We start from the raw sequence: 68,126 nt of genomic DNA, 5'->3' as shown, positions 1-68,126 counted from the left end.
ACAATAAAAAATCAATCACGTTCTTAAAAGAAGAATTTTAATTAAAGAAAAGATAAAAGAATCACCTCTGTAAAATCAGGATGGTAAATATCTTACAGGGTAATCAGATTCAAAACATAGAGAATCCCTCTAGGCAAAACCTTAAGTTACAAAAAGACACAAAAACAGGAATACACATTCCATCCAGCACAGCTATTTTACCAGCCATTAAACAAAAGAAAATCTAATGCATTTTCTAGCTAGATTACTTACTAACTTAACGGGAGTTGGAAGACTTACATTTCGGATTTGTTCCCGGCAAAAGCATCACACAGACAGACAGAACCCTTTGTTCCCCCACCCCTCCAGATTTGAAAGTATCTTGTCCCCTCGTTGGTCATTTTGGGTCAGGTGCCAGTGGGGTTACCTTAGCTTCTTAACCCTTTACAGGTGAAAGGGTTTTGCCTCTGGCCAGGAGGGATTTTATAGCACTGTATACAGAAAGGTGGTGACCCTTCCCTTTATATCTAGGACAGATGCACTAGCTAGGTACACAGGAAAAGCCCCGGGAACTTTTGAATTTCATTTCCTGTTTGGTCAGCGTGGGAACTTAGCAGCACTCAGCAGCACAGGTGACCATGCAGTCCCCCCAGAATCATAGAGCATAGAATGTTTGTACACTCCCCCATCATCTCCGTCCCTGAGGTTATCACAGATTAGAAGGCAAAAAAACCCTCACTCACGATGGCATGTTTTCCGAGCTCATGCAGTCCTCCCGCACTGATAGGGCACAGCTTCATGCCTGGAGGCATTCAGTGGCAGAGGCCAGGAAAGAATTAAGTGAGCGCAAAGAGAGGAGGTAGGACGCGATGCTGAGGCTAATGGGGGAGCAAACGGACATGATGAAGCATCTGTTGGAGCTACAGGAAAGCCATGAAGAGCATAGACTCCAGCTGCATCCACTGTATAACCGCCTACGCTCCCCCCCATGTTCCATAGCCTCCTCACCCAGATGCCCAAGAACGCGGGGGGAGGCTCCGGGCACCCAGCCACTCCACTCCAGAGGATGGCCCAAGCAACAGAAGGCTGTCATTCAGACAGTTTGATTTTTAGTGTGGCTACAATAAGCAATGTGGCCTTGTCCTTCCCTGCTCCCCCACTCCACTCAGGCTACCTTGTCCATTATCTCATTTTAAAAAAAAAATTAATAAAGAAAGAATGCATGGTTTCAAAACAATAGTTACTTTATTTCGAAGCAGGGAAGGTGGCTGGCTTACAGGGAATTAAAATCAACAAAGGGGGCAGGTTTGCATCAAGGAGAAACACACACAACTGTCACACCAAAGCCTGGCCAGTCATGAAACTGGTTTTCAAAGCCTCTCTGATGCGCAGCGTGCCTTGCTGTGCTTTTCTAATCGCCCTGGTGTCTGGCTGCTCAAAATCAGACACCAGGCAATTTGCCACAACCTCCCACCCCACATTAAACGTCTCCCCTTACTCTCACGGGTATTATGGAGCACACAGCAAGCAGCAATAACAGTGGGAATGTTGGTTGCACTGAGGTCTGACCAACAGCGCCAGCGAGCTTTTAAACATCCAAAGGCTCATTCTACCACCATTCTGCACTTGCTAAACTTATAGTTGAACTGCTCCTTAGTACTGTCCAGGCTTCATGAGCCGTGGGAGCAAGGGGTAGGCTGGGGTAGGTGCGACCGTGCGGTGCTGCTGGCTGGGAGAGCAGCCTGAGGCAGGAGCCTCCAGCTTGCAGGAGAGCAGAATTGCAGCAGAAGCAGTGGAGCCATACACCATGCCCTGGAGGTTGCTAGGAACCGGGCAGGGAAGACGTTCCCAGAACCCCCGGCCAAGCTACATGTCCGACGAGGACGGCTACCAGTCCTACTGCACCATCTGCTGCAGAGTTGTAGGAGAGCAAGAGAGCAGGAGAGCAGAGTTGCAGCGGAAATGGTGGAGCCGTACAACATGGACAAGGATGGCTAGCAGTCCTACTGCACCGTCTCCTGCGAAGGCACCAGGAGCAGCTGCTGTGTAGCAATGCCAGCTGCTGCAGATGCTTCTGTGTCGAACGCTTGGAGGTCCTGGTAGGGCAAGGTACCTCGGCCAAGGCAAAAGAGCAGAGCCCTGGAGCTGTTACATGTGTCAACCACAGAAGTGCTATGGGGTGTTACAGCGCCGATCGGACTGGAATGTATGGCTGCAAGACTTCTTCACCAGCGACAAAGCACAGGAATATGATGCACCTAAAATCTAAAAAGGCCCGCACATTTCCCAGAGTCACTACCCTTGATAACGAAACATCAGTGATTGCATTGGCTACTTGGATCACAGCAGCCCTCACAATAGACTTGCCCACAACAGCAGCGGTGATGGTGAGCTGAGCGGGCTCCATGCTTGCCGTGGTATGGCGTCTGCACGGGTAACCCAGGAAAAAAGGCACGAAACGATTGTCTGCCGTGGCTTCCATGGAGAGAGGGGCGACTGACGACATGTACCCAAAAGCACCCGCGACAATGTTTTTGCCCCATCAGGCATTGGGAGCTTAACCCAGAGATCCAATGGGCGGCGGAGACAGCGGGAACTGTGGGATAGCTACCCACAATGCACCGCTCTGTAAATCAATGATAGCCACGGGAGTGAGGACGCACTCCGCCGACATAATGCGCTTAGTGTGGACATACGCAATCGACTGTATAAAATTGAATTCTAAAAATCGACCTAATTTCGTAGTGTAGACATACGGATACCTAATACATACTTATCGCTTCCAACGACTGATCAGTCTGATACTTCTGTATGTAAGAGCAGCCACACTGGGTCAGACCAAAGGTCCATCTAGCCATAGGCACCGACTCTGTGGGCTGGAGCATCCACAGAGAAAAATTAGTGGGTGCTCTGCACCCACCGGCAGCCAAGCTCCCCCCGCCCCCACCCCATCCTCCTCCTCCTCCCCTGAGTGCGCCGCGCTCCCACTCTTCCACCCGCCTCCCAGTGCTTCCCACCCAGCTGCCGTCAAACAGCTGTTTGGCAGCATTAGCACGCTCTAGGAAGGAGGGAGAGGAGCAGGAACGTGGGGCGCTCAGGGGAAGAGGTGGAGCCGCGGCGGGGATTTGGGGAAGGAGTTGGAATATTGGCAGGGAGAGGGCAGAGTAGGGGTGGGGACTTTGGGGTGGGAAGAAGCAGGGGTGGAGCCTCATGGAAGGGGTAGAGGGAGGGCTGGGCCGGGGACAGAAGGGGGTCGAGCACCCATGGGAAAGCGGGGAAGTCGGCGCCTATGCCTCTAGCCCAGTATCCTGTCTTCTGACAGCGGTCAATGCCAGGTGCCCCAGATGGAATGAACAGAACAGGGAATCATCCAGTGATCCATCCCCTGTCGCCCATTTCCAGCTTCTGGCAAACAGAGGCTAGGGACACCATCCCTGCCCATCCTGGCTAATAGCCATTGATGGACCTCTTCTCCATGAACTTACCTAGTTCTTTTTTGAACCCTGTTATAATCTTGGCATTCACAACATCTTCTGGCAAGGAGTTCCACAGGTTGACTGTGCGCTGTATGAAAAAATACTTCCTTTGTTTGTTTTAAACCTGCTGCCTATTAATTTCATTGAGTGGCCCCTAGTTCTTGTGTTATGAGAAAGAGTAAATAACACTTCCTTATTTACTTTCTCCACACCAGTCATGATTTTATAGATCTCCATCGTATCCCCCTTTAGTTGCCTCTTTTCCAAGCTGAAAAGTCCCAGTCTTATTAATCTCTCCTCATACGGCAGCTGTTCCAGACTCCTCGTCATTTTTGTTGCCCTTTTCTGAACCTTTTCCAATTCCAATATATCTTTTTTGAGATGAGGCGACCACATCTGCACGCAGTATTCAAGGTGTGGGCGTGCCATGGATTTATATAGAGGCAATATGATATTTTCTGTCTTATCTCTCCCTGTCCTAATGATTCCCAGCATTCTGTTCGCTTTTTTGACTCCCGCTGCACATTGAGTGGATGTTTTCAGAGAACTGTCCACAACGACTCCAAGATCTCTTTCTTGAGTGGTAACAGCTAATTTAGACCCCATCATTTTATACGTATAGCTGGGATTATGTTTTCCAATGTGCATTACTTTGCATTTATCAACATTGAATTTCATCTGCCATTTTTGTTGCCCAGTCACCCAGTTTTGTGAGATCCTTTTGTAGCTCTTTGCAGTCTGCCTGGGACTTAACTATCTTGAGTAGTTTTGTATCATCTGCAAATTTTGCCACCTCACTGTTTACCCCTTTTCCCAGATCATTTATGAGTATGTTGAATAGGACTGGGCCCAGTACAGACCCCTGGGGACACCACTATTTACCTCTCTCCTACAACTGAACTCTATTTAGCATACAATGATTCTACATGACATGTTAATTAACCAGAACAGCACACAATAAATGAATGATAACCCTGTAGCCAATGATTTTAGTTTAAGGTGTGTGCGTTTGGCTTGCCAGCTGGGTCTCCTGCTGCGTTCTTAGGGGGGAGAGCATCTCTGATCCCTGAGTGCGCCAGGCTAGGGTGTGGGTCTGTTCTAGGGCAGGGATGGGCCCGGGGTCTCTGGGATTTGGATTAGCAGGGGGCTCGTGTAGGGTGACCAGGTGTCCGGAACAAAAGGGACCCTGGCGGCTCTGGTCAGCACCACCGACTGGGCGGTTAAAAGTCTGGTTGGCGGCGCTGCGGCAGGCTAGTCTCTACCTGTCCTGGCACCGCGCTGTGCCCCAGAAGTGGCCAGCAGGTCCATCTCCTAGGCGGCAGCTGCCCGAGGTAAACCCAGTCCCCAACCCTCTGCCCCAGCCCTGAGCCCCCCCAAACCCAGACTACCCTCCTGCACCCCAAACCTCGCACCCCCAGAGCCTGCATCCCCAGCCCAGAGCCCTCACCCCCCTGCAGCCTGCACCCCAACCTCTGCCCCAGCCCAGAGCCCCCTCCCACACCCTGAACCCCTTATCCCTGGCCCCAGCCCAGAGCCTTCACCCCCTCCCACACTCCAAATCCCTCGGCCCCACCCCCTAGCCTGGAGCCACGGGGAAGGGGCGGGGCTAGGCTGTCCGGGTTTCTGGAACTAGAAAACTGGCAACCCTAGGCTGGGGGGGCGGGATCTGTGGAGCTGCTGCTTTCCCTGGGCCGCAGGCTTCATTACTCTGATTTCTCTATTCCCCTGGCGCCAGGAGCCCAGGCACGGGCCGGCCCCGCTGCGCCCGGCGCTGCACACACACACACCACGGAGACGGTCCCTTTCCCGGGGGCTCCCGGACACGAGACTCCAGCTGGAGCCGGGCTGCGGGGGGAGCGGTCGGGGCGCTGGCCGGGGTCTCCCCTGCGCACTGGGGGATGCTGGGAGATGTAGTTCTGCTCTTCCCACCGAGCAGGAACAAAGCCCCAGCAGCGAGCCGAGCTACAGCTCCCGGCTGCGGGCTCCAGAGCGCCCCGGGGCCGGTTCCTCTGCGCGCTGGCTCCCGGGGCCCAGCCCGTCTGCCGGGCCCACCGCTTCCCGCCCCGGCCCGCTGCCCGGCGCGGGGACCGACCGACCCCCGCCCCGCCGGGCAGCCGCCTCCCCCGGCCCGGCCCGGCCCGGCCCCTGCGCCCTCCCGTGCGCCCAGGGCGCGCCGCGCTGGTCCTGCGCCGCCATTCGGGGCGCGTCGCGGCTGGGAGCGGAGCCGGCCGAAGGCAGCGGGCGGGCCATGCCGGCGCAGGTGGGGCTGGGGCTGGGGCTGGGGCTGGGGCGGGGCCGGGGGCGGCGGCTGGGCTCGCCCCGCGCCAGGGGACGTGGGGCTGGAGGGAGCCGAGCCCGGGATGCGGGGAGCGGGTGAGCCCGGCGCCCTGTGCGCGCTCGGCCCCCAGCCCGGCCCGTGGATGGTCCCTGGCGTGGCCGGCGGCCCCGGCACCTCTCGCCCTGCCTCGATTGGTCGGTCCCCAGCCCCGGGCGGTCACGCCGCGGCCGGCCGAGAATCAGGCCCTGGGCCTGACCTGGCTGCTTTGCTTGTCCCTGCCCGGGAGCAGCTGGCAGGCTTGTTATCGTCGGGTAGCGTGGAAGCGCTGGGGCTGTGGGAGCCGCGGCAGGTGTGAATATCGGGCCCCACCCTTGTCTTTAGGGGGAGGGTCCCCCTCTGCCTGCAGGGCTAGCCCAGCCTGGCGGGGTCTCCCTGGGAGTGGAGCGAGGAGCCGCCTGAGAAAGTCTCACCTCCAGGGGCCTTCTGGCAACCACAAGGCAAAATACAAAGGGCAGACGCTGGTGCCAGGGGTCGGATCCCATGGCACAACTCAGGGCAGCCCCAGAGCTGCTCCTCTGGGATCCTGCCTGGCCAGACACAGAGGGAGGGAGCCAGACCCGCTAACAGATGAGCAGGCTCTCCGGGGAGACACCCCCCTGCAGAGGCACCTGCCCCTCCTCAGGGGTGGGTCTGCAGCAGCAGGAAGAGGTGTTTGGTCTGGAGGTGCTCCTCGTGCATCAGTGTAAATTCAGGGGACCCACAGTCCTATCCCCCTTCCCCGCTCCGGGTTGGTCCCAGTCCTTGGGAATTCCATGCATTGGGGCATGGTGCCAGGACTAGGGGCTTGTTAGCCTGACTAGCCTGTGTGAAAGAGGCTAATATAAAATGAAGCAGAAGCCTGCACTTAGGTCAAAATGCCCCCCACAGCCCTGCCGTCCCTGGGAGCTTGGCCGGACCCAGGCGCCAAGCTGGGATCATCGTTATTCTAACATACGCTGTAAGTCGTGAGAGGTTAGATACGCGCCTGGGGTAGCCTGCGCGTGTCTAACCCCTGCTTCTGCCTGGCTGGACTGGAGCCCACGGTGCTGAGTGGGGCACGGTTGCATTGCAGGTGCCGGTGACGTTCGAGGACGTGGCGGTCTATTTCTCCCCGGAGGAGTGGGCGGCGTTAGCAGAATGGCAGAGGGAGCTGTACCGGGACGTGATGATGGAGAATTACGAGCTGGTGGCATCTTTGGGTGAGGATCCCTTTATTAGCAGGAGCAGCAGCATCTTGGGCACCCCAAGATCTCACGTTCCCTGGGGACCCTGGCCCTGATGTACGTGGGGAATGCCTGGCGTGTGGCTGAACATCGGAGACTTCCCCCCGACGAGGGGCTGCAGGGCCGTGCTCCGTGGCCTGGGTCCAGGGCGCTGTGTGTCTGGCAGTAGATCCATCGCTTTCAGCCCCCGTTTGTTGGTGCCATCCCAGCAGAGGTATGCTGATGGCCGGGGCTGCCTCCTAATGGAGGACACGTCCCCCCACCCTCCGGCATTAGGGTGCATAGCCTCCCTGTCGGTGCTTAACGGGTCACGAAAGACACGTTGGCGCTGAGCCCCAGCACTAATGAAGCACTGGCTGGGCGGCCGGAGGGTGGCTGCTGGCCCGACGCCCAGCTCGGAAGGTGGCATGGGGTGCGATATCGCCACCCTGACTTCTGCGCGGCCACTGGCAGCGGCGCTGCCTTCAGGGCTGGGCGGCTGCAGAGAGGCAGCTGCTGCCTGGGAGCCAAAGGTGCCAGGGCGATGAACTGCCAAGCCTGGAGGTGCTGGGGCCCGGCTTGCTGTCCCATTGGACCCAGCTCCTGGAGTCTCAGGATCAGCTACTCAGAACTGTTCACAGTGATCCAGGTCCCTGTGACCTCGCGGCTGGGTTACTGCCAAGCTGCCTCCGTGCAGTTCCCAGGGGCTCGAGCTGGTGAAGGACGCAGTAGCAGCGGACGTGGGCACGTACCCTGTGCCCTGCACCAGCTGCCTATTGACTCCCAAGTGCAATCAAAGGGGCTGGGTGCTGTCTGTGGGCGCTAGATGGCCTGGGACCCAGCTGTCTGAAAGGCAGCCAGTATCCTATCACAGGAACTTCCAGCCTGGGGGCTCCTCGCAAGAGAAATTCCTGTTGCAGTGGCTGGCACAGTGAGTCCTTCTCTTGCCCATGAACAGGCTCCGTGGGCCCCAAGCCCAAGGCATCAGCTAGAAAAGCAAAGCGAGAGAAGGCGCCATATGTCTGGGACCACCAGTACTCGAGAGCGAAAATCCTGATGCTTCCAGCACAGGGGAACGACACCCCTAACCAGGTGAGACCTGCTCCGGTAAGGAGAGCGAAGTGCTGGAAACTCAGAGGCTCTGGGCAAGAGGGGACTAAGGGAAAGGCCCCAGAGCTGGCCAAGGCATGGGGCATCGGAGAGAGATGCCACGGTGTCAGCTAGGTTTTAGGCCTTTGGGTAGCGGAAAACTTTTTTTAACAGCAGCAGGCAGCCTAATGCCCCATCAGTGCCTGTGGCTTCCTGTCTCCGAAGGGCTTCCCCGATTTCTGCTTTATGAGCACCGTTAATTGCTGGCTCATAAGCATGTAAGCCTGAGTCTCCCGGTATCCGGGCTGTTCCCGCTCTGCTCTGGCGGCCGGGCCTGTGGTGCTGGACGGGCTCTGGTGCAGGCTGGGCCCTGCGTTCTGTGCCAAGGCGTGGGCAGCGAATTGGGGACGTGCTGAGCCCGCGCTGCTTGTTAGGAGAGGGTGATCCCCAGGGGGAAAGGCTAGTGGGAAGTGCCGCGTGCCGTGGACTCTCTGGCTGTGGAGGGCGGGCACCGCTCTGATTCTCTGCCCGTTTGCAGGGACATTGCAGGAGACGTGGGGCGCTTGCTGGCATCCTGCTCTGGGGGAGGAGGAATTCAGGTCTCTCCCTGCCCAAGAGCCCTCAGGCTCCAGCTCTTAAAGCAGCAGCCTCCCTAAGGTGACTTTCCCTCCTTTAGCAACTGGCTAAGACGGCTCAGGGCCTTTTCCTTCCAGGCGGCCAGCTGCCCTGCCACAGGGGGTGAGAACAGAGGGTCGCTGCGTGCAGCGGCCTGGGGAGTGGCTTAGCAGGGCTAATCTGTGCTGCAGGAGCCGGCGACCTTCGAGGAGGTGGCGGTCTATCTCACCACCGAGGAGTGGAAGGAGCTGAAGGACTGGCAGCGGGAGCTGTATCAGGACGTGATGAAGGAGAATTATGAGCTGGTCACGTCTGTGGGTAAAGATCCCGTTATTGGGGCAGTGGCCCGGCCTGTTACCCCGGGCCGGCTTCATAGCTTGCTCTCCTGGAACGTGGGCAGAACGTGCCCCGATTATTCTTAATTAGGCAGGGGGACTTGGTGGCTTCCTAAGCCAGGTGTGTCATAAACACACCAGCCCCGACAGAAGGCAGCCAGCGTGCGCGTTCGACTCCTGTCGGTGGGCTGGCTAGCTGAGCCATTTGACAGGCACGTAACAAACCTTGCCTTCCATCGAACAGGAGGCACCGTGGTGAAACCGGAGATTGTCTCTAGGCTAGAGCGTGGGGAAGAGCCATACAACCCCAGAGAGACACATGTTCCTGGTCCCCACGTCATGGGTGAGTGAGGCCAGCAAAGCTCCTAGAGTCGGGGTCCCTGTGCCGGCTCCTGGCACGTGGCACTTGGTTGTGTTGGACACAGTGGTGCCCAGTTCATGAATGTTTCCGGCCCTGCCAGTGCGGTGCCCGGCGCTGAGGAGGGCATGGGCCTGAGCTTCAAGCAGCGGGTCAGTCGGTGCGTTTGTCATTGCCAGGGCAGACCCCACAGGGTCCCTCTGCCCCCTCCTGCCAGTGCCAGCAGGGGGGACCATTCCTGTGGGAGGTACAGACAGAATTGGGAGGAGTTTCCCTCTCTCCAGCAGGCACCGTCAGGCTGAGACCGTCATTGCAAGGCGGGCAGAGGCTGGAGCCTGCAAGCCCTGGGGAGTTCCCAGTGGGGCAGGCCCGGGGGAAGTCTGGCTAGCAGGGACACAACAGGACCTTCCCTTGGTAAATAGCGGGTGTGGGTGAGACACACCTGAGGGCAGGGGCGGCGCATGAGGGAGGATCCAGGGGCAGGCTGTGGACTGGCAGCGCTGTAAACACTCGTCCCGGAGGAGTTTCCACAGGAGTATGTCCCACAGAGAGGCCCTGGGGGCCGTAGCTGTGCCCCCAGGCTTGGCTTTACCCCCAAAACCCCCCAGCTCACCGGCACATGGAATAACGCCTGGACGCTCCTCTCCCGGCAGGTGGTGGGACCCGGGGGACTGATGAGGAGGGGATGCGTCGTGAGGAAGAGCCGGCAGAGCTGGACCCGAGCGAGACGCTAACGGAGCGAGACGCAGCGAGAGTTTCCCTGGGCTCGGCCGGGACCGGAGCCAGCGCGAGGCCTGGGGGGAACGGACACGATGAACCCCCGTGGGGTGAGAGGCGGGTCAGGGACTCCCCAGCCAGCGCTGAGCCCCAGAGCAACGGGGCCCCAGAAAGACTCCGCCCAGCGCCCGAGAGTCAGGGGGGCAGCCTGGGGACGGGAGCCGTGACTGTAACCCCCAGCACAGCGGGGCCGTGTGGGGGGAGCCCTGGGCAGCGGGGGAAGCCAACAGAGGAGCACGCCGCCCCCGGGGGCGGGAGGCCCTACAAGTGTGGGGAGTGTGGGAAGGGCTTTGGCAGCCAGGCCTCCCTAGCCAAGCACGGGTGGCAGCATGCCGGGGCGGGCGCCTTTCCCTGCAGCCAGTGCGGCAAAGCCTTCAGCAGCAAGGGCAACCTCCTGCGGCACCTTACGCTGCACAGCGGGGAGAAGCCCTTCGGCTGCGCCGAATGCGGGCGCCGCTTCCGCACCAAGCAGGCCTCCCTGTCGCACCGGCGCGTGCACAGCGGGGAGAAGCCCTTCGCCTGCCGCCAGTGCGGGCGGAGCTTCACGCGCAAGGAGAACCTCCTGCGCCACCAGGAGACCCACGTGCACAGAGAGCCCCAGGCTTGCCCCGAGTGCGGCAAGAGCTTCCTGCACGCGGGCTCGCTGCTCCTGCACCGCCGCTCCCACGCCGGGGCCCGGCCCTTCCCCTGCGCCCACTGTGGCAAGAGCTTCAACTGGAAGACGAACCTCACCGCCCACCTGCGCAGCCATGCCGAGGAGCAGCCCTCCGCCGGCCGCCAGCGCGGCCAAGCTTCCAGCGACCGCGGAGACCTGCTGCGGCACCAGAGGGCCCACGCGGGCGGCGGGCTGCCGACGGGCTACGGCCACGGGGCGACCTTCAGCGAGTTCCTCCAGATCCACGAGATGCTGATCTCCCGCACGCATGCCCGCAAGCCCCTGGGCGCCCTCACCAAGTACAAATGAAACCTGGCTGCAGGGCCTGGGCAGCTCTGCCAGCGCGGGGCAGGGGAGGACGCCCAGCCCCGTCTCCCAGCACGTGGCCGGGTAGAGGACCCTGCCAATGCAGGTACGCCAGCGGGGTTACGGCCCGGCCAGGGAGCGCGGCCCTGGTGCGGGGAGTGCTCTCCGGAGCTCTGGCTCCTCGCTGCAGGCTCTTCCCCCAGGATTTTTCCTTTGGATGGTGGCTGGTTCCCATCCAGCGCGTTCCAGCTGCTGCTGCCAGCTGTGGGGTGGCTGCTGCCCCCTGGGGTGCACTGGTGCCATTGTTTAGGCCCCGACGGCTGGTGATGAAGTCCTGCAGCACGTTCACAGTCAGGGCTGCTCTCCGAGCTCTGATGTTGCCGCCCCTTGCAGGAGAGGCTGCTCGGACGTGTCCCGATAGCCAATAGCTAGCAGAGAAGAGCAGGGCCTAGGAGAAATCTTCCGGGTCAGCCCCAGGTAGCACGCGTGGCTCCGGTGCGCTAGCCAAGGGGGCCCGAGTGGCAGATCTCGCTGCAGCAAGGCCCACGTCCGGGAGAAAAGGCAGCATCGCAGAGGAGGCGCAGACTGCAGCTTGCTCACTCCAGGGAGAGGTTTCAGGGGAGTGCATGGTGACAGCAGGCTGGGTTAGCCTGGGGCTGGAGAACCAGAGAGTCTGTCCAGCAGCCTCAGTCCGGAGTCTCCGCAGTACGTGGGCTGCCGAGAGCAGCCTGGCTCACTGGTAAAGGGCCTGTAGCCGCACTGGTGAAGCCTGGCTAGAGGCGCCGTTGACCAGTCTCAGGTCTCGTTAATCAGCCAGGATCGACTCACCGGTGGGTGCCTGTGAATCCCAGCTGCCCGCTGGGATGTCTTAGCCGCATTGCTAGCCTTGCCCATCCAGCCTAAGGTCCCACCATTCCGATTACCCTCTTGCCTTGTATAGAGCCATCGAAATGCTGGGCTGGAAGGGACCTCAAGAGGTCCCTGAGTCCAGACCCCGGCGCTGAGGCAGGACCAAGAAAACCCAGCCTGGTCCTGACAGGTGTTTGTCCAACGGGTTCTTAAAAATCTCCAGTGATGGGGACTCCATGACCTCCCTGGGTGGGAGCCTGTGCCAGAGCTTTGCTGCTCTGGGAGTTTCTGCTACTATCTAACCAAAATCACCCTCCTGTTCCCCACTTCCCTTTGAAGCTGGCTTTATCTGCAGCTCTCTCGGCCTGGCTAGAGCCTGAGCCATTGTTGGCTCCCCTCTGAAGTCGGGGAACACCACGTTTCGCAGGGTCTCGCTGTGTGCCCCTCTGGGCTGGTTTGGCGGCTCCAAGGATGCTGGAGTTCCAGTGGGCGAGGAGGGAGGGCCGAGGCGTGTTCTCAGCACGAACGGGGTCCTGTTTAAAGAACATTTTCTTGACTAGGCCTAAATCACCAGCTCGGGTGAGGAACGTGCCACCTTCACGCAGGCTGACCGAGCAGTGTATGCAGTGAAATTCTCCGCGCGGTGCGGAAATACACCCTCTCCCGCTGTCAGACCAAGTGTCCAATAAACCAGTCCAGTTGTCGCTCGCTGCCGCTGAGGTGTAGCTAGCATTTTTGTGAAACGGGCGAGTCCCCTGGGGGCGCAGGAGAACTTGGTGCAACACGGGCCGTGAGCCGGTTGTGTTGGGCATGAAGCTTTTCTGGGTTCTCCACCTCCCAGGCAAGTGTCAATCGGCTTTCCTCCAGTTCGTGCTGTATTTCCGTTGGGCTGAGCCCCTACCCAGGCCGCTCCCTGCATCCCCGGCGTGACCCACCCCTCCTGGGAGCTCTGTGCGTCTCTGCTGTCCTGGGGTGATGGTACAGAGTTGCCGAAAGAACGGCTTTCCAGCAGCAGGGGCCAGGGAACTGTCTGAGAAAGGGCTCTCCGCACGGCCAGTGACTCAGCCTTCCAAGGATGGTGAAGCAGGGGATGCAGATGTGCGCTGCCTGCTCACTAACCCGGGCTCCCTGGCTGCCCAAGCCTTTATTTCCCCTGCCCCGTTACGCCTGCAGGGCTGGGCGAGAGAGAGAGCCGGGCTCTGGCCCCGTGAGCCCTGCAGGGCCGGTGGTGCCTGGGGGTAAGGGCGGGTCTGTCCCTGGGGAGCCCTGTGGGGCCAGGCCAGCTAAGGGAGGGGAGCCGGGTCTGTCACTGGCGAGCCCTGCAGGTCTGGGCTCGCTAAGGGAGGGGATCCTGGGGAGCCCTGTGGGGCTAGACTGGCTAAGGGAGGGGGAGCTGGGGTCTGTTCCAGGGAGCCCCGTGGGGCTGGGCCGGCTAAGGGAGGGGAGCCGGGTCTGTCACTGGCGAGCCCTGCAGGTCTGGGCTCGCTAAGGGAGGGGATCCTGGGGAGCCCTGTGGGGCTAGACTGGCTAAGGGAGGGGGAGCTGGGGTCTGTTCCAGGGAGCCCCGTGGGGCTGGGCCGGCTAAGGGAGGGGAGCGGGGTCTGTCACTGGCAAGCCCTGCGGGGCAGGGCTGGCTAAGGGAGGGGATCCCAGGGAGCCCTGCGGGGCTGGACCGGCTAAGGGAGGGGGGACCCTGGGGAGCCCCGTGGGGCCGGCCCGGCTGAGGGGGGGGGGACCCGGGGTCTTTGCACCCGCAGCAGGTTCGGTGGCCGGGGTCCCGGCTTGTGCCCAAAGCCCCCGGCCAGGGCCGAGTTTGGGGACCCCGGACCGGGCCGGGGCAGAGCCGAGCCCCGCTGCAGCCGCGGGCCGGGTGGAGGGAACCGGCTCGTCGGCAGCGAGCCCCGGGCCGGGCCCGGGCTGCTCCTCCCCAGCGCTGGGCCGGGCGGTGTGAGCGGCTCCTCCCCCGTCCCCGCCCGCCTTCTTCCGGCCCCAGCCCCGGCCCCGGCCCCGGCCCCGGCCTAGCCCGGCGGAGGAAGCGCGGCGGTGCCGCGGGAGGCTCCGGCGAGCCCAGCCGAGCGGCGCGCAGAGCCCCGGGCCGCGCAGGGGGCATGGCCGCTGGGAGCGCTGCTCAGGTAGGCTCGGCTCGGCTCGGTTCCGCGCGGCGCGGCTCGGCTCGGCTCGGTTCCGCGCGGCTCGGCTCGGCTCGGGCAGCGCCGGTGGGCTCGGGGCGCCTGCTGGCGGGGGGCTCCCCTGCGGCACCTTCCCCTCCCCGCCCGGCTGCGGGGCCGGGGCCAGCGGCCAGGGACCGTTAGATCATCTAGTCCGAGCTCGGGTGCATCCCCTGGACACATCCCGGCGGGCCCGGCACAGCCGGTGCCCCCAGGGGCCGGGGCCAGGCTGCTGCCCCCAGCGCCCTTTTCCAGTGCCGGGGGCCGGGCCGGCGCCTGGGAGCCGCATCTCTGAGCCTCTGCCGGGTGAGCGCAGCAGGACTCCCGGAAATCGCCCCCCCGCAGGCTCCCAGCCCTTGAAGGCTGGGCCAGGCTCTGGAGCTGCTGGAGGGGCAGGAAACGGTGCTGCAGACAGGGAGCCCCCCGGCATAGCCCCAGCCCTGGGCTACGGCCGCAGAAGGGGACGGTCCGTCAGGGCAGGAACGGGCGCAGCTCCGGCGACGGACCCGTTCTTCCATCCCCCCGGGGCGGGCTGGGGCGCGCAGGGGGTGTGGTGGCCTTTTCGCCCCCGACAGAGGTAGTCCCGTCAACCTGCCTTTTAAGGGTAGAGCCTTTGGGTGCCCAGCTGCTGGAGTCCCCTGGGGCCTCCAGGGTCGGGACACCCAGCCCTGCTCCCAGAACCCCCTGGACGTGGCGGCCACGGTCGGTTCGGATTGCGCATCGTGGGAAGCTCGGCACATTGCGCTGCACGACTCGTCACGGATAACGAAGGGATCCCACTGGCCGAGCTCGGAACGTCCCGAGTTCTCGGGGCTCTGCCTCTTCCCGGGGACCCGCGAATGTTCTTAAAACCGATTTGTTGTGGCCGCTGCGTCTTTAGGATGCACAAAGGAGGTTTGGACGTTGTCGTGCTGCTTGTTTGTGTATTGGAACGAGGGGCTGGTCGCCCTGGGAGCCTCTGGCTGACCGGAGAGCGCCCTGAATGACTGTCCGTGTGGGGTGAGCGGAGTGTAATCAACCAGACAGACCTGCTAGACTGGGCATGAGAGGTGCCCTGCAAGTGAAGCCCGGCTAACGAAGGGGGGCAGTGACTGTTTAAAATGCGAGGGAGTCTGTTTCTTTGTGGTGGCACCTGTTTAACTCCAATGCCCAAGGAAGACTGGAGAGAAAAGCTCTCTGAGCTAAAGTTTGGCTCATCACCACCTGCCCTTCCAGGAGAGGCCACGTTTCTCAGTCCACCCAAAGATCAGGGAAGAGGAGACTTGATATTCCTGATGTAGCTGTAAGGTAAAAAACAAGCAGACTCCCACCACAGTCCTGTTCTGTTCTGGTCTCTCTGGCCGTTATGCATCATGAGAAAGGGCAGAAGTCCAATGTTTTCGGCTTTGCAGATCACCTTTAAGTTTAGTCCAAACGAGCCTGCTGCAAACTGGCTCCCCTGGGATCTCTCCCTCCTCTGCAGCTGCATGTTCTCATCGAGACACCGGCCGGGTGGGTCTGCGCGCTGGCTGGGTAGGTCTGAGTGCCAGCTGGGTAGATCAGGGGCTACTCTCAGCCTGGCACAGACCAGGGCTGGATGCGGTAATTGGCAGTATTACGGTGACACCCTAATGACCCTAGATTAGGGTCCCATTGTGGTGGGCTCTGGATATACCCAGAGTCAGAGACAGCCCCTGCCCTGTGGTGCTTACAGGCAAATCTAAATAACACAGATAAAGGTAGGGAAGAGGTAAGTGTTAACCTCCCATCTGGCCACTGGAGATACTAAGTGATGTATCCAGGGTCACACAGGGAGTCTGTGGCAGAACCAGGAACTGCCCCAGGTCCCCTGAGCGCCGGCCCACCACTGTGCCCACTACACCAGTCTTCCTGAGCAGTCGCCCCACCCCGCATAGGACAAGCTCGGGACACCCCCAGGCTTGAAGCCACGTGGGACTGGTCAGCAGAAGATCAGAGGCAAAACCTGTCTCGGACAAGGTAAAGGAAGGTGACCCAACCGGCCATGGGGCCCTAGGCTGGGCGGTGAGTGGGGCAGCTTGGAGGATGTGACCATGAGGAAGGTGGATAAAGATGCCACTGAATCAGTAGGTCCTGAATGGGGACCCTTCTTGTGTTTCAGGCCCTGGTGTCATTCGAGGACGTGGCGGTCTATTTCTCCCCAGAGGAGTGGGCGGTGTTAGATGAATGGCAGCAGGAGCTGTACCGGGAGGTGATGATGGAGAATTACGAGCTCATCGCCTCGCTGGGTAAGACTCAGGCCCTGTTAGAGTCTGTGAAAGGCCCTGGCCAGTGCCAAAGTTGGAATGGGATGAAATCCACCCTGAGGGAGACCCTCTAGCCCACAGGAGCCAGCCGGAGCTCGCACCTCTCGGGCAGCGAGCTCGCTCTGTGCATGGTCCAGACACGGCCCAGTCCCACGGTAGCCCTTTTCAAGGGAACATTGAAATCCTGCAGGGCATCCAAATGTCTCTTCAGAAGAGCCTGGGAAACTGGCTGAACCGTTCCGCCTGGGACCATGTCCCCTCCACGGGGCCCAGGGGCTGCAGGTACCTGCCCATCCCTCGGCAGCTGCCTCTCCCAGCAGGGATGAGGAATTCCAGCCTGCTCCAGGTACCGGTGGGCTGCACCTCGCAGGGGCGGTGCCCGTCCACACACTGCTGTTACGTATGGACGCAGCCCTGCGGGAGCTGGGCTCACCCCAGGCAGTAGCCCCCCATGTGTCCCTGCCCCAAGAGGTTTGCAGTTGGAACGAAGAGCCCCTGTGACAGCATCTCCCACTCACATCCGATGCGTTTGCAAATCACCTCTTTCTGCGGCGGACACAGGAAACCCAGACTGTGGGTCTCTCCCCGTGCCCAGGTTCTGCAGGCCCCAAACCGGAAATGATCTGTAAAATGGAGCGAGGGGAAGAGCCACACGCTGCAGCTCCCCAGGGGGAGAGGGACAGAGGAATCCTGGATGCCCCCAGCACAGGTGAGCGGCACCGATTCCCCTTTCCTGCAAACTGCTCAGAGACAAAAGAGCAGAAACTTGGTGCGACGTTCAGTCCCTGTCCCAGGTGGAGATGAGCAGAGGGGGACTCAGGCTGCGCTGGCCGATCAGTATCCCCAAGAGACGTTCGTGCAGCAGTGGCCTGGGTGCAGCCCCTCTGCTAGGGCCAAGACGGGGCTGGGGGTAGAACTGCTTGTGCCAGCTCTCTGCTCCTCACGGCAGCTGTCTGCCCGCTCTGCGCTGCTAAGGGGCATCCCAGCCTCCGGCCCCTGATCTCCCTGGGCTCCTTGCTCTGCAATGAGATCCGCGGCAAGGCCGTTCCTGCAGGGAGATAGGGCACACGGTGCGGGAGCTCATCGGTCTACCATTCGTTCCTCCCGCCCTGCGGGCCAGTCCCGGTCGTGTTCCCGCCCGACGGGGACGCCAGCCTGTGCCCAGGATCTCTGCCCGCATTGGCTGCACAGCGGGCACCGGCAGAGACATGGTGTCTCTACGGCCTGGCCCCTCCCAGCCTCATTCCACGGCGCGCCGTGGGGGCAGAGGTGTGGCTCGAGGCGCTGGGTGGGCCCGGGGCTGGTGGGAATGGGCAAAGGTGTGTGGCTCTGTGGCACCAGCGGAGCATCCGGCCTCCTCCCGAGGCCCCTTCCCAGCGTGTAACTGCTTGGCTTGGTCTGTCCAACAGCTGGCTGGGGCAGGCGTGTCAAGGAGGAGCGGTCGGCGGAGGGCTGCAACGAGCAGTGGGTGGCGCCCACCTCGCTGGCCGGGGGAGCCGAGGGGTTTGTGCTGGAATATCCTGCCCTGTGGTGTGAGGTGAAGCCGAGGGAGCTGGCCGGAGACGCCCCCCAGCAGTCCCCGGAGTGGGAGGGAAGGGACGGCGCGTTCCTGAGCGGCCCGTTGGCCATGATCCACCCGGCGAGCGAGGGCCCCCTCATCTGCTGCGAGTGCGGGAAGAGCTTTGATGACGAGGCCTTGCTGAGCGCCCACCAGCGCCTGCACCCGGGCGCCGGGCCCCACGAGTGCCGGGCCTGCGGGAAGAGCTTCCGCCACCGCCGCAACCTGCTGACCCACAAGAAGCGGCGGGGCACGAGCCGGCACGCGTGCACCGAGTGCGGGAAGGGCTTCTGCCTCAAGGGCGACCTGCTGCGGCACCGGGCGGGGCACGCGGGCGAGGGCGGCCACGCCTGCAGCCTGTGCGGGGAGAGCTTCCGCCACCGGAGGAACCTGCTGGCCCACAGGAAGGAGCACGCCGGGGACACGCCCCACCGGTGCCCCGAGTGCGGGCAGAGCTTCGGCGACCCGGCCAGCCTGGCCCAGCACGAGGCGGCGCACCGCGAGGAGAGGCCCTTCGTGTGCGCCCGCTGCGAGCGCAGCTTCAGCTGGAAGGAGAGCCTGCTGATCCACCAGCGGAGCCACCCGCAGGAACGCTCCCACAAGTGTGCCGACTGCGGCCGCAGCTTCAGCCGCAATGGCAACCTCCTCATGCACCAGCGGGTGCACACCGGGGAGCGGCCCTACGCCTGCCCCGAGTGCGACCGCGCCTTCTGCAACAAGGCCAACCTCATGGCCCACCGGAAGCTGCACCGGCGGTTCAAGCCGTACGCCTGCGCCCACTGCGGGAGGAGCTTCAGCTTCAAGACCAAGCTGCTCCTCCATCAGAGGGCCCACGGGGACGAGCAGTAGCCCCCTGCCGCTCTGGCTGCTGGAGGCTGCAGCCGGGCCTGGCAGGCTGCCTGGCTCTGGTGTTGCTAAGGACCGGGGCTGAAACTCCCCCCGGGCAGAGGGCTGGGGCGAGGCCTAGGTGTTGCCTCAGCCTGGGGGTCCCCTGGGCCATGGAGCAAGACCCCCGCCTTTGCGGGGAAGCTCTGCTGTCTTGCAGAGGCCTGGTTAGGTCACTCTGGGGGGGTTCTGCCGTTGCTAAGGGGGGGGTGAAATTCACCCCAGGGCTGAGGGCTGGCGCGCATGCGGGACTCAAGCGGTGCCAAGGCCTTGCCAGCCAGCCCTCTCCCCGGGGGAATTTCACTGGTCGTCAATATACTGCCGTGTGTCCTCATTGTAAGGCATCAGACTCGCCCTGGGCCTGGCTGCCCTGAGAGCTACATCCCCCTCCTCAAATGGCAGTTCCCCGGCCCGCCAATGGGCATCCTGAGCCCCCCATAGTTACCTAACCCACCCATAGGCGGTGGTGGTCTTAGAGAGTCATAGCAGCGAAGGCCAGAAGAGATTGTTCTGACCATCCGGTCGGGCCTCCTGCTTCACCCAGGGCAGAGAATCTCACGCTGGGTCTCCTGCAGCCCCCTAAGAAGGACCATTGGGCAGTTTCTGAGAGAGGTCAGGGCACTAGCTGAAGCCTTGGGTTCATGTCCCTGCTCTGCTACAGATTTCTGTGTGGCCTTGTGCATGTCTCTTAGCCGCTCAGGGCCTCGCTGTCCCAGCCATACAATGGTGATACCAGCCTGTCCTGCCCACGGGGGGTGGGGTGGGGATAAATGCAGTCATGCTTGTGAGACGCCCAGATACCACGGTGATGGTAGCCAGGTAAATGGATGGATTGTCTGGTTGGCCCCCGGCATAGCCCGGGCTGTAGAAGTTCCCACGGTTGAGCGTGAGGCTCCTCTGGCTGCTGTTCCCAGTGTGACTGGTTTTTCCCATAGAGACGGTCCTGTGGGGCATTTCCCAGTGCGCTGGCTGCACTGGGCGGGACGCCCGCCCTGCTTGTTTCACCACAGCATCGAAGGGGTGCCCTGTACCCGGGTCCCTTCACATTATAACTGCGCCAGGATTTTGGAAATGCTCCGCAGCTCCATCGCAGCAGAGGGGGGTGTGGGGAGGGTTCCCTGTGGGGCAGGGGGGAGAGACAGTGAAGTCTGTGCAGAGTTCAGGGCAGATATAATCCCTCCAGGCCGGGCTGCAGCGAGGTGACCCATGTTCCTAGTGCTCACCCTCCTCCAGGGAGAAACTGCACAGCGTTATGTGTGTCCTGGCTGTGCGCCCCCCGAATGTGCAGAAGCAGCCATCTGCCTTCCAGACTCCCCCCCCCCGGGGACGGCCCAGCGATGGGGACCAGCACTGCAAGTCAGGCGGAAATTGCTAGGGCAGTTCCCATTCTGCAGGGAGCCCATTCCTGGCAGGCTGCCATTTCTGCTGAGCAGCAGCGCAGTGAGTACCGAATCTGGGCCACCTCCATGGTGCTGGGGACACAAATTCCTCTTTCTTTCAATGGACAGAATGTCTTGGGGACCTCGTGTAAATCTGGCTGCAGACAGACCATTACCTGGGGATTTGCAGGTCCTGCCGAAAATAGAGAGTTATTCCTTGCTTGGGGCTCTCCGCAAAATGCTATCTGCAAACCCTCCCCCGGCTTGTCCACTCTGGTCTTGTCGTGTCAGCCTAAGGAGATACTTCCCACAATGCACAGTCAACCTGTGGAACTCCTTGCCAAGGGATGTTGTAAACGCCAAGACTATAACGGTTCAAAAAAAGAACTAGACCAGTTCCTGGAGGATTGGTCTATCAATGGCTATTAGCCAAGATGGTCAGGGACGCAGCACCATGCTCCGAGTGTCCCTAAACCTCCATCTGTCAGCAGTTGGGAGTGGACGCCAAGGGATGGATCACTTAATAAACCGCCCTGTTCTGTTCATTCCCTCTGAAGCACCTGGCATCGGCCACTGTTGGAAGACAGGATCCTGGGCTAGATGGACCATTGGTCTGACCCGGCATGGCCGTTTTGATGTCATCCCCTGTCCCTTCTGACCCATCGATGATGCCAGCTTTGACTGCCTACTTGTCTGCTTCTCTGCTGTTCTCGCCTTGGCCTCCTACACGACTGCGACCCCCTCCCTGGACTGATCTCTGAGACCACTCCCACCCCCCCCACCCCCCCGCATGTCCCTCCTCCAGGCCGAGTCATGTCTCCAGGACCTTGGCCAGCTAACAGTGGTGAGGGAGCGGGGGCAGTTGGGTATAGTCGATGTGTATTTATTCAGTTCCCCACCCTTCATATGTTTACATGGCGCCCTGTGCTGTCCGCTCCTTGGAGCTGGGCCTGTGGCTCCCTGCCCATGTAGGTGATGCCTGGCAGGCTGTGGGCCCTGCAGTAACCCAGATACTGCATTATAACAACTGCAGGGGCTCTGGCCACGTGTCCTGCCAGAGCTGAGCCTGTCGGGCTGGTGGCAAGGGGTACATCTCCACGGGCCCAGTGTTGGTACGGTGGCTATTTTCTGTTACTGGGTGAGCTCAGGGTAAGGAATAAAGATATCGTGAGTCGGGATCAGGTGTTGTACAGGTGATATCGGATTATTGGTTTCAAGATTCTTGGTTTCAAGAGCTCAAGTCAAACCATCAGTGATGAACTTTTCCTGGGAAACTCACTCAGCAGCTTCCTTCCACCTGCCCTTGTACACAGTCAGGCCTCTTATTCCCCTGGGGATGTTTAATTCATTAGGAATTGGCCCCTCTGCTTTGCAGGTTGATGGCAACCCTCTCCGGGTGCTAGAACTCCCTTCTGGAGAGCCCCCGACTCCTGCCTGAGACCTAGGGTGACCACGCTTCCCTCTGCTGAACACGGGACACCCGGTAAAATTACTCGTGTTCAAGCGAGTTCAATGGCAATTGATCAGAACTATGCAGGACAAACGTTCACATTACCATCAAGTTGACTGAGCCCGTTAAAATTTACCTTCTTCTCTTTAAGGCTTTAGGGTTCACACGGGAGGGGTGCCCCCCCCACACACACAGAGGGAGAGGTGACACATACACTCCTGTACACCTCTCTCACAGGGTGCGGGGGAGATGTGTGACCAACCAACCCGACCATCCCTGCCTGGTGCTCTCTGCCCTCCATGCCTGCCTGCCTCTCCTGGTTCCTGACACCGTATCTTCCCAAGGCAAGGTGTGTGTGTGGGGGGACAACACACAGGGTCACATGCCCCTCTCCCCCCACCCCCTCCATTTCTGCCAGGGTTCACACCAGAATGTGGCCAGCAGCAGCGTTTTGGGGAGGGAAGGGATGGGAGCTGCCTACAGCTGTGTGTGGGAGGAGTGAGGGGGGGGGGAAAGGGATGACCTGGCTCATGTCTTTGCAGAGCTCATCTCTTCTCCCCCTGCCTTCCTGGCCCACACAGTGTCAAAGGCAGCTAGCACCTGCAGGCTGCTGCTGGCCACGGACATAACCCAGTGCCTCCTGTCCCCTGGCTACAGCGCGGGCAGGAAGGGGTTAAGCCCTAAGGAACCTGGCCAGGTGGCTCAGCCGGGGAGGGTGCCTAGGGGACGGGGTGGCCCCATGCTCCCTGGGGGCAGGACCTAGGCTGGAGGCCTGGGGGGTGAAGATGATGCTAAGCCCCTATCTGTTGTGGAGCCTGCAGGTTCAGTGTGTGAACAGGCTGGAAATTGCTCCCCCCACCCCCCCCCGAGCTTAGCTGCAGGGCGGGGAGGCTTCCCCATGCCAGCGCTGTGCGGGGCTTTGGCACATGCAGGATTAGGCTCCTCCTGGCCAGTGCCCCGGGCTGGAGGGTCTTGGGCGATCCTGGGGTGCTGGCCCAGCCAGAGGCAGTGGGGAAAGGAAGGAGCCTGCCGGCCAGGTTGTGATGAGCTGAGCTCTCCACTGGGGCTGGGAATGGGACATGCCCTGCTGGGGCGGGGGGGGGGGGGGATATGGAGGAGCAGTGGGATTGGGGGTGTGTGTGAAGGGGCAAAGCAGGGAGAGGACGGTGAGGGGGGAGCACGTAAAGGGCCGATGGGTGGGCAGCAGAGGCGACATGTAACTGGCTGCTGCCTGGCGCCTGCCTGCACTCACCACCCACCGCAGCTCACAGCCAGTGCCGGCTGGAAACGGGCCGGGGGCGGGGTCCTACTGGCCGAGAGCCGGCACGCGGTGGGGGGGAGCGGCCGGCCCCTCACGCTGCAGCTTGGCCCCGCCACCAGCCTGGCACACCCACCCCCCTTGTCGGCCACGGGACTCCCCACTCACTCCTGGTGGGTGGCAGCTGGGGAGCAGGGACCCGGCCAGCAGCAGGATCCGCCAGTACTGATCGGGGGAGACAGAAAATACGGGACAATTTGCCTGTTTTTAAGAAAAAGTCGGGACCCCTGTAGGAGGGCTTAAATACGGGACTGTCCCTTTAAAACCGGGACGTCTGGTCACCCTGCTGACAGCTGCTGCTGGTCCAACTCCTCTCTGTGGCTCACTGAGGAGCCGGGTGGGGGGCTGACTGCATCTCGCGGCTGAGAGGCCAGCTGCCCCGCCACCCCTGGGTGGCTGGATTCCCTCCGGCGTCCTGCCGCGGAGCTGGCTGCTCCCCAGCCCTGGGGCTCTTCGGCGGGACAGGCCCCCTTGGGCCAGAGGAATCTCGGGGCCGCTCAGATTCCCTGGGAAGCAGAGCCAGCGCCTGGCCGTCGGCGCCTTTCTAGCGCTGCCCTTCTGAGGAGCCAGCGGGTTACAGCGAGAGAGAAAGAGGCTCCAGGACGCCTGGCTGCTGAGCCGTGTCCCCAGGGCAACGTAGAGCCGCTCGGGGGCGTTAGAGCGAGTCATCTCTGCACGCCGCAGGGCTCTCGGCGGAGACTTGGTAAGAGCCAGAAAACCAGATCTCCAGCCCTGGCCAGAACGCAAGTGCTACTAGTCAGTGCAACCCCCCCGGCATCAACGCAACGGTGAGACGGGCCCGGATTCGCGCAGGGAATTTCAGACGCACGCCGCCCTTCGCGTCCGGCTCGGACGTCTGCCCTGTGTTGGGGCTGTGCAGGATCCTACGCTGCAGGACGGGGGAGCAGCAGGCTGAGCCCAGAGCAGATCAGCAGGGAGGGAAGGCTGCAGAGGGCCTGCCAGGCAGGGACAGGGCAGGAAGCTTGCGTCTGATTTCAGGGCCTGAAGGGGCCATTACGAATGATTGTCGGACCTGCATGGCACAGGCCCCAGAACCTCACCCAGCAATACCCGTGCATCGAGGCCAGCAGCTCGGGGTTGAGCTAGAAAGTGGTTAGAAAGCAAGTCAGGGGTTTCTAGTGGTTAGAAAGCAAGTCAGGCTTTGTCTACACAGCGTTTAGCGACACGGCCAGGCAGTGTAAACGCTGTTGGTTGGCGATACTTCCACCCCCTACGAGCAGGGTTCGTGTAGGCCACAGGAGAGCGCTCCTGCTGACAACCAGCTAGTCACACTGCCACTTGCCGCGGCAAAACTTTTGTCTTTCGGGGGGAGCGGGGGGAACATTTTAAAGCACCTGTTAAGGTTCAATTGGCAGTGTAGACAAAGCCTAGTAAGTCTCTACTGAAAGGCTCCAAGCGATGGGGACTCCAGCACACCCCTACCCATGCTGGGCCAATGGCTAGCTGCCCTGGCTATTAAACGTTTGCATCTTATTGCCTGTTGGAATTCAGTGATTCCAGCGGAGAGACGCAGCGAGGGCGTGATACGGGCAGAGCGGCTGGCTGGGGGATGAGCTCGCTGCTGTGTTTCCGTGCTCGAAGCTGTGTTCTCTTGCCATACAGGGCTTGCCAGGCCAGCACCATCAGAGCCAACTGCCAAGTGGAAACGTTCGCAGCCCCAGGAGGGCCCCATGCTGTGGACCAGTGGTCTGATGATCCATTTCTCAACTGTCAGTTCTTCTTCCACCACCGGTGGCTAAGGAAACAGCCAGTTCTGCTGGGTGACTGGCCAGGTGTGAATCAGTTGGTACGTAACCCTCCAGAGACTAACGCTACGCTAATGATTTCCTGTTCTCTAGAGGGGCTGGTTGTGATCAGTTCCCACTCACGGGTTACAGAGCTCAGGGAGGTCTCCGTAGTTAGACACGTTGGGAAATTATTCATCAGCTTTCAAATAGCAGCCGCCCCAGTCAGCATGAAAACCTCGGAAGGGAGGAGAGAGCTGAGCCTTGAGCTGGCATCAGTGTCCTGGGTACCACAAACCACTGGCAGCTCTTCTTGCCACGAGCAGTGGCCCAGGCTTGCTCCTGCCCGGCAGAGTCCACGTGTAACACAATTCTCCGGGGATGGTTGTCCCTGGTAAATGGTGGAGCTTTATAAAGTCACTCTGGAAGCAGACTGAAAAACACTGGGGCTTACTCTGCTGCCCCGTCTCACTGGGTAGCACCTTGCAGCCCAACTAGCCCCAAAGCGCCAGCGACGAGCAGGAATCGGGCAACACAATGGTACGTGGCCATAGCAGGATGTAAGACCTAAGCCCTTGTCATACAGGTCTGGTCTGAGGCAGGCCCCACTCACAGAGTCTGGCAAGAACAGGGCGGACATTGCAGAAACACACATTGCTAAGAAGTCACCGAGTACTTACGCAAACACATCCCAAAACAACAACAAAAGTAAAAACTGAAGAATCTTGCACTTAATGGCCATGGTAGTCATATGGCTGAAACAAAATGCCACAATGCTGGCCAGTACAGCCGGGATGTGGTCATTGGGCAGTTCGCCAGCTGCCTGCGCCGGGCCGGGGTGGCACACAGAGGGGACACCCGCACGCAGCCAAACACCTATCAACACCTAACCACAGGGACCTGGGGCAATGGCCTACCAAGCGCCCAGTGCAGGCGGGGCCTCGTGCATCCGCCCGGCTCCGTCAGAGGCCATGTGGATGGGCCGCTGAGGCTGGGGGTAAAGGTCAGCCCGAAACCGGCCAGGCGCGTGGTACTTGCTCTGCCAAGAGGGAGCGGAGGGCTCTGGAGCGGGCTGCGGCGGGCGCTCGGCGGAGCCTTTGGGGCAGCACGACGCACCCACACTCACCCCTCGCTACGTAACTTAAAGCTGCTTTGGAGCCGCTCTGGCCCCGCTGGGGAGAGCCTGCTGGCGGGCTTGGGCTCCTGTGGCCACCTTGACTTTCTCTTGCATGTGCCCAGCTGCTGTGCGGGTCCGCAGAGGCCACTTATCTTCACTGAACCCAAATTAGACTGAGAACCGAGGCACGCACTGCGCCCAGGGAGGGCGAGGACCCATGGGCGCACACTGCCAAGGGACGTGGGGGATTCTCCGGCTCGTGGCTGCCCGTCTGGGAGGTGCCTTCGCCAGCACACGTTACTGGGCTCTGTACAGGTGACCCTGGCCTGGGCTGGACAGGCGGTCGGACGGGATGAGCTCATGGTCTCTTCTGGCTTTAATCTCAACCAATGACTGGCCGCTGCTTAGGGCAAATCACACTCCTTTCGTGGGGCAGTTGTGCACCTCACACCTTTTGCAGCAGCTTCACGCCCTAGGATGGGAGGAGCTGGTTCAAAGGTTACAAACGCTGCCTTCTCCTGCTGCGGCCTCATCCCCGCTTCGACTTCCCCCCCTTGTGATTTAGACATTTTTAAGATGGTTTAAATTGTTCCTGACCACCAGGATTCCAAACCCAAATCCGGCGGGCAGCAGAGGGTGATGCGGGGCCGCTGGGCAGCGGGCAAGGAGAAGGGGCCCCTCCTGAGAGCTGGTGGTTCTCAGGGTGGCTGGAGGGTTCGTGACCATTCCCACTCAGAGCCGCTGTGCCCTGCGATCTGTGGCTGTTGGGCCCCCTGGAGTATTGGCCCCGAGCTTCCCCCCCCCCAGGAACTGGGGCTCGGCGGTGCTGCTCTGTTTCCACCTGGACAACGCTGTGATCAGGATCATCACAGGTAAGGGCCAGGCCTGGCCCAAGCATCTCCCACTGCTCGGCACTGGTGGCCAACGAGCCCGGAGGGCTGGAACGGTGGGGCCATGGACCCATCACTTTGTACTGGCCGTAAGGGCAAGCAGGGGGGAGGGAGGTGGCAGAGAGGAGCGAGCGGGAGGCGGGGTGTTAGGGGGAGGAGGCGGAGTGGGAGCAGGGTCTCAGGGCGGGGAATGGGTTGCGCAAGGGTGGGGGCTCGGGGAGAAGGTGGCACGGAGGTGGGGCCTCGGGGGCAATGGGCAGCATGGGGGTGGGGCCTCAGGGGGGAGGGGTGGTGCAGGGGCAGGGCCACGATTTGGGTGCTGGTGGTCCCCCCCTTTTAGGGGGGCTTCCTCCGCTCCTGCCCCGAGCCACTCTCTCATTCCCAGGCAGGGGGTGCCTGTGAGGTGCACCAGGGTGGCAGGTGGGCGACTGAAGCAGGGCTGCCAGGTGATGAGCTTAAGGCACTAGGCAGACTACCCTGGCGGAGGGGTCAGCGAGGGCTGGCTGTGGCTCCGGCCTGGCCCCTTCGCCCTCTTGCTGGCCCAGGTCCCTGCTGAGCGAGGGGCCATGCATGCCCCATGGTGCCCCTCTACCCGACAGACCCGTGTTAAAAGTCGGCTGCAGTGCCTATTGCAGCTGCACCGGGGGGGCCGCAGGGGAAAAAGTTTGGGACCCCCTGGTCTAAATAACAGACCCCCTGCGCATCCATGCTCCTGTCGAGGCGAGACACAGAGCTGGCAGGGGCGAGAGAGGGCAGGACAGCCACAGACCTATTGCACTGCCGGGACCTGCAATAGTCCCTACAATAACAGTGGGTGCTCTGCAAAGCACTCCCATGGCCACCCCCCTTCCGCAAAGGCCGACAGCCCCCAGCATGCACGCCGAGTGGGAGGGCCGTGTCTAGCACCCCCTGCAGGATCACTGGGGTAAGCGCCAGAGTCAGGGGCCGTAGGACGGAGAGAGTATTGCACGGTCAGCTACAAGTGAAAGCAGAGGGAGCAAGGCCTGGGGTTCCTCACCCCAGAACCGGGGGGCTTGCTCTGAGTGACCCCGACATGCCCAGGGTGTGTGCTCGGGTATGGGCCTCCCAGGGAGCGCCAGGCGTGTTTCCATGGGGCGGAGGGGGGCTGAGCGAGAGGCCTGGGGAATGGGCTGAATTCCACACGCACCAGCTGTCTCCAGCGGGACCGCCTGGGCCCGTGGGCTGGCAGTAGCCTGCCGTTCGCCTGAGTCGCACGCACCGTGTTCCTCCACTGCACAGCACCTGCTGTCCAAGGCCCTGCGCGCCACGTTACGCTGTGGGGCAGGGACCCTGGCAGGCTGCTGCGCTGCCCCCTTCGCCGGCCCCACGGCCAGACCCGTCCACACGGGGCAGGAGCCCTTGGAGCGTTTCGTTTGGGAGGATGCTCTGCTGCTCCCCCTCCTGGCACCCGTCCACGCTGGGCAGGTCGGGCCCCATTGTGCTGGGTGCTGTGCCAGGAAAGGCAGGTGCTGCCCACAGAGCTGATCTCTAAGACCAGGTGTTGCAGGGGGATGAGACACTTGTTACATCCCACCCCAGGTTTACATGGACAAGTGGCACCTGCTCTGGACTGAGGCTGAAGGGGGAAGCTGGTGCAGTGGAGAGCTGGGGCTGGCAGCACCCGGCCAGGCCTGGGGCTGAGGTTTGCAGAGGGGCACATGGGTGTAACGGGACTACAACACCTCAAACACGCTGCAGAGTGGCAAGTTCCCCAGCTGCGCCCATGGGGAGACCTTCAGCCACTCCGTCCAGATCCCCGAGGGGCTGAGCTCCCGCCTTGCCCAAGTACAAATCAAACCACGGCGTGACGTGTAGGGCACAAGAAGGAATGATGCTTCCCAGCCTGGCCATGTGTAGCAAAAGCACCCGCTAGCCCATCGAGACTCAGACGGCAGGGAAAGCGACATGCATGCCCCAGGGATGGCCACAGCGTAACTCCAGACGGTAGCCGGATGCCAGCATGTGCCCAGACAAGAAGCAGTTGTTTAAAACTGGAGCGTCAGCCACACAGGATCCTTCACGCGGTGTCCTGGTGTCACGGAGTGTGGGGGAGTCCAGGCCCTGCACCCCTCTTCCTGGGATCCACTGAGACTCTCAGCCAGCCAGTAAAACAGAAGGTTTATTGGACAACAGGAACACAGTCCAAAACAGAGCTTGTGGGTACCCCCGGGACCCCTCAGCCAAGTCCTTCAGGGGGAGCAGGGAGCTTAGACCCCAGCCCTGGGATTCCCTGTGTTCCTCCACCCAGCCCCAAAATGAAACTAACCCCCCGCCCCCAGCAGGCTCCCTCCTGCAGCCTGTCTTCATATTCCTGGGCAGAGGTGTTACCTCCCGCTCCCCCTCCTGGCTCAGGTGACAGGCTCTCAGGTCTCCCATCCCCAGGGCACATTCCCAGGTCAACACTCCCCCCTCCCTGCTGCGTCACATCATCACACCTGGCTCACACGCAGCTGAGGGAGGTGATCTCGCTGAGTCCGACCGGCCCTGTCCCAGGCGCTCTGTGGGACTGTGGGCAGACGGGGCGGCCCCGCGGCCCGGAGAGGCAGAGACATGCACTGTGCAGCCTGAGGGAGCGGCCTGCGATGGCTCACGTCGGCCAGCCCAGACCCGGCAGAGCGCTATTGCTCCTTAGCGCCAATTCCCAGCGTGGGGAGCCGCCCAGCCTTTGGGACCCTTGGCAGAACTGAAGGTGCACGTGGGTTTGTGGAGGAAGGGGATTCGTTTGTCACATGCTTGGAAGATGCAAAGTGCTGAATCTGCGCGAAGTGTCCTTATGAAACAGCTGCGGGCCAGCCCATGTCCGGCCATGTGTTTTTAATGGCCCCTGCTCCCTAGCATCTAGGCACCATGTGCTCAACTCAGAACCCTGAGGAAGGGCCGCGTCCTCCATCCCTGCAGCCACACAGCCCCGAGAGGGGGCACAGGACAGCTCGTCCCTGAGCAGAGAGACCGCGAAACTCCAGCTCCTTCTGCTCACTGCCGGGCTGTCCCACCAAACGCGCAGCCCAGCTCCCCAGCGTCTCGCTCAGCACCTACAAGGGCCGCTGCGAGGTCAGCCGCTGGGGTGCGGCGTGGAGAGAGGTCACCTCTCGTGGCCTGACTTGAAGGGATGCTGAGCACCCGTCGCTCCCAGGGGCTGCAACGGGTGGTGGGTGCTCTGCACGTCTGAAAGTCAGGACTGCAACATCAGCATGGTGTTGTCCACAGCAGGGCTCTCTGTCTGTCTGTCTGTCTGTGGAAACGAGGCGAAATCGACCAACAGGGGGACTGGGTCCACCTGGTCTCTGCAGACGAGCACCAACGGCGTGAGGCCGACCTGGGCAAGGCTCGAGAGCTGTTACGCTTGGCACAGGGTTAACAGAGGAGCCAGGATGCAAACTCCCTCCTGGGTATTTTGCTTTTGTTCTCTCTCTCACACGCACCCCCAATCTCTCTCCCCCTCTCTCTCACACACCCCCACTCTCTCCCTCTCTCTCTCACACACCCCCACTCTCTCCCTCTCTCTCTCTCACACGCACCCCCAGTCTCTTCCCCTCTCTCTCTCACACGTACCCCACTCTCTCCCCTCTCTCTCACACACCCCCACTCTTTCCCCCTCTCTCTCTCACACATACCCCACTCTCTCCCCTCTCTCTCACACACCCCCACTCTTTCCCCCTCTCTCTCTCACATGCACCCCCACTCTCTCCCCCTCTCTCTCACACACCCCCACTCTCTCTCCCTCTCTCTCTCACATGCACCCCCCACTCTCTCTCCCCCTCTCTCTCTCACACGCACCCCCACTCTCTCCCCCTCTCTCACACGCACCCCCCACTCTCTCTTTATATCTATCTCTCTCTCTCACACACACCCCCACTCTCTCTCTCCCCCTCTCTCTCACCCACACCCATTCTCTCTCTCTCCCTCGCTCTCTCACACACCCCCACTCTCTCTCTCTCTCACACACACACACACCCACTCTCTCTCACACCCCCCCACACTCTCTCTCTCTCTCTCAGACACACACACGTGCTCTCTCTTTCTCTCTCTCTCTCTAATGCCTGAGACAACGACTTTTTAAACTGAATTTTGCCCCAGATGTAAAGAGGAGTCTGCCCAGGCTCCGGATCAATGGTTCGTCCAGACACACCCAGTGGGCCAGGCTTAGGCTGACCAGATGCCCGATTTTACAGGGACCGTCCCGATATTCGGGACTTTGTCTTATGTAGGTGCCTATTACCCCCCACCCTGCCCCAATCCTATCGGGCACCCGAGCCAGGCTGCACGACGCGTGTGACCTGCAGAGGCTCACGGCGTCCCATAGCATACGCGGAAGTTCATTGCCTGTCTGGCCATGTAAGTTCAGCATGATTGGGACGTTCAGAGGGGATGCCACCGGCTGACCTAACAAATGTTTGTCGTGCTGGAAACAGAGTAGAAATCCCCGACCAGGCGTAAGTGACCCTGCGCCAATTCCAGAGGGTGGCGCGTGTGATCGGGTTGCCAGCTGGTGGGTGGCCAGCTGGTGGGTGGCCAGAGCAGACCTTCCACCTGTCCCGCTTTGACGCTCAACCCTCCCGCCCCCATTAACGGGCAGTTGGCTCCCGCCCCCCGCCACTCCCTCTTCCCCCCGACTGAGAGCCCCCCCCAACTGAGGGTTGTTGCGACCTGGTGCGGGGGCTGCAGTGCCGGATTTGGCCAAGATGTTCCTCCATCTCCGGCGGGGTGGACGGGCCAAACCTGAGTGGCGCTGCACCCCACTTTAGCCCCTTTAAATGATGAGAGGGATGCTGTAGCGGAGAGGGGAAAACTCCCCATTAGTGATGGTTACCAGAGCTTCGTCCCACCCGGCTGGGGGGCCAGGAGCATGTTGGGAAGTGGCTCTGTTCCTTGGGGGCCGTCGTGATTTATCTGCGGCTGACAGCACTTGCTGTAACTCTTGCCGCTGGAGCCGGCGTGTCCTGGCCCCGTCGTGTGACGTGGGGATGCACGAACGTGCCCCTGCCCGGCGTCAGGGCTGGTGCGTGTCACACTCTTGTGCCAGTGGCTGTCCCCGTCCCCTCTCACACGACGCTGCCGCTTGCTTTGCTTTCGCTCAGCCCCGCACGCACCGGGGCCGTACGGAGGCCGCTCCGGCTGGAGGGGTTTTCCATGGAACAAGGCGGGAGGCTAGCTCTCTTCCCAGGCTGCCCCCTGGCCCCCCTGCTGCCTCCGGAGCCGTCTGCTGCTCCCATCCAGCAGGACGTGGGCCTCTGGCACTTCCCCAGCTCTCCCCTGGGTGTCACGGCAGTGCCGGGCGCTCAGCCCACTGGGCGCTCAGCCTCTTCCCTACTGGGGGGCTCTCTGGCGCGAGGCCTGCTCTGGCTCCCCGGTCAGCCTCCTGGGGGTCCCGCTTTGGCCAGCTGCTGGGTGAGGCAGGGCTGGGCTCTGAGTCTCTCCCCTTTCCCTGCCAGCCCGTTTGTGTCTCTGACCCCTCCACGCCTCCTCTCACAGGAACAAAGGACTGAAAGGGCCCCTGCCTCGGGAGGCCACTGCAGCATCCCCTCCTGTTCAGGGTCCCCCATACAGCCAGCTAGGTTTCTTGCCCCCGCTACTCCCAGAGCCTTTCATGCTTTGTGTGTACATAATAAGATCTTCTACACTTTCCACTGAATGCATCCGATGAAGTGAGCTGTAGCTCACGAAAGCTCATGCTCAAATAAATTGGTTAGTCTCTAAGGTGCCACAAGTCCTCCTTTTCTTTTTGCGGATACAGACTAACATGGCTGTTACTCTGAAAGCTCCCCTGATTGACGGTTAGAAACCTTCTTCTCATTTCCAGCCTGAACTCACCCCTATTTATTCTGGTGCTAGCCTCCTCTTGGAGCGTCATCAGCTTTTCTCCAAGCCAAGCTCCCAGTCTCCTCGCGGTCTCTCTATGCCCCCAGCCCATCTCTGCAGCTGTCCCAGTTTGGATTCCTCTTTTTTGAACACGGGTGACCAGAAAAGCATGCAGCACTGTCAAGGTTCCTTCCCCACACTGAACTCTAGGGTACAGATGTGGGGACCTGCATGAGAGACCCCCTATGCTTATTCTTACCAGCTTAGGTTAAAACTTCCCCAAGGTACAAACTTTGCCTTTTCCTTGAACCCTATGCTACCACCACCAAGCGTGTTAAACAAAGACCAGGGAAAGAGACCACTTGGAGACGTCTTCCCCCAAAATATCCCCCCAAGCCCTACACCCTCTTTCCTGGAGAAGCCTTGATAAGAATCCTCACCAATTGGTACAGGTGAACACAGACCCAAACCCTTGGATCTTAAGAACAATGAAAAAGCAAGCAGGTTCTTAAAAGAAGAATTTTACGTAAAGAAAAGGTAAAAGAATCACCCCTGTAAAATCAGGATGGTAAATACCTTACAGGGTAATCCTATTCAAAACATAGAGAATCCCTCTAGGCAAAACCTTAAGTTACAAAAAGACACAAAAACAGGACTATACATTCCCTCCAGCACAGCTTATTTTACCAGCCATTAAACAAAAGGAAATCTAACGCATTTCTAGCTAGATGACTTACTAACTTAACAAAAAGAAAAGGAGTACTTGTGGCACCTTAGAGACTAACCAATTTATTTGAGCATGAGCTTTCGTGAGCTACAGCTCACTTCATCGGATGCATACCGTGGAAACTGCAGCAGACTTTATATATACACAGAGACCATGAAACAATACCTCCTCCCACCCCACTCTCCTGCTGGTAATAGCTTATCTAAAGTGATCATCAAGTTGGGCCATTTCCAACCTGATGATCACTTTAGATAAGCTATTACCAGCAGGACAGTGGGGTGGGAGGAGGTATTGTTTCATATTCTCTGTGTATATATAAAGTCTGCTGCAGTTTCCACGGTATACATCTGATGAAGTGAGCTGTAGCTCACGAAAGCTCATGCTCAAATAAATTGGTTAGTCTCTAAGGTCATAGAATCATAGAATCATAGAATATAAGGGTTGGAAGGGACCCCAGAAGGTCATCTAGTCCAACCCCCTGCTCGAAGCAGGACCAATTCCCAGTTAAATCATCCCAGCCAGGGCTTTGTCAAGCCTGACCTTAAAAACCTCTAAGGAAGGAGATTCTACCACCTCCCTAGGTAACACAAGTACTCCTTTTCTTTTTGCGAATACAGACTAACACGGCTGTTCCTCTGAAAACTAACTTAACAGGAGCTGTAAGGCTGCATTCCTGATCTGTTCCCAGCAAAAGCATCACACAGACAGACCAACCCTTTGTTCCCCCCCCGCCACTCCAGATTTGAAAGTATCTTGTCCCCTGATTGGCCATTTTGGGTCAGGTGCCAGCGAGGTTCTCCTAGCTTCTTAAGCCTTTACAGGTGAAAGGGTTTTGCCTCTGGCCAGGAGGGATTTTATAGCCCTGTATACGGACAGGTGGTGACCCTTCCCTTTCTATCTAGGACAAGCCCTCACCAGTGCCTTGTAGAATGGCAGTTACACTTCTCCATCTCTACGGGAACTGCCAGGCCTGATGCATCCTAGGATCGCCTTTGCCGTTTGGACAGCTACATCACACTGGTGGCTCAGAGTCATCCTGGGATGGACTGATAGACAGAGCCACAGGTTCATCGATCACGAGGCCAGAAGGATCCATTGTGATCATCTCGTCTGAATTCCTGTATAGCTCAGACCAAAGAGCTACCTCAAAGTAATTCCTAGAGCAGAGCTTTTAGGAAAACATCCAATCTTGATTTGAAAACCGTCAGAGATGGAGAATCCACCAGGACCCTTGGTAAGTTCTTCCTGTGGTTAATTACCCTCACTGATAAAAAGGTACGCCTTATTTCCAGTCTGACTGTAATCAAGTCACCCTTAGCCTTCTCTTTCTTAAGCTAAATAGACTGAGCTCCTTGAGTCTATCACGATAACCATTCTTGTGGCTCTTCTCTGAACCATCTTCAATTTATCAACATCCAGGTCTTTCTTCTCCCCTGTTGTTTGCAAGTGATGAACCCCCAGCTTGTAGCAGAAATTTTTATTAGTCCTCCTAAGTGCATGAATTTGCACTTTGTACTTTTTAAATTTCATCCCGTTTCCGGAACTCCAGTCCCCAGGGTCACCCAGTTCTTTCTGGGTGATATTCTGATCCTCCTCCGCGGTGACGATGCCTCGCAGCTCTGTGTCGTCAGCACATTTCATTAGCACGCTCCTGCTTTGTGCCAAGGTCATTAATGAAAATATTAAATAAGAGCTCCCCCAGTCAGAGAGACAGGGAAGGAGAAGTTGAGAGCAGGCGATGGGAAGGGATGGAGAAGGACCATAGATGCCATGGCAGGAGCTATTGGGACTTAAAAAAACGCACATCGCTTTTCTCCTGGCAGGTTGCCTTTAAAACTGCGTTAAGCTAGAATGGGTTGCGGTGTGAACAGTGCACAGACTAGGCCAACACATCCCAGATCCACCGTGGAAGAGGATCCTCTCAGAGATCTGCAGAGCATTCGTCTGTACCTGGGACCCGATCCTGCCATCGGATCCATGCGCTGTCCACACTGAGCCCTTCAACCCTGTGGCTGAGGCAGATTTTAAGCAAGTGCTCAGCTAGGTCAGGAGGAGGGCTGGAGTTTAGCAAAAGACTCTAAAGAAGGAGAGAGAGAGGAGGGGAGACGACACGTAAAGGGGAGACTTGGCGAGTGGGTTTCAAATGTGCATTAATCTGGTGAATCACTTTTGATCACGAATAGCTCCTCTGGGGCCCTCGTTTTCCTATTTCTGCACGGGTTCTTACAGCCCCCCACCCCGCACCGCAGCGTCTGAGCACCGGGTCTCTCTGTGAACCGCCTGGCACACCACTGGGACGACACAGGGACTGCCTAATAACTGTCCTGACGCCTCTGCTCTCCACCCATTACAGTTCACTGACTCCGGAGTCTATTTCTAGTAATGCCGCCAGACAGCATTACTCTGCACCGCCTCCCGTTCTTATATTCCTGGGCCCAGCCTCTCTCTTCTCCCTGTGACAGCTCCCATCGCACGCTCGTCCTCCCCAAATCCCTGTCTCTCCAGCCCTCCATTCTCTGCATCATGACGGCATCACCCGCTCGCAGGTCTACGCCCCAGGACGTACGCTCGTCTTAGGGTTGACTATGGGTATTGCAGTAGCATCTGTCACCACGCAGGGCCACTGCACCCTGTATTTCCTCTCAGTGGTTCAGCAAGGGGCACCCATTCTGAGACTTCCAGCCTCCTATCTGTCACCTGTCTTGGGTGGAGACTTGTGTCTCTCTCCCTCCTGCCCGCCGTATTCCAGTTCCCTGAGCAGTTCCCTGCCCTCGCTGTCTTATTCCCAGCAACAGACAGTCTGCCGGGCAGGTCTCCTTGCTCTTCAGAGATTAGTCACAGTACAAGTGCCCAGGGTTAAGCAACCACACAGCCTTCTCTATGCAAACATTCATTCTTAGGTCAAAAGCATTACAGAGAAAGCATGTGACAAACAATAAAAGAACCTACACACATTCTAGTGAGCTTACCAGCGATCTCACCCCAACAAGGGCTCTGGCAGGAGTAGTCCTTCAACCCCCCTTTAGGGTCACAGGTTCATAGCAGCCCCAGCTCAGGACTAGCACCCAGATGAAAAGTTTAGTCCATCCTTTGTGCTGTTCAGGGGTCTCTGATCTGGAGTTTCCAGGAGCAGGGGATCAGTGGACAATGAGTTTTTCTCAGCTTCAAGAGGACGGACTCAGAGATGGGTCATTCCCAACCCCCAGGATTTCCTAGGAAATCCACTTCCCACGTGTTGTCCCAAAAATCCTTTGACATTCCTGCCCCTTCCCAGAGATTCCACTAGTCAGTCTCCTAGAGATGTTACATCCAATTCCCTAGTAACACAAACACGGTGACAGGTCAATGCCTTTGAGGCCCATCGAGTTGCACTTCGCTCAGTAATGTTGATCTGAATTCCAGGAGGTGCGCCCAGGATATCGCCACGTCTCTCATAGCTCCCGGTGAGGATGGGCCCCGCGCTAGCTGCTGTGCGAAGACATGGCAAGAGACAGCCCTAAAGCCACTCGAAGGCAAGATGAACCAGTGGGCGTAACAAGCAAACTGGGGAGAGGTGGGGAAAAGCCAGCGGTTACCCAGCCCAGCTAGGTGCAGAACTGGATTTTATAGAATTACGTAATATACCCAGGATAATGACGCGCTCAGTAACGTTGTTACCATTCCAAATCCCGGAGCAGCCTCCAGCAGCTACCGATGGCGAATGTGCTTGCAAACAAACGCCAATCAAACCTTTATACCGCCCCGCGCAGCCCCGATTCACAGCCGTGCACAGTTTATGGCACATGGATTGCACCCGGCCTTTCTGAACATGTAGCCCTGAAAGGTTCAAGCTGCCAGACTATGTCCCCGGGCGGCAGAAGTCCCTGTCTCATCTACATCTAAACTTTCAAAACCAGTCACAGCATGAGAGCAGGGCGGTGAGATTCTGGTCTAACAGGTAGAATTGAGAATCCTGCAATAGCTTCCTTAAAGACAGCTGGCACCCTGCCCCTGAAAACCCCAGCCAGTGACAGAACCAGTTCTTTCCCATGGCTTCCACCAGCCAGGACAGAGCCGGACCCAGCATGCAGGTTTGAGCCCAGAGAGCCAGCACCTCTAGGAGCCTTTGTGCCAGTGACCAAAACACCAGCTGAGAAGACTTGGTGTTTTCACCCTGGCCCCGTCCCAGGGCAGGCTTTGTGTCTCTGCACATTATTCTACGACAGGGGTTCTCAACCTTTCTGGGCTCAGGACCCACCTGTAAATGTTTACGGCCCGTCGTGACCCAGTAAATAGTCTGGGGCTGGAGGCCCTGGGGCAAAGCCGTAACTAGGCATTTTAGTGCTTGGGCTGGGCAAGCATATTTGCGCTCCCAACCAGAGGAGACACGTGTGGGGGGTCACTTGCCCCTCAGATTTTTTGGCTGCATCTCCCCCACCTGAGACCGGCTGGGAGGCCTGCTGAGGTGAGTCCGGGGGTGGAGGTGATGTTCCCTCCCCGCGTGGGGCTGGCCTGAACCACCTGGCCTGAGCTACCTCTGCAGCTTTGCGCCCTGGGCAGCTGCCCTGCTCGCCCCGCCATGGTTACAGCCCTGCCCAAGGGCGGTTTCGGTCAGGTCCTGCCCCTACTCCGGTCACGCTGACGTCTGGGCCAGACCTGAGTGGCGCTGGGACCCAGAGGCTACAGTGCCTGGAGAGGGAGGCGAGCCCAGCCAGGGCCATGGGTCCGGCTGTGCCACGAGGCCCTTGGAAACATTCTGGCGGTGACCCAATGTTGGGTCCAGGACTCAGGCTTGCACTAAGCAGAACCCAGTTCCTTGCAGCCTGCCCAGCACATGGGGTCAGTGTTACAGTCCCTGGCTGGAAGGGTCTTTCTGTCATTGGGATCCAAAAGCTAAAGATGACTGGATTGTTACCTCTTCCTTCCCTCTCCCTGGCCCTGCCCGCCTGTCTGGTTCATCCCCCTGGCCTCTGGTGCTCTAGGCTAGGGAAAGGCCTGTCTCTTTGCTCCTGTCTGTACAGCTCCTAGCACCGAGAGTCCGCAGGCGTGCCTGGGGCCTCTGGGCACGGAACAGTACAAATTCGAACCACTGCTGACGCTGATTGTTCTGCGCCCTGGAAGGGGCCACTGAGTCATGTGCCCGAAAATCCAGCCAGCCCCAGGAGCAGGAGACGGGCGGGCCAGAGTGGGCCCTGGGCTCAGCGACCCTGCCCTGCCTTCCACCCGGCACCGCCTGTTCACACCGGGTTATTTCTGCACCAGCTAATCCGGTTTGGAGAGTCTGGGCTCAGCGGGGCGGGGGGGTGCAGAGGTCGGGGCCGGCTCGGCTGCCTCTCGGTCCCGCAGCGCAGGCCGGACACGGGAGATCCCGGGACCGGAGCGGGGTGCAGACTCCGGTGCCAAACCGGAGCCGGAGGCTCGGCGCCGCCCGCGGCTGCTGGGAGCTGTAGTTTTCCTCCCGGCCCCAGCCCGGGCGAACCCGTGTCCCCCGCGGCCGGGCTCACAGCGCCCCCGACCCGGCGCTGCGCGGGGAACCCTGCGCCCTGGCCCCGCGCCCTGGCGAGGTGCGCGCGTCCTGCGCCCCCCTTGCGCGCCGGCCCCGCGCGTCTTTACGCGCGGACTACGGCTCCCAGGATGCAGCGGGCGCGGAGCCCTTTGTCTCTGCCCCCGGCGACGGCCGATCGGGCTGGGGAAGTTCCCGAGTCGGCGGCCATAGGGGAGCCGGGCGCAGCCGGGGCGCAGCGCGCAGCGGGTGAGTGCAGCGGGCTGCCCGCTCCCTGCGCGGGGCGCGCCTCGGGGAGCCCGGCCGGGACCTGCCTGGGGGCTGCGCGCAGGGATCCGCGCTCCCGGGGGGGGGGGGGCTGCTGCGCCCAGGGATCCGCGCTCCCGGGGGGGGGGGGCTGCTGTGCGCAGGGATCCGCGCTCCCGGGGGGGGACTGCTGCGCCCAGGGATCCGCGCTCCCGGGGGGGGGGGCTGCTGCGCGCAGGGATCCGCGCTCCCGGGGGGGGGGCTGCTGCGCCCAGGGATCCGCGCTCCCGGGGGGGGGGGCTGCTGCGCGCAGGGATCCGCGCTCCCGGGGGGGGGGCTGCTGCGCGCAGGGATCCGCGCTCCCGGGGGGGGGGCTGCTGCGCGCAGGGATCCGCGCTCCCGGGGGGGGGGCTGCTGCGCGCAGGGATCCGCGCTCCCGGGGGGGGGCTGCTGCGCGCAGGGATCCGCGCTCCCGGGGGGGGGCTGCTGCGCGCAGGGATCCGCGCTCCCGGGGGGGGGCTGCTGCGCGCAGGGATCCGCGCTCCCGGGGGGGGGGCTGCTGCGCGCAGGGATCCGCGCTCCCGGGGGGGGGGGGCTGCTGCGCGCAGGGATCCGCGCTCCCGGGGGAAGGGCTGCTGCGCGCAGGGATCCGCGCTCCCGGGGGGGGCGCTGCGCGCAGGGATCCGCTCTCCCGGGGGGGGGCTGCTCGGGGATCCGTGGGGCGGAGTCAGCTCTCCCCCTAGCAAATGGGCCCCTCGCCTGCTCCCCCCGAGGCTTGCAAGTGCCGTGGGTTTGGCCGGGGGCGGGGGACCTGGATCCTCGCCGCCCGCGCCCCACCCCGGCCGCAGAGCTCCACTCGCCCCTGGCCCGCACGGGGCGTGCACGGGCTGGGCGGGGGCCAGGACAAGGCTCAGCCCGGGGCACAGTGGCTGGGCCGCGTGGGGGTCCCCCGGCTTCCCCCCGCCCCCAGCTGCTACCGGCGCTTCCCTTGTTCACCATCCCCGCGCCACCCGCCCGCATCCCCCGGGACCGCCCGCCAGGCGCCGGCTCCTTGGCCGGGTCCCCCAGGAAGGGATTTTTGGAGAGGGGAAAAAGGTGATTTGTGTTTAACTGTAGCTGAGAATGGGGGCAAACGGGGACGGGCCAGGAATCCTCCGCCGGTGGAAATCGGACCAACTCCATCCATGGCAGCCGGGCTCCCTGGATTGACACCAGCTGCGGATCTGGCCCTGGTCCTTCACTGGGCACCCTGGGCCCTGATCCTGCAATTGGATCTGCTGGCGGGGATCCAGTTGCCGGATTGGGGCTTTATCCTCCCGCCCTGACCTCCCCTGTCGCCTCCAGGCACCCTAATCTGTCAGGTTGAGAGGGTAGAAGAGGAGACAGCAAGAAGGGCATGTGACAATAATAGTCTCTCTTGCACTGGAAATCCTCCCATGTCTGCTTCCCTGTCCTGCTGGGCTGTGGCCTGGCTCAGACCGGTCCAGCCCTGGCTCTGTTCCGCAGGCCAGTCATTGGTGTGAAGGAGATAAAGAAGGTTTGGGTCTAGATTTGACATAAACCGTGAGGGATGATGATAAATGGAGGGGGGAGGCCATACTGCCAGCAGCCTCATGTGATCAAACATCATGAGTCAGGCTGCAAAGGATCATGGGACTGGCTTAAAAGCCCTGAGCGTCTTTTAAACCTTGGGTTTGTTTGATTTGCTTCCTAGCCTTTACGGTGTCTTTGCTTCCCATTGTCGGGCTTTTCTCCACAATCCATGGAAGCGGGGATTCTCCCACAGTCTCTTGACTCCGGCAGCTGGGGCTTTAAACAAACACGGCAAAGATCACGAGGCTCGTGATGGACTCTCGAGAGGTGGCAGCCCTGGGGAGGGGAGAGCACCGCAGAGAGAGGCCATGTGATGGCTGGGCAGGTGCCAAGCTGTGTGAGTGTTTACATTGGGGATTACAGCCACCTGCACCAGCCCAAACAAACACTACCCACTGCTGTTCGCACCAGTGCCGTTTGCCGGTCGTGTAGACGGTGACGTCTCCGACTTCGGCTCTCAGGGGTTGTCTCACACGGGGGTTTAAACGAGGCCGGAGACGACCGCCAAGTGTGCAAAACGTTCCCATGTCAGTGCTACCCTGTCCTCTTGCTCCCCTGCTCTGTTCGTCTGTTTCTGGCCCTACACTGGCCTTGCGTGGGGCTCCGTGGGGGCCCAGAGGTCGGCTGCTCCCAAGGGGTTGCGGTAGCGGGGTCCTAGGGAATGAGCCATCTGGTGCAGGGACCGGGTCCTTGTTTTGCAGAGCCCCCTGCACCAGACACTACGAAGTGAATAACAATGTCCTAATGGCCTGTGCTAACCGGTACTGACATGGCGCTGCAATGCCCCTTTTTCTTGAGATTCGTTTTTAAAAATGGAGGTGTTAAAATGTGGGGTGTGCCCAGGAGCAAGGCAGAGGTGGAGAGCAGCCATAGACCCTTTGGAGTCACAGAATCACAGAATTTAAAGCTGGAAGAGACAACCCAAGCGTCTGGTCTGATCTTTCGTGTAGCACAGGCCAGCAGCGCCCCCCAGCACCCGCCCACTGACCCCAACGGCGAGATCAGACCAGAGCTTGGCAGCCCACTGGAGACTAGAGCACAGGAGGGTCGGAGGGACCGAGGGGCCCCAGTGCTTGTCAGTGTCAGGGAAAGGCTGAAGTGAGAGACACCCCAATAATCCTGGCAAGGGACCGGCACCCACAGGCTGCAGAAGACGGCAACGCGCCCCCTCCCCCCAGGTGACTGGCAATCCGAGCAGGGGGGGAAATTCTTCCCCACCCCACACATGGCGATGAGTTAACCCCCGAAAATGTGGGCATGAACCAGCCAGCCCAGCACGTGAGAGCGAGAACGCTCGGTGTCCCCTTAGCGCCCTGGCCCACCCCTAACATCCCGTCTGTAGCCCTGGCCACCCCAATGCTTCAGAGGAAGGAGATTAAAAAAAATGGAGGGGGAGGAACAACAACCAGGCAAACCCTGAATTCATAGATGCGCATCTCTCTCCATGCAAACGACACTGCAGCCGTGACCTCCGTGGGGAGGGAGGTGAGCAGAATCCAGGCCTTACGTTGCAAGCTCCCGGGGCAGGAACAGTCACTGGATCGATGTGTCTGCAAAGCTCCTAGCTCCCGCCTCTGGTGCCGTGTAAACACTCATCATAAATAAGCAAAAGCTGGAGCTTTCCCGAGCGGTGAGCGGGGTGCAGATATGTCTGAGGACGTCACTGTCTGTTTTTCCCCAGAGGAGAGGGCAGAGTTAGCAGAATGGTAGCCGGAGCTTTACTGGACGGGAGGCAGGAGAGAGACAAGCTCGTGGTTTCGCTGGGTAGCGATAAGACTGGCTGGAATCTGTGAAATGCTCCACTTGGCTTCAGATCAGGACTAATTTTAACCTCCCAATTAGAGTGTGTGTCCCTCACCTGCTGCATTTACCAGCTGGAGGCCTACTCCTGCCTCCCTGGTTTTGCTGGGAGAGTTGGGTGTGCCTGGAATTGAGGAGAAGGCCTGGCGAACCTGTGAGATTGGCCACCAAGAGCAACCGGCCTCCTATGAGAAAACAAACTAGCATGTGGTATAAACCAGGGTGCTCCGTTCCCCTCCAACCACAGGGCAAAATCCTGTCTTGACTTCCACCCCTGATTCCAACAAGCCTGCCAGGTGTGCGATGCTCAGCACAGAATTTGGCCCATCACCCCCTGGCTAGATTTCTCTGTCTTGTATTTTTTACTAGGCAGCTGTCCCGGTGCTCCTGTGTAATAAAAGCAGTGAAGCCAAGCCGGCACTGGGACGTGTGCACACCTTGGCTCTGTGTCTCTGGGAAGTGGCTGCCTCTTGTTTATGTTGGGCGGTAGGTTAAAGGCAGAAAGCTGCCCCCCCTCGACCCACCCCCGAGAGGCGGCTGGTGATATTCCAGGAGGACACCCCATGGAGAGACTTTACTGGGCATAGAAACGGTGCAAGGAAAATAAAAATTAAAACCCTTTTCCCACGTCATTTCTTCCCCAGGTTCAAATATGTGATATTGAAAATCTTGAGGCTGTTTTAGGGAGACCAGCCGTCTGAGGAGACGGGAGAAGAGCACACCGCTTTGGGGACCGTCTGTCTAGGTGCTGTTGTATCTGATGGCTTTCTGACATCTCCATTGCTAGCCATGAATCGAGGCTCTAGAAATCTGGCTTCATCCTGTTACTCACAACCCCTGTCCTGCTGGCCTCTCCCAATAAGAGTTATTGCCACGAGTCGGCAAGGGCGGTTATTGGGGCGCACGGATCTTACAGCTCCCGGTGCAGCCTGATGGGTGTATCGGTCTCCGAGCTCTAGGCCCTGTTCTCTTGGCTGACACCCGGGTTCTTCTCATGTTCCTTCCGCTTTGCTCACTGGCTGGCGCGAAGCAGTCAGAGCTCACCGGTGTCTGGCCCGGTGTCCGCAGCAGAGCGACGACACAGGGTGGCAGCCATTGGTTGGCCATAGTTCTGGTTTAGGCTGGCGGCAGGACCATAAGTGAAGGACAGGGACAGGCAGTACCGTGCCCTACTGGGGGTGTCTCTGAGATTGACGGTGCACCTGGATTTATTTAACGTCTCTGTGAGGGACTGTAGGGGGAGGGTGAACGTGGCGTGGGCTACCTTCGCGGATGCTGAACTGGGAGGGGTTGGAAAACCAGCGAGAAATAACACAAAGGGGCCTTTGAGATGCAAGTGTGGGAAGGGACCAGCAGAGTGCGAGTGTTCCCGTGGGGCCGTGCGGACAAGGTCTCTGCAGGCAGATGGACAGTCAGCATCCCGTGCCCTGAGGAGCCAGTCTCCTCTGGAGGGATGACGCGGTGAGGAGTGGCTCACAAGGGCGTGTCAGGAGACAGGGAAATGCCCCAGGGAGTTGATCACTAACAAAGAGCTCGGGTGTTTCTGGTTTATGTCTCCTGGCTCTCGTTCTGAATGCATGCGTGGCACGGCCGGTGCCCCAGGGAGCTCGGCGGTGGGAATAGCTGGCTGTGTGCCGTGTGTTCGGGGAACTGTCTCGCTGGGTCAGGCCAGCGGGCCCTGTACTGCTGGCTCTGACTGTGGCCAGTCGTTTCAAAGGAAGGGGCAAGAACTCTGCAGGGGGCAGCGATGGGATAACCTGCCCTGGGGCAGTTCCCTCTGCCCCCATTAGCTAGAGGCTGGCTCCTGCCACGGAGAGGAGGAGGTCTGCAGCCCTCTCCAAATCCCTGCCCACGTCTGCAGCCCTGGCTGTTATAACTGGCTCTTCCTGACCTCCCTCTAAGTGGCCAGTCCCAGTGGGGGTGCTGGGATTTGAAGAGGGAGCTCATGTGGTGCCGGGGAAGAGGGGGCAGGGGAAGGAACAGAACGGGGAGGGGGAAGGTAGTGACTAGAGAGGATTGAGCACAGCACAGGTTGTGGGTGTGGGCGCGGGAGAGACTGGAGAGCGCACGGCCCTGGGTTACTGGGACCCCAATGGGTGGGGAGTTCGAATCCTCACACTGCAAATGTGCCCCTTGTCTTCACTGCCTGGCCTGAGCCTGTGGCCCGTGGAGGAAACGTGTCTCTGGTTAAAGGCAGATGCTGCCTGGGAATTGGGTTATGGATCATGCCCTGGGTGACCCGGGGAGGCCCAGAGCGTGACTCGTCTTTCCCTTGGGCAGGCTCCGGGCGCATTGACATGGAAAGCCGGTCTCAGATGGAGCGAGGGGACAAGCTGCATGTGGGCGATCGCAGGGAAATGAGAGAGAGGGGAATGCCGGACACCTGCGGCGCAGGTGAGTGGTGCTTTGAGCCCCCCAGGACTGCTCAGCAGGAAACCGGCCGGTCTTGCTTTACCGACTCCACGCTATGGAGAGTCCACCCGCCCCCGGGGAGGCTGTGCCAATGAACAGTCCATCCCCCGCCCCGCAGCGCTCACACGTTGCATCTTCTTTCCAGCTGGAATGTTTCTAACTTCAGCTTCCAGCCCCCGTGTGTTGTCCTGCCGGCTCCCACAGGACAGAGATCCTCTGCCCAGGCAGGTACTTGGAGAGCACGGTGGAGTCACCTCTGAACCTGCTCTGGGATGAGCTAAATAGGTTGAATCAGAGAATCAGAGAATATCAGGGTTGGAAGGGACCCCAGAAGGTCATCTAGTCCAACCCCCTGCTTGAAGCAGGACCAATTCCCAGTTAAATCATCCCAGCCAGGGCTTTGTCAAGCCTGACCTTAAAAACCTCTAAGGAAGGAGATTCTACCACCTCCCTAGGTAACGCATTCCAGTGTTTCACCACCCTCTTAGTGAAAAAGTTTTTCCTAATATCCAATCTAAACCTCCCCCACTGCAGCTTGAGACCATTACTCCTCGTTCTGTCATCTGCTACCATTGAGAACAGTCTAGAGCCATCCTCTCTGGAACCCCCTTTCAGGTAGTTGAAAGCAGCTATCAGATCCCCCCTCATTCTTCTCTTCTGCAGACTAAACAATCCCAGCTCCCTCAGCCTCTCCTCATAACTCATGTGTTCCAGACCCCTAATCATTTTTGTTGCCCTTCGCTGGACTCTTTCCAATTTATCCACATCCTTCTTGAAGTGTGGGGCCCAAAACTGGACACAGTACTCCAGATGAGGCCTCATCAATGTCGAATAGAGGGGAACGATCACATCCCTCGATCTGCTCGCTATGCCCCTACTTATACAAAAAAGTATCTGCCAGCCTGTCGGTGCCCCGGGAACCAGACTGTGACTCTCGGTCCTTGCAGGTTCTGCTGACATCAGCCCCAAGGTGTTTATTAAAACGGAGCAGGAAGAGGAGCCGTGCGCGGGGGCACCCCCAGAGCAGGGAGAGAGAGGAATTCACCAGGCCCCCAGCACAGGTGAGTGCTGCTAAATTCCGCCTGGAGTTGGTCAGGCAAAGGGAGGCCAGGAAGAGCTAGGATCTCGGGGGAACCCTTATAAACTCCTACAGTCGGGCTGCCTGTGTCCTGCCAGCTGTTTCTGACCATGGAATGGCCCAAGACGGACTGAGCTGTACCAAAAGTTGATCAAAGCCAGGTGTGCTTGGAGCTGCAGGGTTGCTTCCAGCACTGTAGCCTTTGCCACAGAAGGGAAGCTGGGACTAACTGGGACTAGACGTGTTGACCAGACCTAGGGGCTCATCAAGCAGCAGCGTGGTCCCTGCGCTCATGTGCATCCAGGACCCTTCTTCCCAGAGCAAGGCATGAGCCCCCCTTGAGGAGCACGGCCGTGGGACGTGGGCCCATCCCCAGGGAGTGGGTCTGAGCCCCCAGCACAGGGATGCCTCGAGCAGCGGGTCTGGTGTGTTCTCTCTGGTGAAATAAGCGTTATTTGTCTGCCCTGGGCCAGGAAAGGATGGGCACAAAATATTTCACATGCAAGAGCCCCAAAGTCCTAGTCCAGGTTCCCCAGCCGGGGCCTGTTCAGTTCAGAGTCTCCAAGGGTTAGCTCAGCCCAGGACTGTCCCGCAGACCCGGGACGTTATTCCTTCTTCCCTTCTCTCTCTGTTCCCCTCCCGGGCACAGGCTGGCCTGACGTGAAGCAGGAGATTGTGGTGAAAGTGGAGCCAGACGACGAGTCATATGTGGGGTATCCCCAGGGCCTGGGCGACCGAGACCTCCCTGGCTACCCCAGCACTGGTGAGTGATGCTAACCGCCCCAGGCCAGCTCAGGGAAGGGGGCTGGGGCGAGCCGGAAACTCAGGGGGGACCTGTGTGAACCCCTGGAGTCGGGCTCCTGGGGCAGGAGCCTTTGCTGGCCCTGGACACAGTGGATCCAGAAGCCGTGTGAGTCCCCCGGCCTTGTGAGCGTGGCTTCCCCTGCAGTGGGGGAGGGACAGACCCCTCCGCTGAGTAGCTGGGTCTGGCCGTGTGTGGGGCGTTCCCCAGGCAGACAGTGACTCGGGCGCCCCTGCAGTGTCCCAGCTAGCTCCTCTTGCTCCCCCCACGTTGTCAGCTGAGTGGAGGTATGCACAGGGGACATGCCCCCCCGCTCCCCGAGCTCCCCTGCCGAGCCTCCTCAGCAGCTCCCCACGCGAGCTCCCCTCCTGTTCCTGTGGAGATGGGCTGCCGCAGGGATCGGCTCCTCTCCCGCGTGGACGGCTGTGCGTGGGTGTCTCCTTCCGGCTTCCCGGCTCCTGGCGGAGGTGTGCCCAGAGCCTCACACACAGGAGCGTGCGGGGCTGGACGCACGCCACAGCCGAGGGGCCCCATGCGTGGGGAGCAATGGATGCACGGAGCTGGGGGGGACTGGCCATGGGGGGCAGCGTGATTGGACCCAGCAAGTGTCTGTGCCCAGGGCCCTGCAGAATGTGTGGCCACCCCACTCAGCGTTCTGCTGCCCCACAGCCCAGGGCTCCGTATCGTCTGCGCCCCCCTCCCCGACCGCTGTACACGTCGAATAGCTGGGAGAGGCAAGGGGACCCCCGGAGCCTTGTATGAGAGACCTCTGTGGGACCCAGAGCAGGGCCTTAATCACTCGCTGGTCCTGCCCCATGCTCCGGGGAACGAGCCAGCCCCTGGAGGGCAGCCTCCCCACAGGGGATGGTCGCAGCCCCAGTGGCCAGAAGCCAATGAAGACGACCACCAAGAGCAGCGTTTTATTGTCCTTACGCTGGAGATTGTCTGCTCCGTCCTCCAGGGCTGTCTCTGCACCAGGGCCCACCCCGGCGAAAGGCTGATCAGGGCTGGCTGCGCCCGGCCCCCCTACACCCGCCCTGGAACAGGAGGTGCAGACACCTCCCAGCCAGGCAAGGCCAGGCCCTGCCCTCCAGCGCTCACAGTCTGGATCCAGGGAGGAGCTGAGGAGACCAGCACGGGGAAGGGCTGCAGGGAGGGGATCAGGCGGTTAGGAGTTGGGCAATGTCTTCAGAGAAGGCTTAGAACCACAGGCACTTCCCCCTCTCGCGGTGTGGGTGAGCCAGCTCTGCCCGGGAGCCCAGTTAGCCCCGTCCCACTGGCCCTACCCCCCCCAGGGCGTGCAGGGCGGCCCCCACTGAGCCGGCTGGGCAATGGGGTCGGCCTGTCCCGGTGCTGGGGGCGGCTTTAGCTGGAGCCGGTCTGGCTCCCTGCATGGCAGCAATGGGCCAGCTGGGTGACTCTGCCTGGGGCAGCGGGCATGGTGGACTGCAGCCTGCGGCTGCCCGAATCAGTGCCTCTGGGCGTCTCTGGCCTCGCGATGGGAGGATGCCGAGGAGTCTCCTTGTGTCCCCACGGCGCGAGCGTGCTGGCCGGGCGTTGGGCCTGGGGCTGGCTCCTGCAGCGCAGCAGCAAACCAACGAGGGGGGCGTTGGGGGGCAGCAGGTCCCTCGGCGCCATGGGCACTGGCTGAATCCCTGCCAGGAAGTGACACGATGAACAGGTGGCCGCGTTTCCCCCACTGCCCTGCCCCACCCCACCCCGAGTGTAACTGGCCCCGGCAGGGTGGCCGGGGGTTAGGGGATCTGGGTTCTGGCTGGTGACAGGTCCCTTGGTGCTTCAGCTCCCTGCCAGCTAACCGGGGATAAGACCTCCCTGGCATGCCTGAGGGATGAATGCGCTGTGGGGAAGAGCTCCCTAGGAATGAACGCCGCTGACCATGGGAGAACAGCTCAGCGGGATCCGAACGCTGCCCTGGAGCTAGTCTCTCCCTCGCAGCCGTGCCGTGGGCGTAGGGAACGTGCAACGTGCTTTGCTTTCCGCAGGTATCAAAGCAGAGATCATCGTCAAAACGGAGCCCGAGGACGACTCCTACGGCGAGTGTGGCCAGCATTACTGTGAAGGAGACGGTCCCGACGACCCCTTCTGTGAGTGGTGCTGGGATCCACCGGGACGGTCTCTGGGGGCAGGTGTGAGGGGAAGAGCTGGAAACTCAGGGACCCGCCTGTAGATTCCTCAAGGTGGGCCCCTGGCTGTGCCAGATCCTGGCACACACAGCTCGTGTCTGGCTTCCTGGTTCGCCTACAGGAGTCGCCAGAAGCTGGGGCACCCTACTGCCAGGGGTGCGTGTGAGGGATTGGGGGCAGACTGTAGTCAGTGGGAGGAGGACAGGACAGGGGGCCCTGTGGATATATTCACAGGCAGGGACAGGAGATCTGAGGCCTCTTGCTGTGTCTGCCACAGACTGCAGAATGACACACAGACAGACACACCCCAGCCAGCGTTCCCAGGGGCAATCAAAAGCCAATTTAAAGCTACTTTGCAAGGTCACCCTCCCCAGCCCTGAGTGACCACAGGAAACACTGGGTGAGGCTTTTTCTTTCCTGTGAACAGGTGACGCAAACCCGGAGCTTATCGTGAAAGTGGAGCCAGACGATGAGTCAGCCATTGGGTATCCCCAGGGCCTGAGCGAAGGTGGAATTCCTGGCTACCCCAGCCCAGGTGAGCCATGCTGAGCCCCCCGGATAAGAGGGACAGGGAGAGCTGGAAACTCAGGGAGGCCCTGTATGAAATTAGTGAGCCAGGCTGGCTGTATTGTGCCGGCTCTTGCGGGGCTTTGGGGCGGAGCTCGGAGCTGGAGCGCGGAGCAGTGGAGCTGCAGGTTTTTGCCCGGAGTGGGAGCGGAGCCGGAGCACAGAAAATCTTGACTGCTCCACTGCTCCAGTTTGTTTTTTTCATTTTCACTCCAAAATGAGTGATATTTAGCAAGAAAGTCCTTAAGGTGCCAAAAAGTTTCAGATTGTAAAACAATTGATATTAACATCTCCGTTACCACTTTACGTAATATGTCACAGTTCTTCTCACGTCGGCCGAAATCAAGATTTAATGTACGGATACAAAATTACCAAGTTTTTTGGAGATAGTTATCAGACATCCGGCAACACTGCAGACTGCTCCCACCCTTGTGCCAAGGTTAGGCGAGTACGTACTCGCGTAGATTAGTGTGTGTTGATACTTCTTTTGTAAGGGTTGATCAACGAGACGCGCTGAGTGCTGCAATTACGGAAAAGTGTGACACGACGCAACATTTAAGATATCGCAAACAGGTATATTGCAAAAAAAAAGTTTCTGTTTATTGATATATTTAGATATTGCAAGAGATGTTAACCACTTGAGCTCATTTCTCACACGGGCTCCCATTACCGGTACATTTGTACGTGCTACCGTATCACTCTGGCGGACTTATTTTATATGTCATCTCTTCAACGGTCTTTTGGTAGCGTTTGTAATTTTAAATTTACTGAAAAAGTCGTGTGCAGCAGGCATATAAATATACAATAAACATTTTTGCATAAATTAGGAGTGATTTTTGTGATATATCCAGAGTGATTGGAAAATGTCCAGCACAACTTCGGGGGTGAATCCTTAGGTCATTTTAAGAAAAAACATTTCTGTGCAAGTGTCCTAAAATTCTTCCTAAGGGAGCTATAGTCCCTTCAAGGAGGTGATGAAAAGTTAATTTCTGATTAATATCTCAAAAACGCTTTAATATAAAGTAATGAAATTATGTCTGTGTCTTAGTGTTAGTATGTGCTACCATATTACATTATCCAAAATCATTTAAACCATAGGTGTCCCGAACTGGCGTTTGGTCATTTTTATTTCATATTTCAAGAAAGGCTTGTCATCGACTGCCCCTGGCTACGAGTGGTAATATTATGTTCCATAATATGTTAATAATTTTTGGTTATTATTTATTATTACGTTGAAAATGTATGTTTCCAAAGTTGAAAAATAAGTAATAATAAAATTGTTTGTATCATTCTAAGCAGATTAACCGTTTGAGAAAACTGTTTAAAAATTTTAATTAAACAAAATAAATTGAGTACGGTTTCAATGCATGTTTTAGCATTAAATCATATTCCAGGTTCGTATCTGTTAAATAGTCGAAGATTTAATAAAATATTAAATAAAATTGGCCCAGTCCCCCCAGTTCATGATGCCTGTGGTTTAAATAATTTTATTTGAATGCTGTTGTATGATAGAACGCTGGAAATCCACTTTAACGGGAAAGCGGATTCAAATTGCAAGCACCGTCCTTTTAGTAAAGAGAGGAAATTTTCGGAAATGTTTTTCCTTCATCAGGCTGGAAACATTATACAAGATAGAACCTGTTATTTGCTCTCTCTTGTATAATCTATTCAGGCTGATGAAGCAAAAACATATTTCCAAAAATTTCCTCTCTTTACAAAAAGGACTGTGCTTTAAATTTGAATCCACTTTCCCGTTAAAAGAAGAGGACGACTTGTGGCACCTCAGAGACTAACCAATTTATTTGAGCACAAGCTTTCGTGAGCTACAGCTCACTTCATCGGACGCTGTATTTTCCACAGTATGCATCCGATGAAGTGAGCTGTAGCTCACGAAAGCTTATGCTCAAATAAATTGGTTAGTCTCTAAGGTGCCACAAGTCCTCCTTTTCTTTTTGTGAATACAGACTAACACGGCTACTACTCCGAAATCTGTTTCCCGTTAAAGTTTATTTTCAGCCTTGTAACATGTAGCCTCATTACTTCCCAGCAATGAATGTTGTAGAAGAACGATAGCACGTACTAATGCTACGGCACGTACCACATTTCATGGCTATATCTGTATTAAAGTGTTTTTGAGATATTAATTAAAAACTTGGAAAATATTTCAAATATTTTTACCGCAAATTTCATAAGAAAAACTAACTTGCAATTTATAAATAAAAATTTTAATTAATTATGTATATTAAAAATACTTCATTAGAACTGTGAGAAACATGTTAAAATATTAAAATATACTTTAATAATTTTGTGTAAAAAAGAAAATGCGATCATTTTTGTCCAGAAAATCCAAAATAAATTCAAAGTACCTTAAGTGGTTAAGATATCACAAGCAGGTACATTATAAAAAAGTGTAATGCTTTTGTTCATTGCTTTTCGAAGATCGTAACAAGAAACCTTTGGCTGCGGTAGCAGCACAAGAAGATTTGGCCAGGGCTTCAACAAAAAAATCAAATCTGCCCCCCATGATTGATAGCCGATTTACGGAAAAGGATCTCAACAACGTCTTTACTTTTGAATTTGAAAACCCCAAATCTGGGCTTTTGCGAAAAGCAAAGAAGAAATCAGCAACGTGCAAGGTGGAAAAGGAAGTAAATGGCGAGCTCAAACCATGTAGCTTCAAGACAAGTGAGGCAAGTGCCGTGAAAAGTTTCAGCTTTTGGCGGCATGTAAAACGTAACCATCCTGAAAACTATGCGGCTCTGGTTACAAAAAAGGACCAGGAAGATGAGGCAAAACAGAAAGCTGATGCGGCGAAACAACGTTCATCTGGCTCTTTGAAAACTCCTGGAGAAAAGATTTTTTGCGGAGCTTCATCTGAAAAGAAACCCAAAATTGAGCAAACAAAACTTGACTCATATTTGAAGTCCTCAAAGGTTACAGTCATCATGGATGCCAATACTTTCCATGAAGGGCTGATGGAAATGGTTTGCTTGAGTTCAACACCGCTCACTACCTTCAGGCTAAAGAACAAAGGATTCCAAAAAATTACAGGTGAAATGGGTTGGCAGCTTGGCGTTTTGACGGGGCACGATGCGATTCGTCGTTTAGTTGTCAGCACAGCTGAGTCTGGTCGCAAAGAGCTCAAGAAAGCTTTGGAGCAAAAATTGTGCTACCTGAAAATAGATGCAGCAACCCATGGAAACAGACATTTCCTTGCAATCAGTGCTCAGTACTATGAAGAAGGAAAAGATAAAGCTGTGGTAAAAACCTTGGACATAATCGACACTGAAGGGCATCACAATTCTTCGTACGTGAAAAGTCAAGTAAAAGCTATTTTAGAAAAATTGGGGATCAGTGAAATGCAAGTGCTGAGCATCTGCGTTGACAAAGCAGCAAACATGATGTGTGCCGTCAAAAATTTCAGCGAGGACAATGAAACCATCTCTACCTCTGAGACCAGGGATGTGGACAGAACTGAAGCTATTTTGCCTGATGAAGGCACTAAAGGAATGTCTGAAATCGAACTCAACATGGATGCTGCTGCGCAATGGGTTAATGACCCTAGCCTCATACTTCCAACATGGCTTCATGAGGACGACTCAAAAGTCCAACTGATGAGGTGTGGTATTCACACTCTTCAGTTGGCAATCTGGGGTGGACTGAACAAACAACATGCAAAGAAATTTCTGGCAAAAATTCGACAAGTTGTTGTCAAACTATGAACCCCAACTATTCAAAGTGTTCTGCTTGATCTACATGGGGTAACTCAATCATTGGATACTGTGACTCACTGGGGTTCAACATTTGCGATGATTGATCGGCTTCTCGTTTTTCAATCTTACTGTGAACAAGTGGCGGCTGCTGCTGGAACAAGAGAACTCAAGTTAACAAAAGCTGAATGGGACGAAGTGAAGAACCTGCGAGACCTCTTGGCAAAGCCAAACCAAACAACCGTGAACCTTCAAGCCGTCGATGTAACCCTAGGAGTTTTAATGAAGGAATGGCGAAAACTGTCAAAATTCTTGGAAGAAAATGGTGGACAAATTGCAGAAGGAATTCTATCCTCCATGCAGAAACGCAAAGAGAAGCTTTTTGACAATATTCATTTCCTTGCTGGAGTTTATGTTGACCCATGGTATCAGATTCTTCTTACCTCAAGGGAAATACCGAAGGCAAAGGAAGGGCTCCTTGATATTGCTCGACGACTCGAAAAACAAAATCTGTTGCTACATTTGAACTCGGCGAAAGAGGTTGAAGAAAACAAAACACAACAAAAGGGGTCCTCAACCGTCAAATTTGCGGTTTCGGAAAGTTCACATCCTTCAGAAATAGCAGGCTGTTCTCAAACGTCTGTCTCCACTCTGAACTTGTTCGAGCGTCCATCCCTGAGACGTCTTCAGCCATCACAGGGAAATGGAGATAATTCAAGCACCAATTCTTCAGAAGAAAAGGAGTACTTGTGGCACCTTAGAGACTAACCAATTTATTTGAGCATGAGCTTTCGTGAGCTACAGCTCACTTCATCAGATGTGTAGCTCATGAAAGCTCATGCTCAAATAAATTGGTTAGTCTCTAAAGTGCCACAAGTACTCCTTTTCTTTTTGCGAATACAGACTAACACGGCTGTTCCTCTGAAACCTGTCTTCAGAAGAAGACGCCTTCGAAAAGGAATTGGATAAACAAGAAAGACACCGGCGAGTTTCTGCGATTCATAATTGTAAGGAAGCATTATTCGAGAGAAATGTTCGGGAAGATTGTGAGGCGACGGAGTCCATTGGTAGGCTGAAAGTGAAGTCTGTTTTTGAGGCCATTCACAGCTACCCACACCACATTCAGGCTGCCTGTTGAATTGCTTCGAGCATGCCGACAACTCAAGCCAGTGTAGAGCGACTGTTTTCGGCTTTAAAGTTAATTTTAAATGATTTGCGGCAGACTGTGAAAGACGACGTGATTGCTGCAATAATTTTTTACAGAATGAATCATGAATCATTCTAGTTTATATCATTGTTGATGACATTTAAATTGTTTTAAAAGTCTGAATAAAAATGTTTTTTCAAAATGACAGTATGCACTTTTTTTATTTAGTTAAAAATTAATTTGAGTCGGAGCGCGGAGTGGTGCCGGAGCGGAGCTGGAGCAGAGCAATTCAAAAATTTGATTGCTCCAAATCCCTGGGCTCCTAGCACATGGACCCTGTGTAGCCACTGGGTGCAGTGGAGCCCAGAACTGCAAATCTCTCTGCCCTCGCGAGTGAGAGACGGTCCCTCTGCAAGGGGGCCGGAGGCTAAGCCCCAGTTAGCTGGGGACGCTAGCGTTAAGAGATTGCTTTTTAAGCGTCAGCCGACATTCTGTTCACTGCAGTGCTGTCTGGAGGCCTGAACTGCCCTGTCAAGGCAGGAGGCAGGTCTCCCGGAGCCGGGCCCTGGGACTGCTCTGTGCCTGCTGAGTGCTCTCTGACTCGCGACAAGAGAGATCTTGTGAACATTACCCGAGGGCCTCTGGCTGTGTGCACCTCTTTTGGCTGCGATGCTGACCCGGTGGGGGGAGCCGGCCTTGGCTGTGACCCACGAGAAGCCAAGAGAAATTCCTCCAGCCTCCACTGCCTCGTGCGAGTGCGATGGCCTGGCCTCCAGCGGGGTTCCCGGGTCAGAGGGTGACAGGGCTGCCCTCCACCGGCTCCCTGGCCTCCTTCCCAAGCTCGTAAAGCAGCGAGTCCTGCCAGCAGGATGTAAAGCCAGGGGAGACCTAGGTGCCGTTTTGTTGATAGCGGGGGGGGGGCGCCTCGCAGCGTGAGCCAGTGCGGCCCTTCCTGACAGGCAGCCTCAGGGGACCGAGAGGGTCCGTGTCACACAAGCCAGCAAAGATCCAAGCCTGCCCTGACCGTGCCCAGGCATCTTCGGCCTAGAAAGGAGCCTGGAAACGTTAAAAATAGCAACACCTGGGTCTCTGATGTTTCTCTTTCGTCTTATTGACGCTTTGAGTCTTTCTAGCTGCCTCTGGCTTCAGTGGGGTGCTGGGTTGTGCAGCAGGGACGGGGACTGAAGTGAGGCCTCGTCGGCACTGGGGCTACGGCAGCAAAATGCGTCCCGCTCAGGAGTGTGGGAACCCCCCCCCCCCCGAGCGACACAAGTCTCGCTGGCATACGTGCTAGTTTGCACAGTGCTGTGCTGGTGGGAGACGCTCTCCCGCTACCGCCCGCCACTGAGCTGCTTTCATTACGTCGACAGGCGAGCTCTCCCCCCCTCCCCGTGGGCGTCCCGCGGCCCCGCGAGCTCTCCCCTCCCCCCCCCGGGCGTCCCGCGGCCCCGCGAGCTCTCCCCTCCCCCCCTCCCCGTGGGTGTCCCGTGGCCCCGCGAGCTCTCCCCTTCCCCCCTCCCCGGGCGTCCCGCGGCCCCGCGAGCTCTCCCCTCCCCCCCCCCCCGGGCGTCCCGCGGCCCTGCGAGCTCTCCGCGCCCCTCCCCCCCGTGGGCGTCCCGCGGCCGCGCGAGCTCTCCGCGCCCCTCCCCCCCGTGGGCGTCCCGCGGCCCCGCGAGCTCTCCCCTCCCTCCCCCAGGCGTCCCGCGGCCCCGCGAGCTCTCCGCCCCCCCCCCCCGTGGGCGTCCCGCGGCCCTGCGAGCTCTCCGCCCCCCCCCGTGGGCGTCCCGCGGCCCCGCGAGCTCTCCGCCCCCCCCCCCCCGTGGGCGTCCCGCAGCCCCGCGAGCTCTCCGCCCCCCCCCCCCGTGGGCGTCCCGCGGCCCCGCGAGCTCTCCGCGCCTCTCCCCCCCCCCGGGCGTCCCGCGGCCCCGCGAGCGCGCTCACAGTTGTATCCGTGCTGCTGTACTGCGAGAAGCGTGTAGGTTCAGACACGGCCTAAGACGAATAAGAAAATTGCCCGTCGCTGCCTCTGTCCCACGGTGACGTTCTCATGGCTGTGGGAGGTGATGCCGGGCGGCGGTGACCCAGCCCAGCACGTCTCAGAAAGGTTGATTTTCCAAGGTACAAATGGGAGCGAGGTGCCCACCTGCTGCCGACAGTCAGTGCCGCTCGCTGCCACTTGTGTCTCTGGAAGTTACGGCTCTTGGGAATGCTGCCCAGCACCCATGGGACCTTCCGCCGGTGAGCAGTGCCTGGGAGCAGCTGCTTTCTCGGTCGGCGAGCTCAGAGGGTGCAAGGCATTAGAGCCTGCGTCTCTGTACAAACGGGGGTGCCACCGAGCGTCTCGGCCCTGGCACTTAGCTGTATTCTGCGTTCAACGCTGGGAATTCCCCTGTCCCCGGCACACGGAATAACATCTGGCCTCTCTTTTCCCCAGCAGGTGATGGGAGCAGGGGTGCCAGCGAGCAGAAGCACCCTGGGGAAGAGCCAGAGGATGTGAAACCAAACAAGGCTTTGCTGATGAGAGGCTTAGAGGCTGCTTCCCCGGGCTTGCTCAGGACAGAACCCAGCATTAATCACTGGAAAGTGCAACACGCCCAGGGAAACATCATGGCGCTCCAGAGACCCACAGTGACTGTGGAGGGGCCGCAGACAACCCCTGAGCCCAAGGGAAAGGTGCCAACGGCCCCGACAAGCAACCCCAGCCAGAAATCCCTTTCGGCCTCTGACCGCAGGGGGGCTGTGGCCACCAGCACCGAGCCGGTGAAACGCCCGCGAGCCCACGCTGCCGAGCGGCCGTTCACGTGCACCGAGTGCGGGAAGAGCTTCCAGCACCGGGGAAACCTCATCACTCACCTGCGGGTGCACACGGGCGAGAAGCCCTTCACCTGCACCGAGTGCGGCAAGAGCTTCAGCCAGAAGGGCGACCTGATGCGGCACCAGCGCATCCACACGGGCGAGAAGCCCTTCGAATGCAATGTGTGTGGGAAGAGCTTCTGCTCCAAGCAGACCTTCATCCTGCACCAGCGCATCCACACCGGGGAGAAGCCCTTCTCCTGCACCGAGTGCGGCAAGTGCTTCAACCGCAAGGCCAACTTCATCACCCACCAGAAGATCCACCGCGGGGAGCGCCCCTTCGTCTGCGCCGAGTGCGGCAAGGGCTTCTGCGCCAAGAAGACCTTCATCCTGCACCAGAAGATCCACATCGGGGACCGGCCCTTTGGCTGCTCCGAATGCGGCAAGAGCTTCAGCCGCAACGGGGATCTGACCCGGCACCAGCGCATCCACACCGGGGAGCGGCCCTTCGCCTGCGCCGACTGCGGCAAGTGCTTCAGCCACAACGGGGAGCTGATCAAGCACCAGCGCATCCACACCGGGGAGAAGCCCTTCACCTGCACCGAGTGCGGCAAGAGCTTCAACCGCAAGGGCACCCTTATCACCCACCAGCGCATCCACACCGGGGAGCGCCCCTTCGTCTGCGCCGAGTGCGGCAAGACCTTCAACCTGAAGACCACGCTGATGAAGCACAAGCGGATCCACACGGGGGAGCGGCCCTTCACCTGCGTGGAGTGTGGCAAGAGCTTCAAGTACAAGGGCAACCTGCGGACCCACCACCTCACCCACACGGTGGAGCGGGTCTACCCCTGCACCGAGTGCGGGAAGATCTTCAGCCACAAGAAGGAGCTGACGGTGCACCAGGCCGTCCACACGGAGGAGAGACTCTTGTCCTGCTACGGAGACGGGGAGTCGTTCAACCCCTTCCTCCAGATGCACCCGCTTCTACTGTCTGTGCCCCAAGCCAAATGCCTCTGGAAGCCTTAACGCAGTGTACATAAGGAGGGAGTTACAGACATGCTACGTCCCCTGAGCAGGAGCAGAGGAGGAGCAATGCTGTAATTTAGGATTTGGACATGCCGTGGTGCTGATGAAATAACAGGCTCCCTGGCACAAGGAGCTCCCAGGCTAAAGGCCTGCGCTGACGAACCAACCGTGCATCCCTAAGGAAAACACAACTGCACATTCCCTGCACAACGCAGCTCGAATTCCAATGAAAACAAGGGCCCGAGTCTTGCCCTGAAGGATGCCAACGCTGTAGTACTAATCCCATTTGCTGGGTTGGACGTAACCCCCAGAGGTGCTAGAGAACGTCTGGCAGGAGGGACGGGAGATTTCTGGGAAGGGATCTGGCTTATGGAGCAGCGCTTGGAGGGCGTTGGGAATGACATGGCCCGGGTTGACCGATGTGGGGTCTTCATCTTACTACTGAAAGGAGCGGAGGGTGCTAGCAGGACTCTCCTGCCCGTTCCTGTGTGGAGCAAACACGGGAGCGTCGTGCTCATTGGGATAGTTCTGGCGAAGACCAGTGGTTTCTCAGGGCGGGGGGTGCTGTGCTGTGTGTTGTTGTTAGGTCAGGCCCAGTGGGTACTGTGGGGCGGGCGAGACTTTGCTACTGCGCTGTAGTTATGGCTTATGCCAGCAGCTCCTCAGTGGAGCTACTGGACAGACCTGACGGACAGCGCCTGTTCCAGCCGGGCCGGTGACAGTCTGGGAAATGAAAGAAAACCTCAGTCGAGTGTGGACTTGAGGACTCCAGGTGCAATGCCCTGGAGCAATAATTACTGTAGTGCTCTTTCCTCTCTGTTCTCTTACTGACTATTTACCCACCAGGAGTGTGCGCCGGGCTTCACAACTGCGTACGGCCTGATCCCTGACCTGAGAAGTGACCATCTCACTGAGACCACCTAGAGATCTGACAGAGATTCACAGAGTCCTAGGGCTGGGAGGGACCTCGGGAGGTCGTCTAGTCCCGTCCCCTGCACTCCCGGCAGGACTAAGTATTATCTAGACCATCCCTGGCAGGTGTTTGTCCAACCTGCTCTTAAAACCCTCCAGTGACAGAGACTGGTTAGAGCTGGAAAAGACCGATTGGTCATTTTGCCCATTCCTAGCCAATGCAGGGTCGGGCTCTACTCTGTATTTTCTAGGAATATGTCCAGCCTGTTAACCCTCTCCAGCGATGGGTCGCCCCTCGCTCCCTTGTGAGGTCCGTGCACAGTCTAATAGACACTGACTACTTCTCATCTTGTGTGAAAGGGACTTGGGTTTAGTTGCTAGTTTGTAGTTAGGCAAAGGGTCATTTTAACGTTAAAATTTGTCGTTCTCCGTGTGGATAGCCTAGAATCCTAGTTGTTAGATTTGGAAAAGAACTAATAAGTCTTCTAATAAACTCTAGTACTTCTCCCTGGCACTGCACGCCTGTTCCCTCCAGTGCTTGGTCCGTCTAACTGTACGTGTCCCAAACTCTGGGGTGTCACCTCTCTGGGGGGGTGGTTCCACAGCCTGAAACGTCTCCCCCTTAGGAAGTTTTTTTCTGACATTCAGCTTTAATCCTTGATTTCGTCCAGTCATCCCCACCTTGAACTACTGTAAAATTCTCTCTCCCGTGCCCGCCCCCCCGTGTTTCCCCCGGATTGTTATCGGGTCCCGTCAGGTCACTGCTCAGTGAAGCTGGACCTACTTGTCTCTTTTGCTCATTCCTCACCAGTCAATCCCTTGTGCCCCCAGATCACATTGTGGCTGTTCTCTGAACGGGCCATCGGTATTTTTCCAGCTCTCCTGAGGAGCCCTGAACAGCATGCCGTCTCCAGTGGGGTTATCCCAAGGCAGAGAGATGGGGGCTGTCACCCCTTTGCTCCGTTACACAAAGCCTCTGTGTATTGGCCTTTTCAGGTGCCAGGATGGACTGGAAGCTCTTGTCTAATCTGCTGCTGTCCACTGTCTTCCCCCAGGTCCCGATCAGTGTTTCCTGCTTCCTGGATTCTTTCCTTCCCACTGACTCTCTGCAGGGCAGATGCTGCTTCCCTAATAACATGCTCTTACTGCCTCTGCTAGGTGATTTGTGAAGAAATGGCATAAATCAGGAGCTCCCAGTAACACAGCCGTGGCACCCGCTGAGCACCTGCTCCCAGCTCCGTCCCGTGGCCTGTTGTTATTACTCTTGGCTAACACGTCTGCAGCCAGCGTTCAGTCCGTGGGATGGTCTCTGCTGACGCTGGGTCAGCCGGGACAGTACGTTTTGATGAGATGCTCTGTCAAGTGCTTTACTCACAACCAAGTGTGTCTTATCTCGCGCTTTCCCTCCACCCGCTAACTGTCCGAACAAGCAATCCGGGCACTGCCTTCTGCTGCTCCCTGCCCCAGGCGCCTTCTGGGGGCGGGAACGAAGACACCCTGGCTCTCCCTGCTCCAGCCTGTGCTGCGCTTTTCCCACCATGGCCGAGACGGGCTCGGGGCTGGAGTGCTTGAGAAAACGGAGCGTCCGTGGGGTTGGTCTGCCAGGTTCCGGATGAAGAACTGACCGAGAACCACAACGAGGAGGAGGGGATGGGATGTGGAGACAGAGTCCCCTGTTGGGTCCACTCTTCCCCCACCCCCAAACCCAAATCCCTCTGTTGTTAAAGGAGCCCCGGGGGGCAGGCGCTATGCGAACATTTCACGATCCAGCCATTTCACGTCAACTTGTGATTTACAGACACCGTGTGAAGGGCGTTGGTTTGGGCCAAGTGAGTGACTGGGGGAAAATGGCAGCCAAAGGGACTGGCCGGAGTCAGGGTGGAATGATTGGTGCGTTGGTCCAGGAGACCAAAATCCCCCATGGGGGAAAGGAGAACAAGGGGGATTTCTATAGGGCTGAAGTGGTGTCTAGGCCTGGTCTGGCTCTGTATCGGGTTGTGCTCACCACCCACGGTGCCTCCTACCGGTTGCTATGGGAATTCGCTCTGTCCAGCAGGGCACCCTCCTCTTGTAGTGTCTCACTCTCTGTCACTGCTTCTCCACCGTCTCCGCTGTCTGGGACTCCTGGACTGTGGCGTCCTCTTCAGGGCACGGCCCTCCGGCTGTGCCCCAACTCCGTTGTCTCCCCGCTTCCAGGGATCCCGCAGTCCTTCACCCAGCTTCTCGCCGCAATGGACTAGAGCGCCTAGTCCAGCCCCTTGCTCAGCGGCAAACTGCAGTCCTTTGGCTGGCCACTTCCCTCAGCGGCCAGTGGGGCAAAAGGGGGCGCCCAGGCCTGCCCACTACTCTGGGCCCCAACCCACGGACCCTCTCGCTGGCAGCTGCTCATGGCCTCTCCTTCCCCTCTGCCGCTACCTGCTTTCCCTGGGCCACTTCTCCATAGCCCCAGCACCTACTCGGCCCCTGTGTCAAGGACGCAGTCTGGGAGCCAGCCGGGCTGGAGCGCCACTTGCTCCCCCGACCCTGCCCAGCACGGCTCTGTCGCACGCACTTCTCTCTGCGGGCAGCCAGGCCTCCTCCCTCAAGCTCCAGGAGAGACTGAGCTCCTCGCTGCCCTGCAGCCCTTCTTATAGGACCCAGCCTGGCCCTGATTGGCTGCTTCTAAGCCTTCCTCTGGTTGGCTGGGTTCTGCACAGCCACTCCAAGGGCTGCTGTTAACCCTTTGCCAGCCAGTGAGGGGCCGCTGCCCCGTCACAGGCTCCTCTGCACAGGGTGAATTTCACCCCTCACTAAATCGTATTTTCAGGACCCTTCTTTTCTAGCGGGTGCTGAGAGCCGGGGTCCATTAGTTAAAGTCTCTGAAATAATTTGCTAGGAAGCAGCTTGTTCCCATCTCCCTTGTGAAAGGAATTTCCTCTGGTCCCAGCTCAGGGTACCCCACAAATGCCTTCAAAGTTATTCACCCAGCTAAACTGAGGACGAGTTAGCAAGGGGTGAAACTCCTCTTTGCAGATGCTGCCACCGCTAAAGGAGTTTTGGCTGCTAGAATCTCATCTGTGACTCAGAGTTTGAAGAGAGGTTGGATGACAATAAACCAGGCAGGAGCTGTGGGTCTGGCCCTGCCAGATTTATAAAGGGAGTGGCTGGTTCTTTACTAATATGGTTATTTTGTTGCCTATTGACTCATTTATTTGTAACTTCCTTTTGGGCTGTTTGGACAGAATTCTTCACTGACCTCTTCTGCATGACCTTGCTAGCAATAGATAGCAAATTAATCGGTGTGTGTGGTGTATATTCTGCAAATGTATTTGTATGTAAAATTACTCTCCTGCCATTGGTTATTGGGCTCCAATCCTGGGCTTTCCGGTGTCAAATGGGAAAATTCCCCTTGGGGTCAGGACAGGGCCCACTGATGGTATTTATAATTCTTATGCAAAAATCTTCCCCTCTGACGATTCTTATTGTGACAATAGGGTCATTGTGCTGAGAGGTTGTGTAGCCTAGAGCAGTGGTTCTCAAACTTATTTGATTGGGCCCGCCTTCTTTGTGTCTGTGGTTGTTTGTGCCTCCCCCCCACCGCCCCCCAGGTACATATATCACTACCCAGCTCTGAAGCACAGAAGTAAGAGTGGCAATGTGGAAAGTGACTTTTCACAGCAGACTTAGCGCCCCAGTGCCATCCTTTCTTCTGCTGCCGCCCCCCTGGGGCTGACAGATGGAGCCCCGCCACCTCCAGGTGAGGGATGGGGGTCGGGGACAAGGAGTGCCCAAGTCCAGGCTGCTTCCTGGGGAGGGATTGGGGAGAGCCCGGGCCTGGGTGGCTCCGCACCTCCCGGGCGTGCACGGCCCTTCTGCACAAGCCCCAGCTCTTATTAAAAAAAACAAAAAAAAAGCTCACAGCTTGTGCCTCCCTTGGGCGGCCCACCCCATAGTTTGAGAACTGCTGCCTAGCCTTTGGGAACTCCTGGAATCCAGGGCTCCTGAGGTCTAATCCTGGCTCTGGACTTAAGCTCTCAGTCTCAGTTCCTCCATCTGTAAAATGGGGATAATAATACTTACTGCGCCTACCTCACAGGGGTGTTGTGAGGGTAGCTAATCACCGGCTGTTTGAACAGTGCTTAGAAGAGACTGTAGAGCACGTGGCCGGAAGACTAAGTATTATTATTGCTGTGGCCTGGGGCCTGCTCTTCACTGGGGACCGGATGTGTAAGAATTTCTCCAGAGACGCCCTTAGATTGCCGTAGAGCAAGGTCCATGTGTATTTATATTTTCATTCTTTTTCCTAATCTAGAAACTAATAAAAGGTTAGAAATGAAACAAATGAAATGAAATGCACCTCTCTGGTTTGGCGCTGTTTGTCCTGGGACCACGGTGCTGCTCGTTGCTCGTGTTTCCATTGCTGGAGTGGAATCCCCCCCCCCCCCGCGCTCGTTCTGTTGTGTTACTAGGTACAGAGGCAACATTGACAAGGCAAGAATTGTCGGCTCACTAGTTCCTCTTTGGGCAATTAGTGCTTCATTTGCATTCTTTCACCACCAAAGCAAGTCTCCTGCCTCGGCTCCTGTTAACTTCCCCTAGCACCCAGTAGCCCTTTTATAGAAGCTTTGTTCCCAGGATGCCTTTCTGGAGCTGGCAATTCAAACTCACCTGAGCCATAAATGCCTTTTTTCCAGCTAGTAGCCGTTGGCTCCGTCTTTCTCTCTCCCAGCTGGGAAGGAAGTACCTGTTGTGTTTGCCCTTCCTTAGGGCTGGATTTTTCACATGCTCACCACTTGTCGCTGGGGTCAGGTTTCCAAAAGCACTCGGCACCTAATCATAGAATCATAGAATATAAGGGTTGGAAGGGACCCCAGAAGGTCATCTAGTCCAACCCCCTGCTCGAGGGGACAGTCAGGGGGACAGGGGACAGTTTTTCCGAAGTGCCCAGGACCCCGTTTCCGAGCTCTTCTGAAAATCCCGACCTCCCTGCTCTGGGATGGCTCATTCTCACATCCAGTCTTAAGATCTCTCCTGTTAATGATTTTTCAAAAACACGGGATTGCCGCTGCTGCAGTGATTCATTTGCCGTGGTGCTAGGTTTTATGTTACTTAGGCTTGCTTTAGACCAGTGGTTCTCAAGCCGTGGGCCGCTTGTGGCCCAATCAGCACACAGCTGCGGCCCATGTGACATCCTCAGGGCCATACAGGTCGTGCATATATCGTGTGGCTGTGGCCCACATAACACAGAGAGAGCTGCACGTGCGGCCCACAGTGGTAATTAGGTTGAGAGCCATTGCTTTAGACCAGTGGCTCCAACCGTTCCAGACTACTGCACCCCTTTCAGGAGTCTGGTTTGTCTTGTGCACCCCTGTCAAGGTTCCTTCCCCATTCTGAACTCTAGGGTACAGAGCTGGGGACCTGCATGAAAACCTCCTAAGCTTACTTTTACCAGCTTAGGTTAAAACTTCCCCAAGGTACAAATTAATTTTACCCTTTGCCCTTGGATTTCCACTGCCACCACCAAACTTTATTTGGGTTTACTGGGAAATGTAGTTTGGACACGTCTTTCCCTCCAAAATCCTCCCAACCCTTGCACCCCACTTCCTGGGGAAAGTTTGGTAAAAATCCTCACCAATTTGCATAGGAGACCACAGACCCAAATCCTTGGATCTTAGAACAATGAAAAAGCATTTAGTTTTCTTAAAAGAAGACTTTTAATAGAAGTAAAGGAATCACCTCTGTAAAATCAGGATGGTAGATACCTTGCAGGGTAATTAGATTCAAAACATAGAGAATCCCTCTAGGCAAAACCTTAAGTTACAAAAAAGACACACAGACAGGAATAGTCATTCTATTCAGCACAGTTCTTTTCTCAGCCATTTAAAGAAATCATAATCTAACACATACCTAGCTAGATTACTAGATAAAAGTTCTAAGACTCCATTCCTGTTCTGTCCCCGGCAAAAGCAGCATATAGACAGAGCCTTGTTTTTCTCCCTCCTCCCAGCTTTTGAAAGTATCTTGTCTCCTCATTGGTCATTTTGGTCAGGTGCCAGCGAGGTTACCTTTACCTTCTTAACTCTTTACAGGTGAGAGGATTTTTCCTCTGGCCAGGAGGGATTTTAAAGGGGTTTACAACAGCTGAACACCCCCCATCCATATTACCTTCCTTCTACGAGCTTCCTCAGGAGTTGTAGTAACTACTCAGAGAAGCCGGCAAGATGTAAGCCTAAGCGGGCTCTCCCCAGGTGAACTCCCAGGCAAACTCCTTCTGTTAGCTGCTGTGCTGTTCGCTGCTCAGCTGGTTCGCCACCAGTGATGGTGGCGTGGAAGAGGTGAACCTCTCCATGACCCTTGGGCATATGCAGTGTCAGCAGATCCAGGAGCTGTGCACTAGCTACGCGCCGACGTTCTCAGCCACCTCAGGACTGACTGAACGGACATACCACCCCATTGACACAGGTAATGCTCACCCAATTAAAGTCCAACCTTACCGGGTGTCTCCTCAAGCTAAAACTGCTACAGAACAGGAGATCCAGGATATGTTACAGATGGGTGTAATCCGCCCCTCCCGCAGTGCATGGGCATCTCCAGTGGTTCTAGTTCCCAAACCAGATGGGGAAATACGTTTTTGCGTGGACTACCGTAAGCTAAATGCGGTAACTCGCCCAGACAACTATCCAATGCCACGCACAGATGAACTATTGGAGAAACTGGGATGGGCCCAGTTCATCTCTACCTTGGACTTAACCAAGGGGTACTGGCAGGTACCGCTAGATGAATCTGCCGGGGGAAGGTCAGCCTTCACCACCCATGTCGGGCTGTATGAATTTAATGTACTCCCTTTCGTGCTGCGGAATGCACCTGCCACCTTCCAAAGACTTGTAGATGGTCTCTAGCGGGATTGGGAGAATATGCAGTTGCCTACCTTGACGATGTGGCCATATTTTTGGATTCCTGGGCAGAACACCTAAAACATCTACAAAAAGTCTTCAAGCACATAAGAGAGGCAGAACTAACTGTTAAGGCTAAGAAGTGTCAAATAGGCCTAAACAAAGTAACTTACCTTGGACACCAGGTGGGTCAAGGAACTATGAACCCCCTACAGGCCAAAGTGGATGCTATTCAAAAGTGGCCGGGCCCAAAGTAAAAAAAAACAGGTCCAATCCTTCTTAGGTTTGGCCGGATATTACAGGTGATTTGTACCGCAATACAGCCAAATCGCCGCCCCACTGACAGACCTAACCAAAAAGAAACAGCCAAATGCCGTTCAGTGGACCGAAGAGTGTCAGAAGGCCTTTAACTAGCTTAAAGCGACACTCATGTCTGACCCTGTGCTAAGGGCCCCAGACTTTGACAAACCGTTCCTAGTAACCACAGATGCGTCCGAGCGTGGTGTGGGAGCAGTCTTAATGCAGGAAGGACCGAATCAAAAGTTCCATCCTGTCGTGTTTCTCAGCAAGAAGCTGTCTGAGAGGGGAAGCCACTGGTCAATCAGTGAAAAGGACTGTTACGCCATTATCTACGCTCTGGAAAAGCTACGCCCATACGTTTGGGGACGGCGTTTCCACCTGCAAACCAACCATGCTGCGCTACAGTGGCTTCATACCGCCACGGGAAAATAACAAAAAACTCATTTGGTGGAGTTTAGCTCTCCAAGATTTTGATTTCAACATACAACACATCTCAGGAGCTTCTAACAAAGGGGCTGATGCACTCTCCCGTGAAAGTTTCCCAAAATCAACTGGTTAAAATCGTCCTTGAGATGTGGAAAATATTGTTAGTCTTTATACAGTTGGTAGTCTATTTAGAGGTGCATGTGTCTTATTAACTCTGTTTTCTTCTAGAGCTCCAGGAAGAAATCACAGCCAGTGTTTCACCCTATCTGTAATTTGAAGGGCTTGTCATAAATATAAAGGGAGGGGTAACCACCTTTCTGTATACAGTGCTATAAAATCCTTCCTGGCCAGAGACAAAACCCTTTCACCTGTAAAGGCTTAAGAAGCTAAGATAACCTCGCTGGCACCTGACCAAAATGACAAATGAGGAGACAAGATACTTTCAAATCTGGAAAGGGGGGGAACAAAGGGTTCGTCTGTCTGTCTGATGCTTTTGCTGGGAACAGATCAGGAATGCAGCCTCATAACTCCTTAAGTTAGTAAGTAAGCTAGCTAAAAATGTGTTAGATTTTCTTTTGTTTAATGGCTGGTAAAATAAGCTGTGCTGGAGGGAATGTATATTCCTCTTTTTGTGTCTTTTTGTAACTTAAGGTTTTGCCTAGAGGGATTCTCTATGTTTTAATCTGATTACCCTGTAAGGTATTTACCATCCTAATTTTACAGAGGTGATTCTTTTACTTTTTCTTTAATTAAAATTCTTCTTTTAAGAACCTAATTAATTTTTTATTGTTCTTAAGATCCAAGGCTTTGGGACTGTGTTCACCTGTACAAATTGGTGAGGATTCTTATCAAGCCTTCCCCAGGAAAGGGGGTGTAGAGCTTGGGGGGATATTTTGCGGGAAGGCGTCTCCAAGTGGTCTCTTTCCCCGTTCTTTGTTTAAAATGCTTGGTGGTGACAGCATACGGTTCAAGGACAAGGCAAAGTTTGTTTGGGGAAGTTTTTAACCTAAGCTGGTAAGAATAAGCTTAGGGGGTCTTTCATGCAGGTCCCCATATCTGTACCCTAGAGTTCAAAGTGGGGAAGGAACCTTGACAGTCTCCTTCCCCAGCAGGCCTCCGGCAGGCTGTGGGATGAGAGCTCATCTCCCAGGAGCTCCAGCTCCAGCTTCTGAGGGCCAAGACGAGGCCCCTCAATCGCAGCCGCACCCTCATGTTTTCTATATTTGTAAAACAAGAAGTTTCTGTTTGTTGCTACTGGCCGGGCTGGGGAAAAGCAGTGTTTGCATTTACTGTTCAGGGCAGGTGCTCAGCTACCACGGGGATGGGTGAGACATACAAACCGCGCTCGATCCTGCGTGGCCCCTTGGGATGTGGACTACATGGGGCCTGACAGGTCTCTTCCTCTCCGTTGTCCCCTTACTTCTGTGGCTCTGTGACACTTGAGGAATTGACCTCAAAGGCACCCGTAGGGTATGAAGAGGTGGATGAATGCACTTGGGAGCTGTTCATTGTTTGTGCTAAGTTGTAATTAGTGCTA

At 57.6% G+C, this 68,126-nt stretch overlaps 3 protein-coding genes across 8 annotated transcripts; all 3 read left to right on the top strand.

The window, feature by feature from the left end:
- The first annotated feature begins 5,592 nt into the window (after positions 1–5,592).
- On the top strand, positions 5,593–12,672 carry LOC125629192 (uncharacterized). Of its 3 annotated transcripts, none has more exons than XM_048834514.2 (6): positions 5,593–5,715; positions 6,845–6,971; positions 7,933–8,066; positions 8,870–8,996; positions 9,258–9,356; positions 10,025–12,672. In XM_048834514.2, exons 1-6 carry the CDS (start codon positions 5,704–5,706, stop codon positions 11,110–11,112), a joined length of 1,587 nt encoding a protein of 528 aa, XP_048690471.2. In that variant the 5' UTR covers positions 5,593–5,703; the 3' UTR covers positions 11,113–12,672. The 3 variants fall into 3 exon arrangements, with proteins under 3 accessions (XP_048690471.2, XP_048690468.2, XP_048690470.2); XM_048834511.2 differs by lacking the exon at positions 5,593–5,715 and adding an exon at positions 5,835–6,082; XM_048834513.2 differs by lacking the exon at positions 5,593–5,715 and adding an exon at positions 6,089–6,730.
- On the top strand, positions 11,736–21,390 carry LOC125633065 (uncharacterized). The gene is made up of 5 exons (XM_075124760.1): positions 11,736–11,848; positions 13,952–14,090; positions 16,246–16,372; positions 16,986–17,099; positions 17,800–21,390. The coding sequence occupies exons 1-5, from the start codon at positions 11,736–11,738 to the stop codon at positions 18,795–18,797; spliced, it is 1,491 nt and encodes a 496-aa protein (XP_074980861.1). The 3' UTR covers positions 18,798–21,390.
- A 16,954-nt stretch (positions 21,391–38,344) lies between these two features.
- Positions 38,345–63,326, top strand: LOC125632977 (uncharacterized). 4 transcript variants are annotated; one of them, XM_075124680.1, is made up of 8 exons: positions 38,927–39,010; positions 40,722–40,937; positions 44,681–44,794; positions 45,760–45,873; positions 46,540–46,653; positions 48,696–48,797; positions 49,264–49,371; positions 56,695–63,326. In XM_075124680.1, the coding sequence occupies exons 2-8, from the start codon at positions 40,853–40,855 to the stop codon at positions 58,077–58,079; spliced, it is 2,022 nt and encodes a 673-aa protein (XP_074980781.1). In that variant the 5' UTR covers positions 38,927–39,010; positions 40,722–40,852; the 3' UTR covers positions 58,080–63,326. The 4 variants fall into 4 exon arrangements, with proteins under 4 accessions (XP_048697956.2, XP_048697954.2, XP_048697953.2 ...); XM_048841999.2 differs by lacking the exons at positions 40,722–40,937; positions 56,695–63,326 and adding an exon at positions 51,843–53,874 and having other exon boundaries at positions 38,345–39,010; XM_048841997.2 differs by lacking the exon at positions 40,722–40,937 and having other exon boundaries at positions 38,857–39,010; positions 56,698–63,326.
- Positions 63,327–68,126: the final 4,800 nt, after the last annotated feature.

The sequence above is a fragment of the Caretta caretta genome, chromosome 2 (genome assembly GCF_965140235.1).
Source record: "Caretta caretta isolate rCarCar2 chromosome 2, rCarCar1.hap1, whole genome shotgun sequence".
NCBI classification, from domain to species: Eukaryota; Metazoa; Chordata; order Testudines; family Cheloniidae; genus Caretta; species Caretta caretta.
This window is presented reverse-complemented; position numbering and strand designations above follow the sequence as displayed.

Excerpts from the sequence above, each read along its gene's own strand:
- LOC125632977 (XM_048841996.2), top strand. The coding sequence starts at position 38,893 with ATGCAGCGGGCGCGGAGCCCTTTGTCTCTGCCCCCGGCGACGGCCGAT. Across the intron at positions 39,011-44,680 it reads CGGGGCGCAGCGCGCAGCGG|GCTCCGGGCGCATTGACATG; the intron begins GTGAGTGCAGCG and ends TCCCTTGGGCAG. Across the intron at positions 45,874-46,539 it reads TCACCAGGCCCCCAGCACAG|GCTGGCCTGACGTGAAGCAG; the intron begins GTGAGTGCTGCT and ends TCCCGGGCACAG.
- LOC125633065 (XM_075124760.1), top strand. The coding sequence starts at position 11,736 with ATGGTGACAGCAGGCTGGGTTAGCCTGGGGCTGGAGAACCAGAGAGTC. Across the intron at positions 11,849-13,951 it reads GAGAGCAGCCTGGCTCACTG|CCCCGGCCCCGGCCCCGGCC; the intron begins GTAAAGGGCCTG and ends TTCCGGCCCCAG. Across the intron at positions 14,091-16,245 it reads CCGCTGGGAGCGCTGCTCAG|GCCCTGGTGTCATTCGAGGA; the intron begins GTAGGCTCGGCT and ends CTTGTGTTTCAG.
- LOC125629192 (XM_048834511.2), top strand. The coding sequence starts at position 5,876 with ATGGTCCCTGGCGTGGCCGGCGGCCCCGGCACCTCTCGCCCTGCCTCG. Across the intron at positions 6,083-6,844 it reads GGCTGTGGGAGCCGCGGCAG|GTGCCGGTGACGTTCGAGGA; the intron begins GTGTGAATATCG and ends GTTGCATTGCAG. Across the intron at positions 9,357-10,024 it reads TCCTGGTCCCCACGTCATGG|GTGGTGGGACCCGGGGGACT; the intron begins GTGAGTGAGGCC and ends CTCTCCCGGCAG.